This window comes from Synchiropus splendidus, chromosome 11, assembly GCF_027744825.2.
Source record: "Synchiropus splendidus isolate RoL2022-P1 chromosome 11, RoL_Sspl_1.0, whole genome shotgun sequence".
In the NCBI taxonomy this organism is placed as follows: domain Eukaryota; kingdom Metazoa; phylum Chordata; class Actinopteri; order Syngnathiformes; family Callionymidae; genus Synchiropus; species Synchiropus splendidus.
The window spans coordinates 7,430,686-7,502,774 of record NC_071344.1 but is presented as its reverse complement, the minus strand read 5'-3'; the positions used below and the strand labels follow the sequence as shown (position 1 = coordinate 7,502,774).

At 42.4% G+C, this 72,089-nt stretch overlaps 2 protein-coding genes across 2 annotated transcripts; one reads left to right on the top strand and one right to left on the bottom strand.

Moving 5' to 3' along the window:
• Positions 1-42,716: 42,716 nt before the first annotated feature.
• Positions 42,717-47,290, bottom strand: zic3 (zic family member 3 heterotaxy 1 (odd-paired homolog, Drosophila)). The gene is made up of 3 exons (XM_053879652.1): positions 46,020-47,290; positions 45,306-45,469; positions 42,717-45,110 (listed from the first exon to the last, which is right to left on the bottom strand). The coding sequence occupies exons 1-3, from the start codon at positions 47,008-47,010 to the stop codon at positions 44,928-44,930; spliced, it is 1,338 nt and encodes a 445-aa protein (XP_053735627.1). The 5' UTR covers positions 47,011-47,290; the 3' UTR covers positions 42,717-44,927.
• A 6,611-nt stretch (positions 47,291-53,901) lies between these two features.
• Positions 53,902-58,548, top strand: zic6 (zic family member 6). The gene is made up of 2 exons (XM_053879651.1): positions 53,902-55,200; positions 56,823-58,548. Exons 1-2 carry the CDS (start codon positions 54,372-54,374, stop codon positions 57,386-57,388), a joined length of 1,395 nt encoding a protein of 464 aa, XP_053735626.1. The 5' UTR covers positions 53,902-54,371; the 3' UTR covers positions 57,389-58,548.
• The last annotated feature ends 13,541 nt before the right edge of the window (positions 58,549-72,089 follow it).

Sequence of the window (72,089 nt, the reverse complement as noted above, 5' to 3'; positions counted from 1 at the left end):
TTTTCCATCCTCTCTGTGATGAGTGCTGAATCTGCCGCTGTCTGTCACGGCGTTTACGGTCTTCAGTGCGATACTGAACTCACAGGCTGCCATCTGAGTGTTTGGGTACACTTCCTTGTGTGATTTTCTGACGGATTTACAGGTCAAGTGGTCTGTGTTGTAATAGCGGGGAGAGTCAGCGGGGGAAGTGCACGTCTGCCTTGCTCATTTTAACCTCGTGTTACCTAGGGACCGGCAGCCACGCTCTCTGACGAGACACGGCGGCTTTTAAGCTGCGCGCTCATAATCTCTCCCATGAAAGGCAGCCACCCTTGAAACGCGTGGAGCTTTACACATTGTGACAAACCCAAGTGTCCCTGCAGCGTCATCAGATCACCACAACACTCCCAATTAGGCTAAAGACCAGGCTGAAGCGGAGCATGAACGTCTTCCTGGTCTCGCTGCTTCGACGCAGTCATTATTTATTAATAAACACGCAGGCAGACAAACAACACCCTCGTGTGATTTAGAATGGAGCGGAGATGAGCGGAAAGACATCTCACATGCCCCAGTCTGGCGATAACATTCAACACATTTTTAAATGTATTGCAGTTTAAGATGATAGCGCAAACATGTGTCGACAAAACGAGACGGTAATGACTTTAGTAGTCAATAAGGTCGATGGCATCATCATGCATCCTCCCTCTAGCTGAGCTTTGATCTTGTAAAGGGAGTGAGTCATGTCACTTTACTGCTTGTTTATTGTCTCTTATAAGCCCTGGCATCATGTGACATGGCAGCAGTCTTATGAGACCCAGCCAGTAGATTAACAGAGATGTTTGTGGGTAACTGTGGAGCAGTTGGCAACGCAGACTGGCAATGATATGAACTATAAAGTAAGCGCTTTTGTCCAATATCTCTGCACGCGTGGTTATAATAGAGCACAATGCTAAAGCTTGTTTTCTGGATCTTCAGTTTTAGGATAAAGCTAGGATTTTGACAGCAAACGAAACATGAAAAATGGAACTAGATACTGAATTAAATAATAAAAAAAAGAAGTTGTAGGGTTTAAAGGATACTAAAATGCAAACTCCTTATTGATACACAGGAAGACAATTTTTGATTTAACACAAAAGACAAATACAACAAATACATTCAAATAGAAACGATAAAAAAATAATCATGTTTTCACTTGTCGCAAATAAATAATAAAAAAATGAACCCTGCTCTGGTTATTTGAAGGCTTCAAGAGATGGGATCATATTTCTGCTGTTTTTCAAACAAGACTGGTGAAGTTGGTTACAATTCCACAAGTTAAGTTGCAGGTCGACTTCTCTTTGCTTCATTCTGCTTTTCTATTAGACGAACACATGTCTGAATCATGTTAGCATGCTAAAGGCTGATAGCTGCAGCCAATGGCTTAAAATGAAACAACCAATATTGATCGAGCTGCAAGCGAAACACGGATAGCATAGAATACGTTTTGGAAAATTGAAATCTTTAGCCAGCTTAGAAGAGAGTGCCAATAATAATAGCGGCAGCAATAGCTAAAAAAAAAAAAGGGTTGTTTTGCTGACAAACAGACAGATGTCTGACTAAACTATTTAGACGCACACAAACACAAAACTGACTGTAATACACAAACGATCACAAAACTAAACTAGACAGAAGAAAAGACTCACTCACACAATGAAAAGGACCGAACACACACATGCGTTTAAACACCGCTAGACACAACCAGTGTGTGAAAATGGGGAAATAAGTGGCAGAATTGATATTAACTCTTCTTCACTCTGCTCCTTGTTATTGGCTGAGCAGTATGCAATGTAACGATTATCAAGCCATGTGACACAATAGTTACACAATTGTCATATAACTTGTCATGTTGCACATTTACAATGTATGAGAGGCGCTATAATAAACACTCATTCTTCTTCAGTCTAAACTGACGTGAGAGGAGGGTGCTTTTGAAGAAATAAGGGACAGTTTCTCGTCTGTAACCACAGTATACCGCAACATGACCTCAACATGACTGCAACATGAATTATTGAGTTGGAAGATCAAATCTGCACTATTTTTTTTTTCCTACATCAAATAGCATATGGGAAAATTGCAGTATTCGTCTGAGGAACTAATTTATCCCACTTCCATGTTTTTATTTTTCACCAGTCATTCATGATTTATGAATTAATACGTTCTGGTCATTGGCTTGTGACGTCAATAACAGAGGACAAGATAAAGTCTACACAGAAGGATAAATGAATTAACCAAATTTAGCTCATGAATCAATGTTTTGTGTGAAAGTCTGAGTGCGTCTATCGCGTTGTTTATTTACAGACGTCTCATTTATTTATATTATTGTTATTATTATTCATGTTATTATTATTAGTTAGGCCTCACCAGTTGTAAGGAAATGTTCTGACCTTATTCAAGAGTTTTGATCTGACGTCTACTGAACATCTTGTCGTCATTCACAGACTATTCTGTCATTTGCATTTCCGGCTTCTGGAGGTAACTGCAGCGGTGGCAGGGTTGTGGGTTTTACTTGCGTGTGTCGTGTGCACGGCGGCAAACAAGGCTAAGCTGCGAGCCGTGGCCTCTTGCTCGACAGACTCGCGTCTCCCCCTGAACACTTGCTGCCCCAGCACTGGATCAGAGACTACACACTGGTTCACACGCGCTCTCGCATGACTTCACAAATGCACAAACAGGACTTCAGCCATGGCTGGCTCACGCACACCAGACACACTCGCTCAGTCGTGGAGGAATTGTTGTTGTGGCGAGGGAGGAGATCAAGAGTACTGGCTCAAGAAACATAGGGGAGAATAGTGACTCATTTTTTAAAAATCCCTTACACAGCTAGTTTGTGATGTTCACATCCCAGTCTTTCTTGAAGAAGTTTCTTAAAGTGTTCTCACCTTAGCATGTGTTATGTAATCTGTTCTGATGAAACAATGCAGCCTGGATCTTGTCACAGTTTTGTAACGCAGAACGCGTCTAAAGAACACAGTTTAAAGCAGTTGCACAGTATATAGGTCTGGAGAGCGGCTTCATCTTGATCATTAATTCTCCATGTTGTCCCTGCAGGCGAAGTTTGTGAGGTGATGCAGCCAGTTGTCATATGAGGCGGAGCAGAGTCTGCACTCGATCAAAGGGCACACCGAGACATACAACCACTCGCACTCACATAACCTGAATATATGATTTAAGACTTAAGGGAGGAATCCGGAGTGAACAGACCACATAGAATATTAATAATCACAACAATTGCTCCCCCCTACTTTTCCTGCCTCCTACAACCACTTTATCATCTCTCATTCAACGCAAACCAAGCTTCAAAAACTCAGACCTTTCCAATTCCAAAAGGGTGTCGTGAAAATGGAGCTGCTTTGAATCGAAATGAAGAAGATGGCTGGTTAAGACGCTTGAAGCTTTATACGGAAGTACAAAGCAACAAAGGCATGAGCGAGTGACCAGAATGCGTGCGTTTTATTGCAAATCTGTGGTCACCTGCTACATAGACAACAGCAAAGGAGCAGCCTCAACTAGATTCAAGTTTGTTATTTGTGTCTGGTTTGAGGTAGTGAACATAAACATGTCAATTTTGTACGCAGCAATGGTTCACTATTTTATGTCGAAGTGTGGTTGGATGAACTGAACATACTGTAAGAAAGTCCACCTGGAGAGGTGTATTTGTTCCAGGGTTCTATAGGAAGTGCATGCAGTGTGAAATTTCGCCCCGAGGCAACTGCGCTCAAGATGCTGGTGGAAACCGTCTGCTGCGATTAAAAAAGTTGTTGTATTTACATAGAGAACGACCTGTAACTGTATTTGAAGGGTAGTTTTTACTGAATGACAGAGCCAGTTGTGATGATGGATTTATCCCCATAATCGGCTCTGAAAATGGTTGGTGCAGACAATTGTGAATGTTAAATACATTTACGACCAGGTGTCTTTATCTGTGTAGGGAGAGCTGATTGTTCCTGACTTGAACTGTGGCGTGGAACAGTCCACTTTGTTTTATCATGTGTGATCTCACCAGATTTATGGCTTGGAGGATGATCTAGACTCTCTATGATTATGACATATAGATCAACGGTAGACTTTTTTCTCTACACGTGTGGGGTTTCAGACCCATTTTTAATTTTGAAAATCCCTTTCAAAAGTGTGTGGCCCCCCATCTGCTCCATGGAAAACACCATTTAAATCATGTAGTTTCAGTTACTGAGGGGATTGGTCCAGACTTTAAAACCGACCGCTTTGAAATAAATTAAAAATAAAACTGATGTTTACATTTTAAACACTTTACTGAAAGCTTATTTAGGAGCATCATAGACTGAAGAAGTCATAAATCTAAGTTATTCATGTTTTACCTGAATCAATTGTTGGACAGTGTTTTATGACTAGTGTTTTTTTATTAGTATTTTTTTTTAAAGTTTTTCAAAAACATGCCAGTCAAGGATCCTTCACCAGTGGTCTCTTCTGTGTGGACTTTCCTCATTGTGCACGTGTGCGCGCACGTCTGTGTGTTTAAGTTCGCTCTGGTCTGCTGCTTTGGCACAAAAAAGAAGTCCAGGCCGCCCCAGTCTTTGTCTGGCTTCTTGTAGGAAACCAGCAGCAAATTGTAGCTCAATGAAGCGTTGATGTTTTTTTGTGTGGTTTGATAAAGTGCAAGCGAAACCGTCTCGGCTGCTGCGAGACGGCTGTTGTTTTTCCCTTTGTAAGTCTGCGCGATGCTTGGCTAGTGTCGGACATGATGTGTGTGTTGGGGGAGCCAGTCAACTGGTTTCAAAGATGCTTGTCAATGACTGGAGTTGTGTTTGATCACAATGAGGCGGCCCGGGAATCAAGTGGCCATTTTTTAAAAAGTTCTTATCCAAACAGTGACTAGATTCAGTGTTGAAGATGCATTTCTGCAGTGACACGCAGGCAGCAGAATCACTGGCTCGCTCCACAATATGTATCGTCTGAGATGGTCACATGTATTGACACACAGCTCTCACGTGCGACTACACAGAATGAATTTGGGGTTTAACTGCTGTGAGCCGTCAATTTCTTAACTTCAGTGTAGGCTTTCCATCATGCCTTGTTCTGATCATTTTGTTCTTGTCCAGAATACTCTTTTGTTGGCTGTTGTTTTCGCCTGCATTCTGAAGAAGAGAAGCTCTTCTGTGTCAACCAACTGCATGACATTTGTCTACATGTTTCGTCCAAGCCAAGTTAAAACTAGGGCTGCGTTTTCCCTCATTCGGAATTTCAGCTTTTGCTTGGTTTATATTTTGAGGGGTCACTCAAATGAAGTAATGTAAACATTAGTTTCAACCAAACATTTCCATTTCAGTGCTCCCGATAATGTTGTTGTCTCGGCGAGTGCCAAAAAGTGACACACGCGTCAGAGAGATCCAAGCAGGGCATGTGTGTGTGGGTGTGTTGAACATGGTGCACGCAGGAAATCATGTCATTTGACTTGACTGTATTCATCCAACACCTGCAGGAACTACTTGGCTTGGCTGACTCACAGAATGTGCGCTGATTACACCAAGATTGTAGTTCTGCTGAAACGGAGCAACAATTCAACATGATCAAATACTGCAGACAAGAAAGAACCCAGCTTTGTCTTTTGATTTGTCGGCTCCTCCTTGACCGTATTTAGTGCGAGGGAGGAGGGTGGGTCACCTTATTTCTATCTCTACGACATAGATGGTTCAGTGGTTGGTGTGTCCAGCAGTGTTTGGGATGTTTCTTTCTGATGCCTTTGAAAGTCCAAATGTTACTATAAAATTGAAATTGACATGCAGAATGTTTAGATAACATTATTTTGTATCAGTGAAAACAACAGAGCAGCGAGACGTCCAACAGCAGTATGGTGTTATCAATAGTTTTCCTCATGAGGGGTAGTAGTGTTTCAGGTGATCAGCTGCGACATATACATTTTTTTGTCAATATTGAGGCAAATAATTTAAAGTATATATATATCCCATTGTATTTAAAATTATCTATCAATATTTAATATTGTTTATATTTAATAAAAAACATCCAAACAAAGCATTTCTATATTTTCCACATTTAAAAAAAGGAAAAAAATGTGTCTGTACCTCTATTTAAATTAATTTTTTGCATTACAACGTTCACATTTCTCTCTTTATTAATCATACAATCTTTTTACAGTCGCAATGTTTGCATGAAAGCCCTTTTAATTTGTACAAATGAAGTTTCGTTTTATTTATATATCAAGCAAGATTCTGCTAGTATTTATGTACTGACATATTGCGTCCAAAGGTGAGTGTGTGTCGTCTTTCACCCTAAGCTGACGGAAGAGGACACAGCCTCCGTGACAGGGACATGAATGAATGAATGCTAATCTTGTTTTCACCTGAAAAGCTGATGATTTCACTGCGGCCTGCTGAGGCAGCAGGAGCGCCTCACACATTTAAAGCATGATATAATCACATTTGGGATTCCTGTTCTATATGAACCAGCATGGAACATTTATGCTCCACAGTCCTGTGTCTTTGTGACATGCGGCAGAGATGTGTTGCTCATGGCTCGATTTAATTCCATCCAACACCGCTGAGATGTTCCGGAAACAAAACGCTCTGAAGATCCACAATCGAGTTCACAGAGAGAGCAAAACAGAAACAGCACACAGAAGACATACAAAGACAGAGGTCCTCGGATGTGACATGGCCCTTGTCTAAAGTGGTTACGGGGCCCACTTGGCTATTGTGCTCTTCGGAGCTGGTGGAGCAATTATCTGCCAGGATGCGCGTGTCCACAGTGGGCTCCTCAACCAGCACGTGGTTGTTTTTTAATCGCTATTTTGACTTCACTAGATGTATAGTTTCTACACAGCAAATTTGGTCAAATAACTATTATTCTTTATTTATTTATTTTTCATAGTGCCGACTTGTCATCCTGAAAACATGTCTCAAAGCACTGACCTGCATAATGCCTTGGGCCCGCTGTGAGCCTAAATGTCGTATTTTAATGTGGCTGTATTATAAGGAAAACTAAAATGGTTAAAAAACAAACCAGAAGGTGTTGCCATTTCTAAAATCACTTGTCACTAATGCGTTTTGGGCCTCATTTCAGAGTTGAATGTGTCAACACTTTCATTTATTGGAAATATTTCATACCTCTAAAGAGATTCTTAAAGTTTAAGCAGCTGATTTACTAAGATCCTTGTTAGCACATGCTAAATAGCATGCTAAAATTTGACGTTCACACAGACACCTGACTGTCATAGAAAGAGGTTCTGCAGTTGTTTAAGACATAGTATTTGTCCAGCAAGTTGCAAGGTGGTGCAACAATGGAGCAGAGGTCTGAGAGCGGGAACAGGAAATGGTCTTTGTCTGACGTCGTGAGGTCGTTCAGGAGGTGAATAAAAGCTGTTATGTCCTCATGTGAGAGTTCCTCTCGCCTCTTTCTCACTCCAGGAGAGCATCAACAACTCCACACCACAATATCCTTGACCCTGATGATTCTATTGGCTTGAACCCGACGGGCATAAAAGAAGGTAGACACGAGTGAAAACCTGCTTTTACAGAGATCAATAAGCTATTTAAGGTGATCTTGGTCGCTGCATTCCTACTGGAAGTGAAAAACTCTTAGTGATAGTGGAAAGTGTGAGCTTTCAGTTCATTTATTCAGGACATAGACCTGTTGAGAGTTTGTTCACAGTAATGCTGTATGAACAGGAGGTGAGTGAGTGTTGCACTTTTCTTGTGAAGTAAGAATATTGGTTCTGACGAATGACTCCGCAACAACCACAAATATTTGGCACTGAAAACTATTGATTTCCAAACAGATGGTCCCTTACAGGCCCTTGTAGATGGCGCTAGGAGCTACTTCAGTTACCAATGTGTTTGTTTGTAAATGGCTCTATTTGAAACAATGCTGCTCCTAAGTAGTTTCACTGGACCCCGTATTGGCCAGCGAACCTGCTGTCATTGATGTAAGTTGTTGTCACCTACGTTGGAACGAAGACACATAAAGTTTATCCAAAGCTCATGAGCAGTATCTAAATGTGAGTAAATTTATAATTCAATTTACACACAACGCTCCTACCATCCAGACCACCGCTCTCCTCGTCCTCACCGGGACCCGCTCCACATACATCAGTCACGTCCTTCAGTGGCTCCGCTGGGTCCTGGCCAGACACAGAATCAAAGTCCAAATCCTCCTTGCAACATTCATCCAGCACTTGGCCCCGCCCCGCCTGACTGATGTGCACGTTGCCACTCATCTTCCATTCACCTCACTGCCTCCCCCTGCCCACACCAGATCCTTCAACCACCTTACTCCCACACTCAAACCTCACCTTCTCAGGTCTGCAGACGCCCTCAAAATCATCTGCAGTCTTCAGCTCTTATGATGGTTTGGTCTTGTTCATGGATGAGGGGACAATGGGAGAGAGCTGGAGCAGCAAAAAAAGATTGTTATTATATCAATCCCGGGGCTGGTTTTGGCTGCGGCCGACGTAATAAACCGACTGGGATGCTAATGGAATTAATGCGAAATGGACCAAACCTCAAGTAAGAGGACTGAGGGAGATCAAGCAGGCTCCTAAATTAGCATCTGGGCCAGATTGGGGTTATCCAAAAGTTAGTAATTGTAAGCCGCATGCGCTTCTAATCCACTGGCAAACAAACTAAAGCTGATCTTCACTGAGAACTTCCTAAATTCAAAAGCCAACAAACGTACACTATGTGTGTGTAGATTGTGTTGCTGTGACCTTTGAGAGTCAGGACACACAAACCCGCACGTGAACTTCTTAAATGGTTCATTCTTAAGCCCGTACCTTGCCCTCGTGGATTTATAAATTTGATTGTTAACAATGGTGATATCTCAGACACAAGTGTTTCTGTTTGGCTTTACGAGGCAGGTGTTTGGCATCCTACCGTGACAGAGGCTAACAAGCTCTGCTGTCCTTCACAGACTGACTCAGCATTTTCATACAACTGGTTCACTTAGGGCTTTGAAAAAGTTCCATGGGAGCAGGTGAAAGAAGTGACAGTGTCTCAGTATGACAAATATAGTCGATTTATTTTTGCTTTTCTGTGTTTCAGGCGGCTTTGCGAAGTCTGCAAGTTGGATGCGGTAACACCGGGACGTGCTCCTCCGGGTGAGTCTAGCACACCGACACGTCTCACCTTTCATACTCGTCCATACTTTCAACCGCTAGCTCTTGCCTCAATCCGCTTTGTAACCCCGAATTTTGCTTGACGCGCAGATGACTGTTATTTTTAGAGGTTTAACTTGGTAGAAGCGAGAGGATGACTCCTCAATTATCCAGCCAGTCAAATCCTCTTTCTTTATCTGTCGGGCTGACCTTTGTCAAATCCCTCTGTGTGAGAGTGTTTCCATGACTGACAAACTATTGATGTTTTCAACCGCCCGCTTGTTCTGCCGTCTTCGCTATTAGCGCTGCTATTTTGATTAATACAAAGAAACAAAACAAAAAAAAAGGAAGGGAAAGCGTCAACCTCGCCTTCTATTCCTGTCCTAATCTTTCATAGCTGTATCGGTTTCCATGGTTCTTTTTATGGTAAATCCTTATCATTGTGACTCATGCGATGGCACACGACACTTGAGTGTGCCATATCCTGACAGGCAGCTTGGATTGTGTCCAACACTCACAGCTGGATTGCTGCGTGCATGTTTACTAGAGAGAGTGGTCGGGGAGTCTGCTGCATCTGGGGGCATCCGATTGGCCCGCTGGCACAGCAGCCGGCCTCCATGCATGTCGGGGGGGTGGGTTGTATGTATGGATGCTAGCGTGCAGGTTTCTCTTCGGCCATGGAGCTGCACCTCCCCGAGTGCTGGCTGAGAGCTCCACACAGACTAAATGCATTTCAGATTAGATGTGATGCAACGGTGTGTGAGTGAGCAAGCGCTGCTTTTGTCCCTTCATGAACAAATCTGCACTGTTCCACTGCACCAAAGGGATCACAAAATGGATTTGCCTCGCCCAGGATGCATTATTAATTATTTACAGCAGATTTGACTTGGCATCATCGATCAATGTGGTACCTTCTGTCAGACAATCCGGACATCTCCGAGTTACACTTTCAAACAATTATCCACGTGGCATTTAAATCCCCCCTTCGCTGTATAAGTAATTGTCGTTCCACCTTCAAGGAGATTCCACATCTGAACCTCAAAGTGACTGCTATCTTAATCGTGATGACATCACCCGAGGAGGTGATGTTTTGGTCTGTTTTCTAAATCACTTCAGAATGGTGTTTAAATGTCAAGGAGGTAAATGGTTACATTTTGGAGGTGATCTGAACTTTTGTCTGGACTTTGGAGGGATTTGAAGCAGTGAAAAATATCAATAATAATTCAGAAAATGTAGTTGTATAACACATTACAGAAGGAATCCAACCAATAAAACAGCTTTCATGTGTCAAAATGGGCTCTTTCACACTGTAACAGGGTTCCTGTTTTTCCCATCCGATACCGATACTGCAGCCTTGAGGACCAGTTGATACTGAGACGATGCCTTATATTTGATGCTCAAAAACATGTTGATCATGTTTATGGATGTGACCTAATATTGATACCAAAAACACAAAAAACTTAACCGAAGTTTTGTTCAGTTGCTTTGGATTTATAAACCTTTTTGGAACATTTTTGGAATCATGGCCATTGTTTTGATTCATTCAATTGTATGTTGTGTTGTTAGAGTCATGCTTGTTGGTGGAAGTCGTGCGCACACGTGAGCATCGTGTCTCCACTTGTAACTTCACTTATGAAGGAACGCTGACCTTGTTCATTCCCTGTTCATCATTAGCCAAACACTTTTCAACCTGTAAACCATCCACGATTGTTGATGTCCAGGAGATGGTGTTGTTATTTTAATACCAGCAGCTGCTGTACAAGCGATGCACTTGAATGGCAAAAACCAGGACACATGGAACAAGATCAGCGGTGCTACGACGATGACCATCACTGACAATGACTGACGAAACCTTTCAAACAAATAAATAAATAAAGCATTACAGTTGTCCCTACCACCAAGGTGAAGGGTGATACATTACTTTACTTAACATGTCATTGAGCAGATGCTTTTATCCAAAGCAACTTACAATGGTTCAGCATGTAGCGCCAAGGATCGTACCTTGCAGATAGATTCTAACCAGCAACTTCCTACTCGGTAGTTATTGAGCACTATTTACACCACTTCGCAGTGCACTAACCGGCTGGTAAAGCAGTGTTAGTGCAAGTGCAGCGCAGGAAAACAGACCCAGTAGTTTGCACTTCATCCCACCTGTCAAAGAAATACACCTGCTTGATATCTCTATCTTCTCTGGTGCTCAGCTTAGCTTACCACCATCTGGCTCAGCAGTCGCTCTTCACTAACTCTCAGTCTCATCGCCTTTTCCTTTTTAAGTATGTCAGCAGTGGCAGCGGTCTTAGTGAGTCTGCTAACGTGGCTAAGTGTTCCTGGGCCTCTTAGTTAGTGTGTTTTTTTGATATGTGTGTGTGAGTGTGTGTGTGTGTGTGTGCCTCACAGATGGCGACAGGAGGGGAGGGAGAGTTGGAAGGGGTGATGGAGAGAGCTGTCTGAAGGCTCCGGCAGCTTTCGTGTCTCTCAGGCGAGGCGGTCTGTCTGTGGGCATCTGTACTGGCAGGCCCCCTGTGCTCCCCCTCCTCCCTTCACCCGCTCACCATCGCCACAGCTACCTCGCCACGCAGCGCCACGTCTTGGCAGCGACCCACAGCGCGGCATAGAAGGATGATTCTCCTTGACCTCAGATGTGTCTCGACACCAGCGCACTTCCCTAGAAGAGCGGTTTGATAAATTATGATGCTCAGCTTCGCATTATGGCTGGTAACAGAAGAAGAACGGGGAGCTCGACTTCGCAACAAACACACGTGACTCTGGTTCACGTCATGGAAAACTCTTTGATTCGATGCTGGTATCTTGTGCGCTTCTCTGGCCTGCCAAACTTTGAAGATGATTGGAGCTATTTTTGTCTCGAACTCTGCATGATCGCTTTGTTCTTTCATTTATTGATCACAGTGAAGCATTTCAGTTAACATCGCTCCTCACTGTCTGCAGACAGGTCAAGGCACTGCTTTCTGTCTCGCGCTTTTAAGTGTCTCGCTGCCTATCCATGTGATAACTTCACCGTTCAATGATCATGTTTGCTGCGTCAGTCTCATTGTTCAAGTGCTGGCACCTCTCGTAACTTAAAGCCCTGTGCCTCAATTGGATTAAGGGTAATTAAATACTTTGTAGGCTCAACAGACAGTTGTCATACTATGCCTCACGAGGCAAAGAAGTCTTTCCTGGATGGCGGTTAAACTTCTGAACTTTGAGGCACTGCGGTTTGTGAATAACCTCGATGGCTAAAAACAACTCCACGCTGTTTAAAAAAAAGCATTAGACTTTAGAAGGAAGGGGAAAGTACATTTCAGCTTTTAAGGTGTTATTCTTTAGAAATGTAAATATCATGCACAATGATATTGCAATCTGTTTTTTCTCAGCATTACAGTGCTCCACAGGGGCCAAGAATGTTTCCCAAGTGCAAGAATCATGGCGCTCACTGAAGCTTTTTTATCGTAAAGCCTCATAGTGAGGTCGCTATTTTCTTACCTGATCATGTTATATTGTCGTTGATACTAGTCAAACAAGTCAAAACCCACAAACACAAGGGGTCATTGAGGAGCGCTCAAAAGTTTCCTACAACTTTTGACACTGTTCAATGTTCTCATGACCCATAAGAAATTATTCTCTTTCCTAAAATCTGTCTTGTTTCACCCCATTATTACTGTTGTTATTATTGTCATATTTTTTCCTATGAATTCGACCTGACGATAGTTGATCTGTAATGCATTAAGACAGAAAGTCTATTGGCTCCTTCTTTTCACGTGTCCCATTAAGAATTTCCACAACACACAGCCTTCTTTACCCACCGAGTGCATACTTTCCCGATAATACTATCCTCTTCATGTCCTCATTTATGACATCCATGAGCCTCATTGGTCTTCTTCCTCTTCGTCTTGGACCTCTATCTTCACCATTTGTCGTCTGCCAAGTCCACGGTCTCTACTCTGGACGTATGCAAACTTTCTCAGTTTACTGGCTTTTAAAAAAACAAACAAACAAAAGCCTTTAAATTCAGTACTTTCTCACGAGGAAATGCCAAGTCAGAGTTGTGAGCCATGAAGGTTATATTCCCCTAGGATTAAATGAGTAAAATGAAAATAAATTCACTAAAAAACAAACAAAAACAACAACAAAAAAAACAATGATCTGGATTTGAATAGAGGGGCGGAAAACATACGGGCGCTTTGAAAAACAGCTTGTCCTAATAAAGTAACAGTTGGCACATGCTCCCAAAGGAGCACATCATCATGACAATAAAGTGCCTCTTAAAAACCAATAAACATTAATGTGTCAATTTGATTGTATTTACATAGAGCTATTTGTTGTTTCAGTAGATTAACCTTATGGGCCCGACGCCACACCTCCTGAAACAGGTACGGAGGGTTGACGCATCACTAATGACTCCCTTTTGGTTGTCCTAACACTCACCAAGTCACACGTCCATGGATGGCACCTCAGAGCAGACAAACTGCCTCGTGCTGTGGGATCTGAAGGGAGGTGAAGCGATGGCTTCTGAGGCTGTTGCAGTGGATGTACATGGTAGTTTCATGTGAATAAACCTCACTTTTGGCTTTTGAGTGTCTCTAGCTTGTGTCAACTTTTGGGGGAATTTCCTCCTCTAACTCCATCCCCCATTTCAGACACATCCATAAGGAGGTGACTCAAAATTGCCTGTGTGACAATGAGTGACATCCTTCCAAGATGGAAGCTCATAGCTCTCAGCAGATCGTTTTTCAGCTTGTGATGTTGCTCCTGTAATGACCGCCAGTTCATGGCTGAAGGTAGGAAAACACAATTGATCCGCTAAGCGCTCCGTTGCTCACGTGGTAAAGAGAACTGCTCCTCCATCATCTGATCCACCGCACAAGATTAGGCTCCTGACTGAAAACATCTCCGTTTGAGAGAAGCACTGCTACCAGCACTTAAAAATAACAATTTCATCCTCACTCATTCATGACGGTCTGGAAGCTTGAAAGTGCTTCCAGCCCAATGTGAGTGAGGGAAAAAAAAAACAACCAATAAAAGTCAGCGTTTAACTTATTATCCTGAACTCCGACGTGAGACAAAGTCAGTTAAAAGGGACTTTGACACCTCTGTGAAGTTTTTAATTAGCTGTAATCCAATTTAGTCGCACAGCTTCCTGTTAAGAGAGGTGCGAAGGGTTGAAATAAACAGCTAAAGGCTGTTAACCCCCGACGGATATAGCAGGCCGCCCGAACCCAGCGAAACCCCGACCTTGATGCTCTGAGCGCGTCTGCCGCTCAGGTGTGACCCGAGCTCCGCCGGCCACATCCTATTTATGTGTATTTTCAGATGGCTCAGGAAGCTTGCCTCACACTCACAGCAGAGACGGAGACGTGAAAGGATGGAAATATAAACGCAGGATAGGAGTCATTTTAGCTGTTTTTCTTGAATCGTCCGTTGCCTAGGGCTGTCATTTAAGTATTTCAGGAAAAAGGAGATCAAAGTCGAGTTAGCACGGGTGGTCCGACTGGAGCCCCGGCGCATAAAGAGCACGTTGTTATTAGGTAATTATGATAGTGATCGCTTTCTCCCATCAAAGCTTCTGTTTCGACACCACCCAGGAGCCAAAGGTGTCAGCTTGAGACGGCGCTGCCTGCCGAGCTCATCCAAACGCGCTGGGACCATCGTCCAATTCTGCAGACAAATGCATGTCAGTGTAAGGATGATTCGGAACAATTGGTCTGCAGGGTAGAACAGTTGGTAGATGCAGACGGCACGGGCTTTTCTGAGGAATAAATGAAGCTGAGTAGTCAAAAGAGACTGATTAGAACATGGCTGAACACCATGGCAACAGACTCCTTAGTAAACAGTTTATGGAGGCCCAGTAGGAAACCCGGCGGTTGTGTAAAGACAGCCTTGCGCTAATCAGCACATACCAACACCTACAGAGCCCAAACCTCGTGTGTTTCCCAAGAGCAGATGTGCCAATGGTGCCGGCCTGAGCGGGGCTCGGAGGGGATAGTCAAAGAGAGTGGCTGCAAGAAGTAGCTTTGCCTCTGCGTTTGAATTGAAAGTTCCACTGTCGCTTCTTCAGCAGCGGCTGGAGACAGAGAAATGGAAGAGGAAACGGTTGGTGGAGTGGAGACGCTCCCCATAACAGCAGGCTTCAGCTTCTTGTCGTGGGTGGAATTCAATACCAAAGGCAACGCAATTAAGAGAATAAATGGTACAAGACTTGGCGAAAAAAAATGGCTGAGTGCGTTTGTGATATAATCGTGCTTTTCATCCACTGCATTTAACACAAGAAGTTGTGTTGCGTCAGGTTGAACACTGGCTTCATGCAGTTGCATGTCTTCATGCTGCAAAACACGACAATCTCACCAATATTTTGCTCCTGTTTCAATTTGCACACGCAACACCACAGATTTCTAAATTTGCTCCTTTTTCAACTTCAACTTCACAACTTTACTTTACTATTATTGCAGTTTTTCCCCTGTAATTGTATATTTTTCACTTGTCTTGTTTCATATTGTTTCAATGTTTCCTCCACAAATATCTACCAAGACAGTCCATATAATACTGCAAATATAGTGTAATATCCCCTCACTTTTTCCACGGAAATACTAATTAAATATCCCTTTGAATATTGTGTTTCATGTTTAAATTTGACAATATTGTGAAACTAATTGTCAGTCGATTGATAAAAAGAAACTCAATAATTTTACAATAACCTCTCCAATAAATCAATGCACATAATAAATCCTCAAATATACATTAATTTATGTGCTGATTTACTTTCTAAGAAGGATTCATTCTCATTCATAATACATGTTATTGCATAAAAAATAAAATGAAATAAAATAAAATATCTGTATAACCTAACTGCTGTTTCTTTATTCAGCAGAACACATGATGTTGGTAATATGAATGTTTTGTGAAGACTTTATGCTTGGCTTATAAGCGCTAATAAAAAGATGAGCTAGTAAATGTTCCTTGCTTTGTATATATACAAACCTCTCATCTTTATCTGTCTTTTGGCTGCCACTGCTTACTGTAATAAACCCACGGTCCTTTTGTTATCAGGACGAGATGACTACAAACAGGTGGAAGAGACCTCTTACAATCGTTTTCCATGGCAACAGACACTCCTTAGATTCGTCTGTTTTGTTGGTGTGAGGGTGAAAAAACCCACAATTGTCAAAGTAGAAAGCAGGATTCTAATTCTGCGATCGCCAAGGGGGGAAGGCAAGGTTCCGCAAGGATGCTGTAAGCACCTTACTCATGCGCTAAACCCCTCAGAGAACTTGGTGAGAGCACTGCACATTGACACTGAATATTCTATACAAGACATAGGCAGCTGGTCATGTGATTGCATAAACCCCTGCGCACAGAAAAGAGAGGCGCACGCACTTTCGCACGATCGCTTTGAAAGACTCCAGAGAACGCCTGTCTTTTTCACAATCGCTTTATTTCCACGGCTGTTTCAGTGCTGCGCTTGTGCGCATGTGTGTGAGAGCGAGCGCATGTTTTGTATTTCTGTTATCAAAGACATTTTTTATGCTACTACTGGCCTACTTATCGAAACTGAGGCAGAGACTCATCAAGGGGAATGTTCTAATTGCCCGCCTTGCCATTTTTTGCAGACACTCCGGCGGCTCCACATTCCGTTTGCATCCACGACTCCGAGTCTGTAGAGTCTGAAAACATTTCTCGCAGCGAAGAGCGTCGACGGCTCTAATCAGGAGGCATTTTTAGAGAAATAGGACAGTAAGCAGCGGAGAGAAAGGGAGACAGGCAGGATGCCACTAATCCAGACAGATGGTCCAGACAGACCGACAGACAGGGGATGAGGCAGAGACAAGGATTGAGACAGCAGACATTAAGACACATATACAGTGGCGGAGGGTTTGATCGGCATGAGTTTTCAAAGTTCTGGGAAGTGTAGTGGCCCGGTGGAAAGCTTCCCAGATCAGAGCGATGCTCCGCGACTATCCATATTATTAATGCGTCTGCAGCATATTCAGCGTTCAGATGAGGAAGAGAGGACCTGTGAAAGGAGGCACTTCCTTCTAAACCTAACTGTACTGTACTAGTCTAAAGTCAGCAGGATTGACAAAGCAACTGATCCCATGATAAAGCACATTTTCAACACGCCAACTAACTTCCAACCGAGAAGAAGAGAGCAAACTGATAGAAGGATCCTGAATATGTTGGGGAGCCAGTTTTCCAGATGATTCCTGTCATGTAGTTAATGCAGTTGCTTTTATTTTCTTTCCTCTTCCATTGTCTTTTCCTGTGTATTTTTTCCATCATTACTGACTTCAACTTTAGGTAATTTTAAGCTTGACATGGTTGGTTTACCATCAACACAGTCATACTACTAGGTATCACATACTGAGGAAGCTCAAACAGGGCTTTTGTGCTGAGGTCAGGTTTCTATGTTGCATGTTGATGCCACTGTAGGACACACTTTTCCAGACAGACCACAAATTGGTAGAGGGGCGTTAAAGGATAAGCCATGTGTTTGCACTCCTTAGGGTTCCTCTTACTGAATACACATATTTCAATATGTATATATACATAGAGTTCCTCGTGTGCTCATGAGCTTGACTCACAATGCCGACTTCTCTGTACAGTGAGTCAAGATCATGTTCACATAACGCTTTGAATATACCCATCACAAGCAAAGTCATGTTGAGAGCTTACCATTTTTATTGAACACTGAGAAATGCTATAGGAAGGGAAACATTTGATACAACAAAAATGAGTATTGTGTGAGTACTTGCAATTGAGATACCAAGTTCTCACGCCATTACACATAAAGTTACTTTGAGTTTTTTATTTTTCCATAGATATTGTTATGTGAACAACATTCCTCAGTGTGGTTTGTTGTACATGGGGGACGGTCACAAGTTTCACTGCTGTACAAAGACAAATTTTACAAAATTGTCTTTAAAAGACATTCAAGAACTGGTATCGGTTTCGTGGTATTGGTGGATATTCTATGAGTACGAGTAGTCAAGCTCAGCATCCCTAAACAAACGCAGAAGTCCACTTCACAATCGTAGAGACACTACGTTGGAGGAGTGAGAATGTGTTGTCCCCGTTTGCGGGAACTAATTTGCGATGTAGAATTTGCGTATATTTCCTCATGCGTTTCGATTTATAGAGAGTACAGTGGTGTGTGGCATGGTGGTGCAGGCAATTGATCCGAGCCAGGAACACTCAGCGGTGACAGCTGCTGTACACTCAAAGGACTTCTGGCCATGACTGTGTTTCCATTGCACTTATAATTGCGTAAAATCTAAAAACATCCCAAAACAGCAATGGTGAAACATGAAATGTATGTGGATCTAAAGGCTGCAGTGGAGTTTGATTATGGAGCTGGTGTGCAGTTGGTAGATGTATTCATTGCCACCTTCTTTCAAGAGAAACCAATGCCCACTCACTCCAGCATTTGTAACAGTGGCAAAACGTCCGGTAGCACACAGCAAAACAGAGAGTGACAGCACAAGCTCTTCATTGGTCACAGCACGGTGACATAGTTACACCTTGCTGCGTCCCTCCATGTCCAACTGAGCCTACAAAGCCCAGACACTCTCCCACAGACACTCTGAAACTGATAGAAGTTTAATGAAAGTCTTGGGATGGTGAATAGCGAAATAGATGAAATAGAATATAGAACATAGACGGTAAGTAAATCTGCTGCTTCTGCCCAGGGTGTCAGGGGGTTTGAGCCTCAACTGTTTTCAGTGAGGAGAAGACTGGAGACCCACATGCAGGCAACAGTTCCGAGTTATCAGCTGCGATCTATGTATGTGCTGTGGACAGAAATTTCAATCTTATCAGATCCCACTGCCACTTAAAAAAACATTTAAGCTTTCAACTGCAAGTGTGTTGCTGGGCACCGTTGCTTGTCTGGACGCAGAAAATACAGAGCTCTTTTGAAAAAAAAAAAAAAGAGATTATAAATCAATGCGGCATCACTAGACTAACATAAATGAATGGATGTAGACATCAGGTTGTGGTTCATTTAGTCTTGTTTTGTTGACCTGAAATTAAAACTATCATCTTCCTGATAGCATAGTTATGTGTCCACAGGCTGTGCAACAGTTTATTAAATCATCTCTCTTTGACCAATGCACATAGAACTGGCAGATTTCTTCCCCCGATGAAAAGGTTTTTTTTTTCCAATCCATCCTCCCAACAAGTCACATTAAACATCCCCTCAATAAATGGATGGTCATCCAAAGCGTTTTCCCGATCACTGTGCTGTTAAGAGCTGGAGAAATAAATGGTATGTTCACATCACTTGGCATGTGGCAGGGCTCCAACCATAAAGAAACACTCGTATTGTCATATAGCCTTTGATAGGAAATATAGGCGAGTGGGGAAAAATAATGGCCTTTGACGGCAGCTTAGCCCCTGTTTGTGATGATAGCTGATGTTCAGATGGGGTTGGGGGGATGCTGAGGCTGTTTCCTGCTGGGTCTTTTTGTCACCCCTGCTAATTGAGTGATCCTGGTGACCCTGACGTTACTGCTTGCTAACACATCAGCTGAAAATGGTCTTGATGCTCCTTGTTTAAAGCTCCGCTTCGTGTCGTGGTGGTTGGCGTGATGAAAAGATGAAGGCTGTGGTCACTGAGCAAGGTGAAGTGTGACTCGCCGGCCATCAGTCTGTAGCGTTGGTGCTACAGGATCGACAATCTCACAAGCCCTTAGTTTGCTCGATCATTTCTATTAGTTTCTTTGACATTTTTATTTTATTAAATTCGTTTTGTGGTGGTTAAAGGCTAGGCCATTACAAAAACTAATAAACCGTATTGGAGCAGTGCTTGATGTCCAGCTGCACTTGAACGTCTCACTCAGTGGACAGTCTTTTTTTTGTTTGTTTTTTTTTTTAGACAAAAAAACACAACCTCATTTATAGATGCCACTGGAATCTAACAGTGAGTCGCTTCACAGATAAGTGTTTTTGTGTTAAAAATCTTAATTTTCCTCACCTAATTATAGGTTCTGCTTGGTTGCTGAGCAACCTAATGATAGGAGACAGCGGGGAGCCAAGAATTTAACCTTTGGCTGGATAGAACCAAGAGGTGACATTTGGGCTTCATATAAACATTTATCGAGGTGGCGCTTTATCATTATGGCAATATTTTGTTGGAATATATTTGAAAAAAAAAAGTGAACCTCAAGAGATCTGTCAACGTCAAGCGCTAACTCAGCGTTGTTAAGCAGTCTTTATATACGAGCATGAATGAATCATTTTGCATAAATGTGCATTTATTTATGGGCGAACTCTCCCACCGTAGCGATAAAAGCACTTATTTGGAGCAAATGGAAAAATAATTATGATTTACGCCATCTTAAATATTGAAGGACACTTTCTTGCCGTTGCATTAAGACACACTTTCAGACAGGATTATGGGAAAGTGCCATATTCCGCCGCATGTAAACACCATTAAAGGCTCCGACGACATATGAGAAACCTGTTTTAGCGACTGGAGCGACAAAAGAAGTGGCATGTAAAGTCCTGTCTGCTTTACTGTACGTCTGTTTAGTTTGATCCATCCTTAATGCAATCGTCGCAATCTGTCCTTGGCGAGACCAGATCAGTGCGCTCTGAAAAATTTCATTGTGGGTGTCTGATTTTTCTTACTATCGAGGGGGCGGAGGGGGGCATTCACTGGTGGTGGGGGGATGCGGCTCAGCGCCAAAATAGTTTTGAAGTATCTGTGAAAAGAGTCTTCTTAATCCATTTTATTTGCTCTGCTACCTCCGAACCATTTGTCCACTCAGTCCCTCCGCTCCACCCAGCCATCTCGGGGATTTATTTGGTAAAGCAGAGGTGCAAGAGAACCAGACAGTTAAAAAAAAGCCATCTGGCCCGAGGTTGTGTGCATGAGGTGTAGGCGGGGGGTTTCGGGGCGGAGGAGTCGTGCTGGGCAATCAAAATGACGGACAGCAGTGAGAAGGGTTTTGTGGGCTCCCACATACATGCAAAGTTGCCCGACTTGTGAGCTTTCACGGCTCCCTCTGGTTCCCAGGTAAACACTGACCGCTCAAGGTATGCATGGTCTTTCCCCACCTCCGGGTGTGTGTGTTTGTGTTTGCGTATGGTAATCGTGTGTTGCTTGGCTCGTTCGCGAGGGGAAAGATTTGACTTTCTTGTGTTTACCTCCGTGTCACTGGCTCGCGTCTCCGTGTTTTTGACAAGAACAAGCTGCCAAATTTACGGCCGCAGTTTTTCGCTGGGCTGCCGGGCCGGAGACTTTGAGGTTAGCAGGTGAAATAAACAGCATCCATATTTCATGAAGTATCAAAAAATCCCTCTTTTGATTCGACACAGGCGGCGTTCTAAAGACACTGTGAAATGGACGCACAATTGTTCCTCTGCGCTTTGAGCAAATATTATAATCCTATTCTCTTATGCGTTCCATCTTGCCCTTTCTGCCTAACGTTCACCCCAATGGCGGCCCCTTTCCCTGAGTGAAAACCCCTGCAAATGTGTTGAGGCTTCATTTTTCACTCTCCCTTTGGGGCTCTGTTGTCAGAGAGCAACCCTTAGGAAGTCTTTATTTCTGCCAGGCAGGGCCTCTTGCGTTCCTCCACCCTTTCCCTCCGTTCTCATGGCTGTCCCCCCCACCTGCTGGGATCCTGATCCCAGCCGGGGCAGGGCTTCAGCGGGGGACAATTACTGCTGCTCCTCAGCTTTGATCATCTGACCACATGGAAGCATAACAGCTGACCACATGTTTCAACAGACAAGAAGGAGAAGAGAGAAAAGAGTTAGAATAGGGGTAAGACGAAGAAAAGAAATCCTCCTTTCATTTTGGATGAGCCCGGAGTTCTATTCCACTCCGGAGCTTTTCAGCGGAATACCAATAGTCAGATCTGCATTCCACATGGTTCCCTCTGATGGTGAATATTTATTTGGAAACGGGACAGCCGTGCTTATCCTGATCCGGCTACCACCTCCAATAAAGTTCGCTTTCAATTTGCCACTCGCTCTTTTGTGAGCGCCGACCAGAGAGAAAGAGAGAAGCAATTTGAGGCAGCCCTTGTAAAAAGTGAGTGCTAAGTCTGCTGCTATTGTCAGCCAAATTGTCTGGAGGCCAACTGGGCTCTGGGCACTGGCTGGCTTTTTCTCAACCTAGGCCTCTGCTCCATTCAGAGCGCTCCTCTCGCGAGGTCTGAGGCTATTCAAGTTCACCGGCGGAGGTTACCGTGGTGAACTGGCACAGTCACAAAGTCATTATCACCTCCGCTTAACTAAACAACACACCCAGGTGATGATGCTGAACCTGTTGAATGCATCGAATGAATGAATAATCCTGTGCAAGCGGGTCGACTCAGCGGATCCCGGCCAAGATGGAAACTGACAAGCAGAAGGGGGTGGATGGGGAGGGGGGGTTTGCTTTGGTCGTCTTGTCAGGGATGGCCTCTTGGAGTGTCCCAATTGAGGAGGAGATCATTTTACCACATTAAGTGTGCCTCAAAAGAACCTCTTCACAGCACTTTGGCCGGTCTGGAAGAACAGGACTTGTTTTGACTGGTCCGCCACCTTTTATTGTCAGCGGTCTGTCGACCGACAGCTTGCTGCCGCCTCAGCTATACTGCCACCGAGGCTCACAGAGAGATGCACTCAACATATGCGCTCACACTTGTGCCCAAAATACACTCATGCATCGCGGGAAACAACATTCTGCACATGCATTGTCACATGGACTTACATCCAAACACACACACTTGAGAATAACAAAGCCCACTGGAGACTCCGCTGACATCACTCTGTTTTGATAGTGGCAGCAGTTAAGTGAAAAAACTATACTCATTTGTTAACAGACTCGAATGTTTTTCAAACTAGTGCTCCTGTTTTAGATGATCTTCCCTCAACATATTGTCCTGGAAGCAGCCGCTTGACAAATATTCTACGCTGGCATCCGCCGCGTCGGTTGGAAAACACTAAAAAGAATCGCAACGATAAAAAAAGACTAGACTAAAACTGACATGCTGTACGGGACAAATGGTGCTGAAAAGCATAAACTGGCAGTGACTGAAGGGTCACATGATAGAAGTTTGATGCCTGGAGTCGCTTTTGTTCACATCGCTCCCCAGTGAAACATGTCCCCCGAGTTTAAGGAAATTTAAAAACAGGATTACATATGTTGTGAAAGTAATAAAGCTTTGATGATGGCTGTGTTCAACTTTCAGTCCCATGCTAAAACTGCTTCTATACCGCTGCCATCTATATCTCCAATATGTCTTTATTCCCATAACAATATTGTCTTCCACTGACAAAGAGCATGCAATAGATGAAAAGGATGGTTTGTAAATTGATCGCACTTGGATCATGAATTTTGACACCGACTCTCTTTACACTTTGACCTGACCACAAACGCATTTCCCTTTCACGGCAGCGGTTTAAAATGGCATGTCAGGAATGGATGGGGAGATCACGATGCAGTGTAAATTCAAAACCTTTGTTTTGGGGAGCAAGTCACACTCTTAAAAAACACAAGTCACACACAGGCATTGAGTTTGTGCACCATGTTGTGTGCCGCTTCAGCAGCTGAATCTAAAGGGAGCTCAGTCTTTTGCGAATAAAACATTTATTCAGTCACTTGTTTTTCACAGACCGAGAGTTTTATCATGACACGGTCACAATTTGTCCATGGCTTGCTGCTTTAGATGGCACATAGCTCTTAGTTTTTTAGAGACGGTACCATCTTGTCTTCATTCTTTGTCACAGTTTGTGTAAAGGCAAAATATAGCTGGTCTTTCACCTTGTAAGGGTCAGCACCTTAGACACTGTATAATCGTGCTTGTTCATGTGCACTCAATTTGTATTTCCCTGTTACGAACTTCCTGAGGAATAATTCTTTAACTGTGGTTTCATTCGTCTGTGTATCCTGCCTAACTCAATAATTGCTTTTATCAGGCAGTTAAAAATAATTAACAGGTTTTTTTGTTTTTTTCATCGACCACTGTTTCATGTCCGAGCCCAGCCTAGCAGCGAGAGGCCTTGCCGTCATCGTGGTCCAGCAACAGTGTCACTATGAATTTTAAAATGTAGTTATTTCGGTGGTTTACATGGCCTCATAAAATACCAACATGCCTCGATAATGAGAAGCATGAATGGAAACTTTGACTTCCTTGTAGCCTGTGTGTGTGTCTGCACGTGTGCACGAGCCCAAATATGTGTGTTTGCTTGAGCGGGCAAGTGTTACGACCCTAATAGGAGGAACAGAAAGAACGAGAAAAAAACGAAAAACGATTTTCAAGCCACGCAGTTGATGACTTGGGACTGCATCACTTCGACTATTCTGAAAAGTCCCTCGTGAAATAGACGAGAACGTCTGAACTGCCAATAAATGATATTCATAAAACTGGTGAAAGGCAATTGAAAATGAAGGAATCCAGCTTTATTAACCAGTTATATGTCTGACTTCATAGTTTGTTGAATTTAGAAGTAGGACAATGGCGGCGATAAATATAGTACCTTTTATTATAATAAATGATCATAATTTTCTGCCACTTATTACAAAGCACTTCATGTTTAATCTAATGATGACTATGCATTTGGGGAAAATCAAAGTGGAAAAAGATTATTTTAGCTTTTCTCATTACCAAAACTGATATATTATCAAGAAAGTATGGTCCAGTCTGTTTAGGCAAGTGTTGCAATAAATGCAAGTTTTACAGCAAAATATGGACAGACATTTTATGATTTTATTTATATATATATATATATATATATATATATATATATATATATATATATATATATATATATATATATATATATATATATATATATATATATATATATATATATATATATATATATAATTTGCAGTAAATACACTTATGAATTGGTAGTTTATGAAAGGTGATAAATATTCCTGTGTGACCAATATAAAACAAGAGGACGAATGTAGAAAACATTTTGAGTTAAGAGGGACGGAATGAAAAATCTAAGGTGTTGTGAAAATAATGGGTGAAATTTGGTGAAGATTTCCTTCTGACATCCTTTTGCAGTGCTGAAACAGCCAAGTGTGACCACCGGAGGGTCTGAAGCAAGCAGAGTCCATATCAATGTAGCGGTAATAATGAAAGAAAACGGAACACAACTGTCTGTGCCAAACAAGCACAGAAAGGAGTCTCACGCTTTGCTCCTCGCTGAGTGGTATCACATGAACAAACAGTAAAGGTCACAGACAGCTCAAGCACATAACTCAAATCTATAACCCTGACACACTTAACAGTCCTTGATCTATTAGTTTCTGCTTGTGGGCTTGTTTATCCTGCTTTGTGGGCACCAATTCTTTACAAAGCACTAGCCTTGTGAGGTCCGTATGACATGGTGGGGACATTTAGCTGCACCCCGCGATGTTAAGCCGAAATTTGAGTATGAAGACTTCAAAATAAGTGGGTCCTGGTTAAGGTTAGCTATGTGTTTTGGATGGTTGGGTTTCGGGTGAGAGGCTGGGGAAAGGGTTATGGCAATGAGAAACCTCACAGTGTCCCCACAAGGATAGAAAAACAAACGTGTGTGTGAGAGAGGAGGCTAAAGACACACAGTAGGTGTCAATGTTTAACACGTTTATTTGGCAAAACAGCACCAGGTGGATCAGGCGAATCTCCCAAAGCTGCATTTTAATCTTACAGTTTCAGCAACTTGCTGTTGGGGAATAAATCATGATGCAGCGTGGAGGTGGCGGCAGGCAGCGTGAGTCAGAGAAGCGGTCTGCTTGACTTCACACTCACTGGGAATCTGGTAACTCAGCAGGTAGCCGGAGTACAGATTGAAACTAACGCTGGGTCTCTCTGAGCTCCCTGAGAGCTCCATTCAAGAATAAGAGTTGTGCTTTATTGTAATATAAATAGCAGGAGTTCCATTTTATTGTGAACAGATGGGATCAGTTCAGGGTTCCTCTGCGCTAATACTTTTTCCTTCAACGTGTGCGGATATCCTCGGCTTGCTTTTACCAGTTATTAAAAAGCATCACCTTGTTCATATTTCGCTGCGGCTTTTTCCTCATCCCAGGTTCTGACTCGTCCAGGTCTTCGGCCTGTTTCCTTGACTTCTGCCAACGTGCTATTTCACCTCCATCTGACTGTTGACAGGAACCATTAACGTCGATATTAAATGATTAACAAGACTTCAAACTGAGAAGGCGCAGGGGGTGTTAACTCAGGAACATTTTCTGGACGTTCAGAAGCCTTCTGAACACACCACATCCGTAGAATGCTTCTTCAAACAATAGGACTGTATTGCCTTTGCTGTGTTTTGATTTCTCATGTTTCAGGTCCTTTCCATCTATCCTTCAATGAATCCATCTGTCTATCCATCGGTCTATACTCCATCCTTCAATCCAACCATCCTTCAATCCATCCGTCTATGCTCCATCCTTCAATCCATCCATCTTTCTATCCTCCATCCTTCAATCTATCCAATCTTCAATCCATCTATCTGTCTATCCTCCATCCTTCAATCCATCCATCTATGCTCCATCCTTCAATCCATCCATCTTTCTATCCTCCATCCTTCAATCTATCCAATCTTCAATCCATCTATCCGTCTATACTCCATCCTTCAATCCATCCATTCGTCTGTCCTCCATCTTTCAATCCATCCATCCTACAATGCATCCATCCGTCGATCCACCATCCTTCAATCCATCCCTCTATTCCTCTATCCTTCAATCCATTCATTCGTCTATACTGCATCTTTCAATCCATCCATCCATCCATCCATCCAAAGAATCCCCTCCAGTTCATCAACGTAGGTGAAGACAGGGGCCTGTTGGCTCAGCTCTCTACGACAGACTCCTTCGGTATCCTTGTCTTTGGCGTTCTTGACCTGACTTCTGAATGAGACACGGTGGCCCTTGAACCTTGAGAGCTAATCCCAGTCGCGTCACATTCTAATCTGGACTGGCGTTGGACAATATCATTGCATAACTTTTAGTCCTCTGTGGTCATTCGACTAAATGGAGCCATTTACTTCCCATGCTTATATATTATAGTTATCATTTGGCCCATATTCCAAAGGTAAATTAACCAACAGTGGCGGATGTTTCTTCAGAATCGACCTGTAAATGTGTCCACAGCTATGCAGAAAGCTGAACGGAAGTATTTGAATACATGGTCAGGTTGAATTGTTTCTTTAACTAAGAGGTGAACACACCTAAATGAGTGTGTGCTTTTGCGCCCTCTGAGTACAAAATGCTCCGGAAGCCCGTCGCTCCGAAGCCAATTAAACACCAGCACAATTCCTAGCTCTCATCTTTAAAGCACGACCGCACGAATCAGAGTTCTGAGGCATTCGCAAACTAAAAAGAAAAAACAAAATCATTCTCAAGAGTAACTGTGTTGAAAGTCGACCAGTAAACTGTTGTTTGATTTGAAGAGCTACAACATGCACAGTTAGGAACAGCAAACACAGAAATGTCAGAGCAAGAATTCAGTCTCATAAATCCCAAATTAAAAGGGGATTATTTTACACTGTTACCCCGGCACAGGTGTTACTTAGTCACGTTGCAGTGCACCTATTCAGGAGCGCTACACAACTCCAATATGAACGGATGATGTTTCAAGAGAGGTGGAGCTCCTTGTCACAGTTTAAGAAGCCTTTCCAAAGCAAAGTTTTCTTACTTCCAACTCTCAGTCAGGTTGTTTCCCATCCCAGTCACGAATACTAGCAAGTGTGATTTATACCCGCAGTTCAACGGTCGCATCGGGGCATGACATTGAACACGACTCCCATTTGCATCCCCTCCAATACTTTCTGTTGCGGAGGTAGAGTGTAAATCTGTATTTCCTCGTGGAAGGCAGTTGCTGGGGCGAATGCCAAGGAGTGTGTGAATTACACCCGTGCATAAAGCTGTCCTTGTGTCCCACTGGCCAAGAGCTACAGGGAAGCTGGAAATGATCGTAAATTAAGCAGCATTTGGCCGAGGAAATCATACGAAATCTGGGATTGAAAAGCAAATTTGGAATGATTGGTGGCAGACCATAAGAGCAGTTCCCATGAAGCGGGGAAGGTCTGCAGAGGTGGAGCGCGGGACGAACAGCGCCTCAGTCTGTCAACGCTAGACTACATGACAGACTGGTAGACGTCAAAGTCAAAATTTGTCCATCCCAGTCCAAGCCGAACTGATAAATGCTTGTCCCAGCTGATGCCTTCCACGAGAGATGAATTATTCACTCACTTGTCAAATCAATAATGACCCGGTCTTTAGTGGCCCAGTCTCCGCATGGCCTACTTATCGGTTTTGGGGTGGGGGAGAGGACACATCATTTTGACAAAAGCTTGTTTTTGTGACCAAAAGATATGTTTTTTGCGTTTTACATCCATTGTGGTGGACGAGTGGCCCCTCGCTGAGGTAAATTGTCTGCCATTTGTTGTCATTTTGAGGATTGTTTCTGGGAAAATTGGAACTTTGAGCGGAACGTTAAAAAAGAAGAGAAAAAAAAAGACGAAGAATTGAAGTCAGCGCACGCGGTTAATCCGACAGTTTTGTTGAAATGGAATGTAGAAAATTGAAGTGCTGGAGAAAGGAGAGTTAAGCGGGGTGGGGGGGTGTTGCCATGGCTTTAAGGGCACGGGCCACCCCTTGCCCCTCTGCCACTGTTCCAGCTTCAATCACTGTCTCCCAGCCTGTAATTTTCCATCTACTGTAACAGTCGCCACCCAGGGAAATGTTAAAATAAATAAAGAATTCATTAAATAATTAGTATCTCCACAACAACCTCTTTTGTTCTGTCAATCACCCAGCACTCAAAAGTCGCCCTTTGAGACCGGGGAGAGAAAAGTGGGTGAGTCATTGAAAGACTTGAAAGAAAGGCAGAAATTATGATCAAAATTTAAATCATCGATTCTTTTTCTCTCATGCTTTTGCTTAGTTACCCTTGATAATACTTAAGTGGACTTGATTTCCTGAAATATAAGTGTGCGGGTGTGACATTCATGTCCGAATGGTCTGCTGCATAGATGATGAGCACTTGGCATGGAGACAGACAGATATGAAAGGCTGTCAGTCTGGGCTCAGACAGCTATAATGGCCTCATGAGCGTTTGTGTGAACATGTGTGTGTTCATAAAGAGGCGTGATGATAGGGGCCTACGCTTGGGGGCCAAGCCATGCTTCCTAATTCATGCCCACCCTGCGACCTGCCTGCTCCGTGTGCCGGTGCTGTGGTGTTTACATTGGGAGAGACGGAGCAGAACCGCCTCTTTGTCCGGTGGGACATCTGACATCACCCCCCCACACACACTTTAGTCGGCTCTCGTGTGCCGAGCTGCGAGTATCGTCCCTTTACAGAAGAACGTATGTGTTCAGCCGACATCATTTTTTCTATTGTTTGTTATGTAAATGGAAGCATTTTGCTGAGTCAGACGTTCTTGCATCAATTATTCATATTCTTCTCCGCCACTTGAGGCTGGGTCTCAGCATTCAGACTTGCAAAGTTCCTTTGGCTTCATGGCTACATTATCACCCGAAGTATTTTCAAAGCTATTACTTCAAGTAATTTCACGCTCGTAGTTGTAATAAATTAACTCTACGTTATCTTGGATCTTTGCTCTTGTACACTTGAAATCCAGATCAACCAGAGGGAAAAATAATCCCTTGAGTATCACAAACATAAGATGCTACATGGGTAGTACGTGCATATCTCAAAGAAGAAAGTCAAAGTACACACAACGTGAAACACATGGTGTAATTGTGAGGTACTCTTCATTCGGTGCCAAAGTCATTCTTGCCAAATATTTAATATTTACTTTAATTTCTATCGCAAAGTCCACAAAAAATGTGTATTTATAGTAAAAAAAAAATTATATTGAATTAAAAAAAAAGATGAGGAATTGATGAGAAACGTGAACTGCAATCTGGCAAAGGATACTGCAGTTATATTGGAAGTACTTCCCATTATACTATGGGTCCAGTGCAGGTGAGAAACCAAACGTTTTGCTTATGGTTTTTGATCCAATACAATGTGACTGGAAGTATATAAGCAAGCATTTTTTGGCAGGGAAACTGTGGGCTCTTATGAACACATCAGAAGAGCTGGTGGACATACAGTATGAGAAAAGCAGAAATCACATGTGGTTCAGGTGAGTCTCACTTTGGGTCTCCAACTTAAAAAATACAGCACCAAACACTTTCAAACAGCATGTTTCTTAATGAACATGGTACATTTTCAGATACATTCATCGATTCACAAAATCCCTTCAACATAAAACGTCAATAAAAATAGCTCACACATGAGAAGTGCAACTCAAGACATTATAAAGCGACGGAAGAACAAAGACAGCCAGAGAGCAGGCTGGATGTAATAAAACAAGACAGCGTTGCTTGAAAGGCTCGCGGAGTCTGTAAAAATGCGGTGACAATCCATTTCTCTTCTTTTATCAAATGATGATCCACAAAGTGAATTGGCTCATGCGAACTTTTTCACTGACTGTCAAAGACAACGAGTCATATTTAAGACACAGTTGTGTAATATTAACTACAAAGTTAATATGTGATGACGGGATGCGATCACCTTTTGCTGTTAGCATCTCACTAAGTCGTCTTTTATCAAACAACTCTGCCACATTTCTTGAAATTCACAAGCATTTAAACGCACTTTCCAATGGGGTCAGAACTTTACTTTGGGCCCAAACTTTTCCTTAAAATGTTTGAAGCTGAATGTGATGATCATTCAGATGTATTCGATGCTACTCGCTGACCCTTTTGTGTCTTTGTCAAATCAACCCGCGCAAGACAAAGGTAACTTTTCATTAAAATAGAGTGCAGTAAATAAAGTTGTGAAGTTCTGGGCAGGTTCTGAATGTCTGAAAATTCATATTTGTATTTGTAGTTTTCACATTGTCTCAAGCTGTGCCTCTCGACAGACTCCTCCAATTGTACTCCACACAGGCGACGCCGGTTTAAAAGAAAAGCTGGTCTCGTGTGGATTCCCCGTGCTGTCTTTTTTTTTATTTTTAATTTTTTTAAATATTAAATTTCAGACTGTTATTTCCTTTGTTGTTTCGGAATGTCAGCCATCAATAACGTTTCTGCGCGACTGAAAGCACTTGTCGCTCCCATGTGCCGCTCCTTGTCTTCCTACTGTCTCAGGCAGTACATCAAGTCGACGTTTCGTATTTTTTTCAGAAATTAATGGGGAATTAATGATTCCGTTATACACCCGCTGTGCGGGTAAGGGGGGGCGCGGGGTTCTTTTTTTTTAATCGGCCAACCTCTAGAAACTGATTGGAGCAGAAAAAATACGCCCAGTCCCCTTCTGCCAGGCTTCACAATGGAGGCGCTGATTTTTTTGATAGGGTCCTATGCTGTCAGGGGGCCAGCTGGAATTAGAAGTGGATTAATAATTTTAAACAAGGCTAAACCGGCTTGGACTGTCTGTCTGTCTGCTCTTTCCAATGCTTAGCCAGTGGTCCGTCTGCTGCCCAACCACATCAAAACAGTCTAAAAACACTATATCTTCCTAATGAAGAGGGTTTAGTTGAGAGCATAAAAAAATATACAGACAGATTTCACCCTGCGACCGTGTTCTTAGACTGATAACAAGCCAGGATTATAGTCAACATTTTGACGGGACAACACGCTCCCGAAAAGCGGTGGTCAACTTTTCATGACTTTTTGTTGCTCCCAGCGAACTTTTACTCTCTTTCTGACTTGCCCCGTCCATAGTACCCTCAGTCTGCACCCTTTATTTACAGTGGCGCCACACTTTTAACATGTATTTCGAGTTGTGGCCAGGCGGAGTTAAGACTTGGTCCGGGCGCTGGACAGCTTAGACCACCAGAACGGTGACCCCAGTCACAGGAAAGATTAGGTTTAGCGCTAGAGGGAGTGTTAAATGGTGTGTCTCAGGGATTTGGGGGGCTATTTGGAATGATCTAAAAGCAGACGTATTACCAACTAAATTTGGGTAAAGTAAAGCCTAGTGGGGACATTACAGAGGGGAAGCAACTATGTCTCCATAATCCCCAATGTCATTTAAGCACTCGTACATGCGTCTGAACATGTGTCACCAGGAAATTTAGGGGAAGAGATTTGGAAGAGTTTGCGTGCTCATAAAATGTGGATATGTGGGTGTTTGGGAAGATAATGGAGCTCTGCAAGGATAATTATTTTATCGTAGCCCCTTTAAAAAAAGCAGGCGGCGAGAGAAGACTCGTAGATTATCATTTTCCAATCTGCGTTTTGCATCTTGTCCCGATTAAAGTGCTTATCCAGCAGGAGTGATGCACCTACAGAAAGATAAAACAGTGATCAAGACAGGGAATTAAGCGGGGGGAAATAGTCTATAACATAAATCTATACAATTTCCCTTTTAATCCAGTCATTATAAAAATGTTCTGTGAATGTAGCAGGGACATTAGCCCCCTTCTGAGCTATTATCCCGGCTGTCTGGTGTTGCAATTTCACACTCGGCTGACTCCGACAAGCAGTACAGAGTCTTGCCTGCCCCAGATTTCACCTTATTTAGGTAATAGAGAGCAAAATCATTTTTCAAGACAAGCTAAATTAAACTGCAGACAAAAGTGGCGCACCAATGCCACTTTCAAAGGACAATACTAATAGTTGCAAAGGAGGAAGTGTTTAAAGTTGACCATAAAAACTGCAATGAAAGCGTGGATTAAATGCACTAAAAGGTCCCGAGCTCATTTGCTCCGCTCCGGTTTCATTCCGGTAGGTTTTTATTTACGAGTCTGCACTTCATTGAAAATAGCCTGTTTTACATCAGAAGCTAGGTTCGGTTGTTATAGGTCCAATCAATAAAGTAAATATTGGATTGTTCATTGGGTAATAAAAGATGAAAACTTGTTTTTATTTTAGTTCTAATTGATAAAGGAGTTTAGATAGTTTAGAAATAAAATGACAGGACGCTACTACACAGTACTCTGTTAAATGTTTTCATAAGTCACATAAAATAAACATGAAAAATTCTTCTCCTGACTGCAAAATATTGGGTGAAAACCGAATTATTCTGCTTTAAACTTAATTGGGTGGAAACACATTGATTTTTTTTCCCCCCACACAACTAATGACATCTATTCACCCTGATAAATCTACTTCAGAAATACTATGCAGAAGTGTCTCCTGGCGGCGGTGGTTACAGGAGGTAGCTGTCATTGAAATAACACATGCGTACAGTAGTGAGGTCTGTCTGCTAGCAGTCAGTATTAGCATCATTGTTCATAACATAATCCTTTATTCCACCTGTTTCATTTTTAATGCATGAGGGACGGTGAAATGTTACTGACAGGCTGGAGGTGTGCATTATTTATGTTCCTCGAGAAGGAAAACAAACTGTCTGTGTGGTAACGTTTCACACCTCACCTCTGATTCTAGATCCTAGACTGCCTTCCTTAATAAGTGTATATTGCTAATGCATTTTATTCTAAATGACTCTATAAATACTAGCTTGATACAACTATATTACACAAGATAAATATATGTTTACATAAGCATATTATTTAATCACTTTACGGCACGCTGATCTGGCCGGTTTCTCAAGGTAATATTCCTTCCTTCCCCTCTATTTTTGCTCTTCTGTGTTCCTAAATCCCAGCTGTTTTGGTTGAACACGCCATCTCTGAACCCCAAACCCTTCAAGGGCAAAGCAAGTGGTTTGTTAATAATGAGATCCGCGCTCATTTTCTCCCTTTTTTCTTTTTATTCTGTGTCGTGCCAGACGCTATAGAGCCTGGTCAGTGCAGCTGAAGTAAGGGCCATTGTCGGCTTTTTCCTCCAACTTTAAAGTGCAACTCATCTGTCAGGAACACGGCAAACATCACACTGAGAGTTCAGCGGCTGGAAAATGCACAAAGAGCGTGGTTCTTTTTCAAGTAATAATCATGAATAATGTTGGTGTCATAAAGCATATCTTGTTCTAGCCTCATGTTTTGAATAGAGGCGACTCCAAAAAAAGAGAAATGCCAATCTAAAACAATTAAATGGGGTCAGTTGTTGATCAGGATTCAGACAAATCTTTGTTGAACATTGTTTCATTTGATGAAATATTTTCATATTTCATTCATCAGTCTGTCAGGACTTCCGAATCTTAAGTAATAAATAGTTTGTTTAGGCCCTTATAATTCTGTTTTTGTTTTCCCTTGATAACCCAGAATTTCATTTGAGATTTTTTGGCAACGTTGAAGAAACATAGTTCAGTTTTCAATGATAAAAATGTGCGAAAACCAATGATTTATTTGCAGAGAAAATACATAAAGATTCAGAGACGAAATGCTGAGAAAATACTTACCCACATGTCTGTGACAGCAACCCTAATATTTTGAACACAACTTAATATAATATTAAAAATAAAGAAGAAAAAAATGGGACCTTAGTTTGTGCCCTTTGGCATACTTTGTTTTCATATTAGTAATATGCCTTTACGATGGCGATATAAAGTCTAGACGAAGAGCTGATAAAGTCGAGTGTCTTTGTCTGTGGAAACATGCACAGGGACCAGGCAAGTTTTTTCCTCTCCAGATAACAAGACACTTTTTTCATTCTGACCAATAATGCTGACTGTACAATTTTATGACAAAAAAAGTACATATTTCTCCCTTTAAAAAAAAACATGTTTGGGACAGAGCCATCTCGTGACATTATTATAAAAATATAACTTTCTGCTGCGAATAATTGAACATGTCCATCTTTATTTTGGTTTGTTGCTATTTTAAAAATATTATTTTAATTTACACTTGCAGCTGAACTTGTCTTCTGATGAAATGCGGTCATTAAAATATGTCAACACATACTCATTTGAGTTGTTTCTTAAATTTTTGAACTGAAGTTGTTTGGACAGGACACTGAACTCTCCTTTGACTCGCGAGTGCAACGTCTGTGCCGAGTGGTTTCGGGTTTCTCTGAGACGCTCTGTGTTTCTCTCACACCGTTTGGAAAATAAATATGCCATTGGTCATCATATCAGAGTGCGGATTGCGTTTCTCGGGGAGTGAAATGAAATTAGAGGATTGTAATAACCACAGTTAAACAACTAGGAGATTCGTTTCAGCCGTCTGAAGTGGGTGAAAGGTGTAACGTGTTAACACGAGCTGTGCCGTTCTGTTGTCTCCAGATGGGAACTGGCAGCTTCAGTTTATAAAAAATAAAAAGAATGGGACTTATAAGAATAAGTACAAAATATAATAGTGTGATACGTCACACTGTGTTTGTGAGTAACAAAGTCCCATCCCTTGTCTCGGACCCTGAGAACAGAAATAAAACAGGAAAAAGCAATTATTGGCGAGATTGTCCCACCGGCATTGAGGGTCTATCAGCATGAGGGTTGGGATTGTCTCGAGGGACACCTATGGCCCTGTGCATTATCCTGGCATGAGGTCGCTTTGGCAATCACCTGCCAATTTCCAGCTGCACCTGGCTTTTCCATCCCCCTCTGCTCACCAAAGCCCACCTACCCGGTCCCTTTTCCTCCTCCTTCTTACCCCAAACTGGCCTGTTATTGTCCCGAAAGAGTGAGTGCCTACGACAAGCCCAGAGCGTGTTGTGTACCATTGTGTTACGTCAGATTCCTGACTGGATGTTACAGAGCTACAAACACGTAAATACGTGTTCACTTCAACTCCTACTTTTAGCCGAGAGGCAAACATTCAAAACTAGTTTAGGAACAGATATAAAATCTTTTTTACATTTTTTGATCCACCACTTAAAACATGAAAGTCAATGCAGTTCAACAAGTCAAACAAGAGCTGTAAAGCTACAACTCGACTTACACTATGTTCAACCAAGTTGCATGCAAATTCATGGTAAACACATTCTCCATCAATCCACGGTTTGTCATTTCTTTTTGTGACTGAATGCGTGGAGTTGCTGCTAAACCCACTGCACAGTGTTGAAATGACTGTATTAACATAACGCTAAAGGCTCCGCTTATCATTTGCTAAGTCGCCAAGCATTCAACATTGCAAAAGATTTTGAAACTCTACTACAAGTACAAGTAGACTGGAGTTGTGCCTTGCTCAGGTTTAGCCAGAATTTCAACAAAAAAGGGGTTTTAAAAAAACAGCCTCCAAACGTGGTTGTGTACCCCGGATCACTGATAAACAGTTCCAGCTTGAAGATGCGAGAAAACTATTTGGGACAAGCGTCTCGGAGGGATAGCCCAGGAGAGATTAGCGGAAAATAACTGCTGCTCCGTCTAACACTTTTATTATGGCTGTTGAATGTGAGTCTCCCACGACCCACCTACACTTGAACCAGCTCTTTTCCTCCCAACACGTCTGAGAGAGAGCTGAGTCTCAGTCAGAGAGAAATGACACAATCATGATTTTTAAAAGACGCTCTGTTCCTCTTTTATATATTTATACAGTTATATTTTTGAGTTGCTCTTTAAGTATTTTGTAGAAGGTAAACAATCGCAAGATCTTTTTGTTTGACATACACAATGCAAAACAAACCTGACCTGAATGAGAACAAAGGGATGGTCAGAATAAGTGCAGGAATTCTTAGAACTGAAACAAAAGTGACCAAAAAAAAAGACTTGAGTTACTGTTTCATATTTACATTCACATTATATTGCATTCTTAAAGGCTTTTTTGCAGTGGTGCACAAGTGCAGTTCAGTAATCCATGTTACTATTGTGATTAGAAATACCATATCCATAGACGCACCTTGAATAGTTATATCTTCTTCAGTCTCAAAAGGAACTTCAACTTTTACAAGCAAGTTCACAAAGAAAAACAAGTCACTCAAAACTTTATTTAAAAGAACAATTTCACGTTGGGAAACTCACCAGGTTATTCCAGACAGTATCTAAATAAATATCAAAAACAGGAGAAAATAGACGCATTAAAGGCAGTTTATTAAAGAAATTGTATCTCAAAAGTCATTAAAAAGAAAGCCCGGACTCCGCTGAGTTAATCCATGGGGAAAATATTGCAACCTATAATTTTGCATGACAAAAAAAACAACACTGGGTAAAAATAAAAGCCAAACAATGAGGACATATTTGCATCAAGTGTGTGAAGTTTTATGAGGTCGTATCTGTACTTCTAGAAAACTTTTGTCCTCAGTTTACCGACGAATTGATTTCTTATGAACAACGGTTAATACTTTATTGTGAATTCCGTATCGTAGACACTGGCTTGTGAAAAAACTGGTGTCCAAAAAATGGCGTGTAATTTGATAAAATGGTGGTGTGAGTGGCTGTGTGTGTCTGGAATCCCGCAACTTTTTATTGTTTTGTTGTTCATATCTTGACATCTACAGAAACACTGATGCAGAAGAAATGTTTATTGTGACTTAACAGATACCTCTAGGTTTTTGAGGTTGCAGATGAGCAATGAAAATGTCTGAGATAGTTGGAATTTGATGATTCAGTTCTCAAGATACTTGCAGTCTTGGTGAGAAGAGAAGGAAGATGGAGGCAATTGATGGACGCTTGGATCTAGCCAGCATCTTAGGTCATGATTTTGTCGTGGTGAAAGAAAGAGCTGAGCCATTTCTTGATAAACATTCCTCAGTGAAGGTCACAAGTGTTCGACCATGAGGGGCTCAGAGTGGAACTGCTGCATCGAGAGAGTCCAGTTTCGATGTAGAGTCCCAGGGTGGAACTAGACATCTGGCGAGATGAGTCTGGGCCTCTTTCCTTGAGTTGCTGTCCCCACGACTTAACAATGACTAGACAAATGGAAATCAAACTCAAAACAAATCTGCATAGACATCTTGAACTCAGTTATCCAATTTGCACCACGATACTCATCGTAAAACTTCACAAATTATATGTTGAAAACAATATTCTTGATCCTTAAGCCGAGCTGAAGATGTTTGGGTCACCATACCTTCTCATTATATTGTGATTTGTGTGTACTATCGCAGTACTTGAAGCTCTGAAATGCAATATATTCCTGCTTAAATCGTGGGCATATGCTGGAGTCAGGCCATAGATAGATATTACATGTATGGATGTAACAGTAGAAGTCAGTAAAAATGACTTCTGTTGGTTTCTGATGTGAAGAATAGGAAGCCAAGTCCTGTCCAAAGAGGGATCTCCTTGCAGACTCGCACACTGTTGCGCGTGCTTTTTCACACGCACACTCTGCTGCATTAGTATTCATGCCTCCATTCGCCTCTCATGCATATCCATAACGGATTAACGCTAGCACAAATATTACGCAACGGCAGCTCCTCTCCTTGCAGTCATTACCATTTCTGGGCCAAAAGTCGAAATTGGGCTGACCTATATAACTCAATCTGACGTATAGTCTCTCATTCAGCTTCCTCTCCTCCGTGTGGGGAGGTGAGAGGAGTCGTTTCATGAAGGAAAAGCAGCAGTTTTCTATTCATTAGGTGAAGAAAAGGAGGCATTAGCCATCATTGTCCTCTTTATTTTGGAAGGTGATGAATACGTGAGGGCTTCCATGCATCCCCTCGGGGTGAGGGAGGTGTAGGGGGGGCTGTTTCAGGTTGAGGTGAGGGTTTCTTGGGAAGCCTGGACCAAGTTTATAGTTATTAAAAAGCCCGCTAGTTTATTGTGATGAGCGCTTAATCAAAATTTCCTCCCTGACAAGATCGCGAACAGCCGAATTAATCTGCTAATGATTCATGAAGGTGAAGGCATTCTCTGGATATTATTGCTTCGCCTTCGCCATAAAACGTCACGTCAACTGCTCATTTACGGCGCTTTAAGCGTGCTGAAATTGTATCGGGGAGAAAAGCAAAGCACTTTGCGGGAACATCTGCTTGGGTGAGTCCTCACTCCGGGGACTTATTAGCGTGGATTCCGGCGTCTGCTCCGATAGAGGAATTCATCAAGCGCTGACACCAGGCCAGATGTTGAGGAATTAACGCTGGACGTCCCACCAACGCCCAGGCTACCTCAACATGACCGGGATCTGTTTGTGAACCGGATCATTTCTGACGCACGTTTCCCTCTTTACGCTGCGTAATTGCCGGCATTTTTCTCCGCTGACCTTTTGGTCTCTGCATTTATTTGGTGTTCCAGAAACTGTTTGTGTCAGAGGCCAGCGCACTTTCACTCACTTCCCCCTTACGGCTTGGCGGGAATAATTCAACTCAAAGACAATGCGACATTGTGTCAATCAGTTTGCATCACAAAAAGGACACACTGTGGATGATAAGGTGCTTTGTCAATGCATATTCAACACCCTGCTGGAGGTGAAATAAGCATCGATAATTGGGCGCCGCGCGTCAACTTCCGCACAAATGTGAGCAATTATTAGATGAGCGTCAGATCTTCGGCAATTATCACAAGGCGCATTTGTGGCTTATGATGTTTACAAATCCACCTCACATCAATCTGATTGTCTCGGTGCGTGTTAGCGGCGGGGATATTCAGGTTAATGACATTGATGAACAAAAATACATGTGATATTTGAGAAGATGAACGCGCATCACACAGCCTTTGTCGAGGCTGAACTTCTGATGCTGCATGGATGAAAGTGAATTGATAAAGTAAGATAAGGCTTTACAACTAGAGGCTGTTTCCCTTTTAAAATGCTGCAAACATGCTAACTTGGGACTATGACTCAGTCAGTTACGGGTAGATGGGTGGATGGATGGATGGATGGATGGATAGATGGGTGGATGATGAGGGATAGATGGGTGGATGGGTTTTGGATGGATGGATGGAGGGTGGATGGATGGATGATGGACAAATGGATGGATTGATGAATGATAAATGGATGGATGAATGGATGAATGGATGAATGGATGATGGATGAATGGATGGATGGATGGATAGATGGATAGATGGATGGATGATGGATGAATGGATGGATTGACGAATGATAAATGGATGGATGGATGAATGGATAAATGGATGGATGAATGGATAAATGATGGATGGATGACTGGATAAATGGATGGATGGAGGAATGGATAAATGATAGATGGTTGAATGGATAAATGATAGATGGATGAATGGATAAATGGATGGATGGATTGATGGATGGATTGACAAATGATAAATGGATGGATGGATGAATGGATAAATGGATGGATGGATGGATGAATGGATAAATGATGGATGGATGACTGGATAAATGGATGGATGGAGGAATGGATAAATGATAGATGAATGAATGGATAAATGGATGGATGGATTGATGGATGGATTGACAAATGATAAATGGATGGATTGACGAATGATAAATGGATGGATGGATGAATGGATAAATGGATGGATGGATGAATGATAAATGGATGGATGGATGAATGGATAAATGAATGGATGGATGATACAAAGACAAAGAGATAGATAGTTTTAGTCCCACATTAGAGCATTTCAGCAGTTGAAATTGCCGTGGCGCCTTTGGGGCAAAGCATCACTTCAAACAGCGTCAGCTGAAATGAAGCAAATCTGGTTTTCATTGGGCGCTGAGGTTGTTGCCGTGCATCATCCAGTCATCATTATTTATTGGGTGACAAATTAGCCAGCAGCTTTATTCGGAGTCAGCCATGAGTTGCGTGACAAAAGGCGTCGGGGACCTGCTTGTGACGCTTTATCCTCTTACAGCTCACTCTTCCGCTCTGCCAGCAGATAACTGGAGTAACTGTATTGTAACTGGGCTGAGTGGGGGTTGACCGATCATCCTGATATCAAACTTCAGTGACAGGCACAAGCTGCACTCCAACTTCTTTTTTCTTCCTTAGCTGTGGAGTACACTCCCTCCTCCCCCTCTTCCTCCTCCTCCTCTCCCTCCTCTTCCTCCTACTACTCCCCACACCCCCTTTGCTCCCTTTCTCCTCCAGATACAAGCCGACTCTATAGGCAGACAGAGATTATAGGCAGCTGCCAACAGTCAGCTGCCATCATCGGGGTCGGCTGCCCCGATACACAAATCTATAGATAATTGTGCATTTATGCAAATCGGAGCCAGCTGTTGTCGACAAACTTTGGTTTTGATTTGCACACCTCGCTTTCTGAGCCTTATTTAAACTTTAAATATTGCAGTCTCATTATAGAAACTGCAGTGTGGGCTAATTTGAGATTTGTCATAGAATATATGTTTCAATGTTTCGTTCTGAATGTTTCAGTACAAGTCGTACTTGATGTGATAGTGGCCGAGGGAGAAGTATTTTCATAGATGATCACCACTATTCTCTTGAGTCTGTACGCAGCACCTGTATTTACATGTAATTACTCTCTCATTTTATGGTTAATATTTTCCAAATATTCTGCTTCAAACTGCTTCAAATCTGCTGTTATGTGTCAGCCATGTTTAATAGCAGGCAGCAGTCCCATTAGTTTAGGTTAAATGTATTTTGCTCACTGCAATATAAGTGGATGGAATGTGACTTTTTTTAGGGGTGTATCGTGTCTGAATCATGCTGAATGAACGTTTCTGTGAACAGTCCATAATACCCCACGTGTTACAGTATTTGAGCGGTTCAAAAACAGGCTGGTGTTGGGTCCAGAAGCTCAGTGTTGTTTCCCTCCACACAAGTGTGGATGGCTCTAGGAAAGGGTTAAATGAAGACGGTCAGGGGTTAAAAACACGACTGGACCTGTGAAACTGGTGATGACAGTGCACTGCATCCCGCTCCACTTCCATTTTTATTTATTTATTTATTGAACCAAATCCGGCTCCTTCTCATTTCAATGGATACATTTGGCGCAGAAGGCAACGCAGTAAAATCGCGGCTCCTCTGGCGTGTGCTGGTGCTTCCATAAAAAGCCGAAATGCACAAATTAGTATCAATTTCAAATGGATTCCACCTCGGGTTAGAGCGCATGCACCTTCCAGCGTTTTGATGCATCACTGGATGCGTAAAAAAAAACCTGCATATTGCATGTGTGCTTGACAGAAAAAGGGGGTCTCTGGGATGTTTGACGTCACGGTGTCTGAGAGGAGGAACTTCAAATGTGCGACTAGACAAGCCGGGCAGAGAGGGGAGGAGGGGGCGGTGTGAGGGGTGCGGGGGGGGGGCTGGTAAAATGGAACAAAATCAAAGTAAATGGAGCGCCTGCGCAAGAAAAACGCAAAAATAAAAACGGGGGAATGCATGTTCTGAGTGTCTGCTAAGAGTTTCTGAATGTGATCGGCGTCCACGCGTCATGGCTGTGGCCGATCAAAGAGCTGCAAAATATCTGCTCTGTCGCAGACTTGACCTCCATCTCTGCACGTAAACAACGTTGTGGCTACAGCGCACATGCTTCGCGTTGTTGTGATTCGGCTCGTCTTAGCGGTGCTTCTGAGTGTTTAAGCGAGGATCCGTCCGTCCTTTGATAGTGTTTTTTTAAAGGAAGCGGGTCCTTGTTAGAATCGCCGGCAGCGCCACGTTTGGCACCGCGTCCCCTCTCCACTTTCACGGTCTCACAGTGTCCTGAGTTGCCCGTCGTCTGGTCTGCACGTCAATATCAGAGAGCAGAAACGGCCGCTCGACATTATACGGTGACAGAAACACCCTTTCTTACAGCAGCAACGAACCTTTGGGGAGTGACACACACTGCGTGACACATGCACAAACGGTTCAAGTTCATGCCACTTGGGAGACCGATTTGCGCCATGCAACGATGAGATAATAATCAACATTGCAGTCTGAAAGTCACTTTTCAGAATGATCTTTTTTAATTTCAGTCAAAATTTCCGTTCACATTTCGTCATAAATAGTTGGTAAAAACAAATCAACCAACAAACAGTAGCCTAAAAAAAGAACAGTGAGGCTTTTATTTCTTCGCCTCTGGATAGGCTTTTACGCATAGGCCTGCTGCTGTAACATGGTTTGCCTCAGTGTGGCACAGTGACACAGTTCATCAGTAAAACAGTTTTGCTCTTCAGGAATAACTCGTAGCGTGACCCATATCTCTCAGAAAGTGTTACAACATCACATTCTGTCTGGATTTGTACACCAGATATTGGTTTTTTTTCAACACCTGACCTCTTTGACAGCGGGGCAGAAAGGTAGGAATAAGAAAAAAGTAGTTATTTTAAATTAAGGTATAGAAAATAGCATATAAAACATATATTCCTTAAATTATTTAAATAAACTTATTTCATATATCATCGTCACGAGGTACCACTTTTTTGTACATTTTGTTTTTTTTTAAGTAGTGCTGGTGGTCAGAAATTGTTCTCATATGAGTACAATATACTTTGTGTCTGCATAATATTTAATTTCTGAGAATAGGTTACAATGCAACGCTTTAACTCTTTTTGCCACTGAGCTTAGAGCTACTAACCACGTTTGTCCCACATAGATCTAAAATTTCTTTCACTAGATTTCTGAAAAACATAAAGAAAAAAAGCCATCTTGACAAGGTTTTCACACAAAACAAGCAAATGTGTAATCAAACTGCTCTATATGCAACACCACAACAAAGAACACGCTTTAGTTTCACAGAAGAATTACATTTAAAACAATGCAAGCTGACAGACAAAAAAAACTTTTTTTTATTTTTGAAGATACTGTGTTGTTGACAGTTCCATTGTTGCCGATGCACACATTTAAACATACTTGCACAAAGACATTGCTGGAACTATAAAGATATATTTTGGGCGCTGGACCCGGATTTCCAATACTGAAAAAAAAATTCAAATAAAATAAAAAATACTGTCATCTGGATTTTTGGAAATCATGACCTCCACACACTCATCTAAGACCTCAAAGAGTGCAACAAAGTGATGTTTTTTGTCCTCCAATACTGAGTTTAGGCTACGAATTGACATCTATTTCTGATTCTATATAAGTAAAAATACACAAAAGGTTTAGCTTTAACCAAAAATAAAGATATCAACAGAATCGATTTATAGCTTGAGCTCAGTTCCTACAAAGTCGATGATTTACATGTCATAGGTCTTATAAAGGAAACAGAAAAGGTGATGGAAATATCTGCATTATATATAGACAAATCCATAATATTCATATAGATGATTTCTTCAGTCCAAATAAGACACATGTAGGCCTATTGGTTAAAAAGACAAAAAAGGGTACAATCGCCATGTTGGAGCTTTAGACTTCATTTGTTCATTGTTAAACTGGTTATGACCAAAATAAAATAATAATAATAAAAAAAGATAAAGGAAAAACTATACAGTTCTTGTTAGAAAACATTTCCATAAATATCATTTTCAGAACTTATACCCATAATTAAATTACAAATTGATAAATATGGCATCATGGATATGTATTTACAGCGGTATTAACAAAAGGCAACGTTATATTTAACGGTAACAATCGTAACCTAATCACCACATGTCTCCACCTGAAAAAACGGACGTTGACAACAGATTCGACCCCATCAAACAAGGAAAAAATACATTCACAAGTATAATATTTATTTATGATGTTGTTTTTACTGTGTTCAAGTTCATGACAAAGACTTTGGCACGTTTCTTAAGACTGTCTTTTTTTTTTTTTAAGTTCCAACAATCAATTTGAGCTGGACACCCCAGCGCGTCACCCGATATAAAACACCGTGAAATAATATTTTTTTAGCTTCATTTTTATTCGTTTTTTTGTTAAATAAAAGTCTTGAGAAAATACGATAAAATGAAAATAAACCATTTTCTCTTCCTGAAATATATATAAAAAATGAAAAGAAAAGAAAAACAAAACATGTTTTTATATCGAGAAATGGTTATTTATTTCTGATTTATTTGTATTTATTTAATTCCTTTTATTTTAAATGTCGGAATAAAAGTCAATTGTGATCCTGAGAACGGACTTGGCCTGCGTTGTGCTGGCTTTTGCTCTCATCTTCGACTGTTGGTTCCAGTCCCATCTCTCTCTCTCCGTGTGTGTGTGAGCGTGTGTGGGTGGGTGTGTGTGTGTGTTGGATGTGATCAGGAATAGTTCTTCTTTTTTAAAGTTTTTTTTTTTTCATCCTGTGGTCCAGACGAGTCTTCGGTCTTCAAACGTACCATTCGTTAAAGTTGGGCGCAAGTCCTTCGCTGTGCCCGGACTGGTTTTGTACGGCAGACGGGGGTGTTTTTGTCGGGTCGTCGGTCGTGGCTGAAACCAGAACCGGTGGCGTGGACGACTCGTATCCAGAACTTGCTGCTGGGGACGATTCAGATCCTTGAGTCTCATGTACCTGCGCAAAACGCAAAGAGAGGTTAGGCACCTAAAACAATGTACATCATACGTGCTTTCAACAACAAAATAACAAAGCTGAATTGGTTTAAACACGCACGTGATGATCCCCCAAATCTCCCCGCCACCTCAAGTTTTTTTTTTTACTTGTCAAATAAGTGTGCGGGTAGTTTTGTGTGTCAGTGTGTTTCATTACCTTCATGTGTTTCCTGAGAGAACTGGGGTGTGTGTAAGACTTGTCGCACACTTTGCAGATGTACGGCTTGTCGGACGTGTGCACATGCATGTGCTTTTTCCTGTCGCTGCTGTTGGCGAAGCGTCTGTCGCAGCCGTCAAATTCACACTTAAACGGCTTTTCACCTGCAAGATTAAACACACGTAAACACACGCTCACGCCGCCAAACGCTGCATAACCGCTGCGTCCTAGAAGCACCTCATCACCAAAACAAGCTCTCACTCGTGGCCCAGACGACACCGGAGACTGAAATTGTCTGCAACATTTTTTTATATAACTGTGTAACCTACATTCTGAAGGATGCAGCCTCACCACCCCACTCTGCCCTGTCAGGCTTTATTTATTCAAGAGGCCTACTACTGCCCTGCTCGCATAGTAAACACTGAATCAACAGGGCACAATAGCCTGGCGCAAAACAATACAAATCTCCCCAAACTGACTCCATAAATCCCTGAACGTGCATCCTCTGTCTTCCCGAAGAGCAGACTCTTGCAGTATATTACACAACCCCTCACTGAGAAGTGGAGCAGCAACGGAGTTGGGGAGAGTTTAAGAGAGAAATAGAGCAAAGTTCTAGACAGTGCGTAAAAGCTGCTAGTTTGGATCAAAGCAGCGGGTTTCTGTGCAACAACAACAACAACACTATACCGCGGATCTTGTTGCTCTGGTGCCTACCTGTATGTGTTCTTTTGTGGATTTTCAAATTCTCCGACCTGGCGAATATTTTGCCACATCCAGGGAACGGACAGGGGAAAGGCTTCTCCCCCGTGTGCACCCGAATGTGGTTGACCAGTTTGTACTTGGCCTTAAACGATTTGCCTTCCCTCGGACAGTCCTCCCAGAAGCAGATGTGGTTGCTCTGCTCCGGGCCGCCGACGTGCTCCATGGACACATGAGTGACCATCTCATGCATGGTGCTGAAAGTCCTGTCGCAAGTCTTTTTGGGTCTGTTCATCTGGGTCTCGTCTATCCATTTGCAGGACAATTCTTGCTTAATCGGCTGCCTCATGTATCTGAAAAACGCCCCCGGACCGTGGTGTGTGGGCACATTCATGCCCATGTTCATGTTAATGGGGTGGTTGTAGTTGTGGAGCTGGGCTCCGTAGGGGTCCGTCCGCGGGCTTGCAACCGGACGATACGGGTCAGGTCTCCCGAAAATGTCCCCGCGCAAGCCGAGATGCATTTGGCTGTTGACCACATGTCCACTCGGGGATGTGTGGCTCACCCCCTGGTCGTGAAGTCCTGGAAACAACAGATGTCCCGGGTTGTCTGCGATTCCTGGCGGCCCGTGGAGGCTCCCCGCCGACGCTGCAAAGATCCCATGCTGCGCGCTCGGTGCCGTGGACTCTCCAACACCCCGGTTCCGGAAGAGAAAGTCCCGCGTCGAGTTGAACGCTCCCCCTCCGTAGGAGCCCACCTGCCCGCCATGAGAGTGTCCCAGGGCGGCTGCATATCCACCAGCTTGCGGGGTGAACGCAGACGTCTGGCTGGAGGCGATGTCGTGCGTCACCGGGCTGATTTTGAACGCCGCGGAGTGGGAAGAGTCGCTGAAGGGGTTCAGTCCGAGACTCGGGTCTCGGTTCCCGAGATCGTGATGCCGCGGCGTCCCGAAGCCCCCCACTCCTAACGATGCAAACTGCGGACCGCTATCAAGAAGCATAGTCATGAGCAAACTTAGGAGCCAAGACCAACACAAGAAATGAATTTAAAATCCAGTTTAGCGGGACGCGCAAGCTGCTGCCGCCGCGCCGAGATTCGCCAGGCGAGAAAAAATAAAAAAAATAAAAAAAAATCAGCCAAGACGGGGAGAAAAATCCTGGGCGGAAAGTGTTGGGGAGCGAATAGACTCCCGGCGACTGCGATCCGTGAGAAAGAGGATCAAACTTCCCCCCCTTTCCAGGCGGATGATGTCCTTGGACTGATAAAGTCAATCACTCACTCCCAGAACATAAATGAACTCGGGAGGCAGAGCTACGGGAGCCAATCGGCGCGCAGCTACCCGCCTGACACGTGACTCGGACGCTGCGTGTTAATTGGCTAGATTTCGGGTGATTGGCAAGGTTTGCGATTGAAGATGGCAGGTCGTCTCGTTCAGGTCCGTTCGATTGGCTCTAGTGGGCTGCTTCTTTTTTTTTTTTTGCAGGTATATGGGGACCTCGGATCATACACATATACATCCACGTGCCCGCGCGCGCACACGCCCGGAGCCACACATGCACGCACGTCATGAAACGTGGGTCTTTTACAGCCCAGAAAACTCCCGAACACTTGTGACGCGTCGTATAAAGTATTGCAAAACAAAAATCAAGACTTGTTTTTATTCAATAAAAATCTATCTATCTATCTATCCATCTATCTATCTATCTATCTATCTATCTATCTATCTATCTATCTATCTATCTATCTATCTATCTATCTATCTATCTATCTATCTATCTATCTATCTATCTATCTAACACGCTCTCCATTTCCATTATCCTCCCAAAAATCTTGAATAATTTTGGCACATTTCCCAAAATGTGGCTTTCTTCCAGCCGACTGAAAGAAGAGGGGGGTATTTTTTTTTCCTTTCCCCTCTACTCTCTGCAAAAGCTCTATAGGGTGTAAGACGATGGGATAAAGGACAGAAAGAAAGATGGCAGTAATTGTAATATCCTGAGATTTTTTTTTTCTTCCTCCAAAAAACCCGTGCCATTGAGCAAGTTTCACAGGAGCTGCCGCTGACTCGCTGCAGGACACATACAATCTGATCAAGTTCAGAGACGCGCTGAGTGCTTCAAGCGGCGCTTTTTAACTGCAAGCCATTCACATGGTCTCCCCCTCCTCTCTCTCTCAATCTGTCCCAAGAAAGGAGCTCACATTCTTTATTTTAGGAGCGCTGGACAAGGGGAGAAAAAAAATCAAGTCAGTCTAGTTTCGCCTTCATCCAAACTCATTGCTCATTCACCTTCATCCACGAGTTAGGTAAGTTTCCTCATCTATCTTCTTGTTGTAACACTTTTAGGGCCCGCGAGGAAGATGATGATGATGGTGTGTGTTGGTCGTTTGGGTTCTTAAATCTAATATTTCACCCCTTCTACTCCGGACCGCTGCTTTGATGTCGGTAAACGTGGTGTTTTTATTGCGCCTTTTTATACGCAAACTCAACGACTAGACGCAGCATCGACTGAGATCCCTGCTTCTCCCTCGCTTACTCGCGCTCTCTCTCTCTCTTTCTCTCTCCCAAACACGCACGCACACAGTTTACTCTCCTTACGGCCACACGCGCGCGCGCATTCTCACTTTACGCACACTCTTTCTCTCTCCGTCTCTCTCTCTCTCTCTCTCCCTCTGTCACACACACTCAGATAAACATACACACGCAGTCACGCACACGCGCACACACGCGCACACAAGTTTGCTTTGCAGTTTTGCAGCGTGAGATTTATGGCGACCTTTTTGATCCCTCACAAGTGACAAGTAGCCTGTTAAGTGTTCCTATATTCTCTCCATATTTTATTGCCTCCTTGGTAAAAAAAAAAAGTGCGCCACTTGTGAGCCCGCATTCGTGCACACGTTACGGTACTATAAAAACATGTTTGCGAGCGACTGACTGCAGCGCATACAAATGAGGCCAAATGTAAAGCAACAGTTGCTTCTTCACTGAAATGACAGCGTTTAATTCATTGGCTTTCTCGTCAAACGTCCATCTGAAAACGAACTAAACCTGTTTTCTCTCCTGTCATATCCTCTGACATTTTTTTCTACCTTATAAAATGATTATTCCTAATTTTAAAAATGCTAGAATTTAAGAGCGTCATTCTGCTTTTCTTCCTCATTAATTATTTAAATGCGATTTGGGGGTTTTTCGACGTCACAAAAGGTCCGAGTCATTGTGAGCTATTTTTGTAATTTGATTATTCAGTTATCTCTGCTGGGATTACCTCATCGTGCGCTGGAATATCCCATTGGTTATAGCATAATCTTCGACGCACTGAGCATGCGCGACACTATAAAATATTGCAATAATATAGAGACGCACAAGAGTCTCTGAAGAGCGTATAGGCCCAGGATGCTTTTGAAGGAAAGAGCACAGCAAACCCTTCCACTTTAATGGTAAATAATTCGCATTTATATCTTGCGTTAGATATGAGGTCTTCACTCAGGATGGTTTTTGTAATATTTTATTGAGTCTTGAAGGAAATAAACAAAGCATTTATTAAAAAAAAAATCCTACTTGATTTAATTTCAGCAGAGTGCATTGTGTGTTAAAAAGAAATGTAAAAATATTTAAAATAGAAATAGAAAATAGAATCAAATAGAAATACACACTAGTGCATAGCGATTAAATGTGAATCTTGGGTTTGGTTTGTGGTCCGATGAAAGAATAAAACCATTTAAAACATGACCAATTTTTTCCGCTCCTCACGTCTTCAATGTTTGACATTTTGTGAACGTCATATTTCAATATTTGAATATACAAGATGGAAGTTGAATTCCAAACAGAAGCCAACCCACGTACTCCCCATGTACTTCATGTTTAATTTGAGGAAAATTACGCTATTGATTTTACTTGGGTTGAGTAGTTCGGAAATGCGACGCTACACCATTTCAGGGTGGAGGTCTAGTGTATTCCACCTATAGAGAATAATATGATTTTGGGATTCATGCCACCAGTATGGCTAAGGAAGGGTGAGTCACATGATTACTATGAGTTATATTATATATGTAAAAAATATTCCATCAGTAGACTATGCTATAAAATTGCATACGTTCGCGTGATACGTTCTGCGAAACATATTATAAACACCTATGAAGTGTCTTTATTTCGAAAGCGAAAACAGCATTGTTATTGCAACACACCCAAAAATAGATGAATAGTTTGATTCATGCTGTCCATGTAAACGCACCCATGATGTAGTGGCTCCATCTCGTTCATTCACACACGACAAATAGCACATTTTATTGTTTTGCTGGTGGTTTGGGTGATAAGTGGACTGATTATGTTGACTTCATAAGGCTGATGAAGACGGCTAATTGACTTCGTGCTGTGGATTTACTGGAGCATCTGTCTGCAAATGGACTCAGCCCAAAACCTGTTAATTCATTTAAATTTTATAGAGTGGTGGCTGTGGAGTGCCGTCCCTCAGTATGGCACATTAGGACTCATTTGTTACAATAAAAGCTCACACGTGAACACGTCTTCACTGGAACACCGAAACCATCTCTCCGCTTGTTCGTCCTCTTCGCCGCTAATTGTTGTTTTATAGAAAGTAAATGTTCCTCTGATAAGGAATATTTTCCAGCAGAGGGCTGAACTTTCAGTTGGAGTTATAATCTCTTATTAATTCCACCCCATTGCTAACAGTCAGTGCCATTCACTCGGCACATATTTACTTGACAAAAATGACACAGACCAAGTCGATGGCTGGAGTTTCCCCTGAAATGAATGTTTTGACTGCAGAGGGGAATATTTTGAATGTAACAGTCAGAAGGATTTTTGTCCGGCCTGTCAGCCAACCAACACACACTGACCGGCTGTACAAAGCTGCGGGGTTGGAACTTGACAAAATGCTAAAATGTGTTAGCAATGTTGTGTCTGTAGCCATTACTTACGTGGCTTTGACAAGTGCGGGAAATTTAGTTTTTCCTTTCTTATTATTCACAATTGAACAGAATTCTACAAATTTAGGTGCAACATGATAAAAAAAAAATCACTTTTTCAACCGTCAATTTTTATTTTTTACGCGAATGTCGGAAACTACAGCAATGCTAGACCTCACCTGAAATCACATTGCCGCGGACAGCGATATTTATTTTATTTATCGAAAAACAAGCAAGAGTTTAAAAAAATATATTCGGCACCATTCGGCACTATGGAAAATATTCAACGTTTTAGCAGCGATGTTGAGGTGTGTTTGAGGGGAAAGCTAAATAAGACCAAAATAAAAAACAACATTTAAATATAAATTAATTTTAAAAATATTCAATATTTTAATGAGAGCTACAATACTAATGGAAATAACTATAAACTATAATACAAGAAAGCGAATCTCGACCCAATATTTTTGTATATCGAGCGACTATAACAAAACACAAACAGCCATGGTTGACAGGCTGTTTTGGCCTTCAACCTTCAGGCATCTGAGGAAACACAGAAGGTTAAAGGTCACCAAACACCAGCGTTCATTACAATCACGGCTAAATTAGACCGGGGCAGGTCCTGTCGACCACTTGACGTGAAGAGCCCCCACGACCTCCCTCTGGTTTAGCTGACGTCACAGCAGCATTTTCAGACCTAATGAAGATGTTGTTAGGTGTGTGTTTATCGTTCAGCCCCCAAATTCTCCAGCCACTTGTCGCAGATTTGAATAAAAGCTGAAGATAAGAGGATATGGAAGAGAACGTTCTAGGTGGGACGCAGAGCGTTTGATGGAGTTGGAAACATGTCAGGGAGGGAGAGAAGTATGTGCTGCACCAGAGGAGCATGCAGAGCCGCTGTCCTCACACCACCCCTCGCTCACAAACTTTCTTCCCCTGGAACAGTGCAGCCTATGCACATGCCGTTTGTCACGTTTCATCATTTACATTTTTACATAACAGCTGCAGGAAGCGGGCTGCGCTTATTTCAGCGAGGAGAGCGCCTTGTGCATGGAATATTCAACTTAAATGTTTTGTCTTGGTCGTCTTTTTGAGTGCTATTTGGAAAGCAAGGGTGGTGCATGAATATCATAAGCATGTTTTTTGTTTGTTATGATTTGATTGCAAGCTACAGGGAGGATGATGGTGTTTCATTAAAAGCTGGCTGCATATGTCGTCTGAGACTGGAAAAGAAACTGGAGATCAGTCTGGGATGCTCTCTTTCAAAGTCAAGATGGAGAGTCTGTTGTATTATTTATCCGTCATGAGGCTGCAGCCTTCATACATGTATGAAGTGTGTTTTCAGTTGGAGGACAGATAGTGTGGGTCCTGCACACCGTGACCCTCTCACGTGCACGTTGGATGCTTGGATGATGCCACACAGACCTAGAATTGCAGCAGCTAGCACAAGCTGACCAACTCAATGTCCAGGATTCGCTTCAACCTTGGTGAAACTGTTTTGGGAAATGCAACATCTACCTCCATATCTATTAGGGAAGGGGCTGCTCCACATACCTGTTGAAAGCAGTTCTGTCCTGAGGTTGTAAGATCCAGCTCTCACTTAATGAGACTGTCATCGTCAACAACTTGTTAACGCGTTCCAACCAGTTAGACGTCTCTTCGCATCACAGCTCAACCTTTAAACACAAATATGTGTCGCTGCAGTTGTTTCTCAAGCTGCAATAATTTGCTTGCGTGTTCTTTAGCTTGTAAGTGTCGCAGAAATACAGCTACAGACCAGTAAAAGTCAAATGTTATTTCTTCAGTTTAAGTGGATTTAGGGAGAGATGGAGCGTCTGAAGACCTGAGATAGGTTGAGTCTATTGCAGGGCACATGTGTAGACGGGCAGCCACTCCCACAGTCACACATGTGCCTCCATATTTCTATACATAAACTAGGAGTGCTTTCAAATATTTTTTGTAAAACAAGAAATGTTTCTGTTTCTCTACATTTTGCATTTAAATAAATATTTATTTTCAATATATTTTCATTTTTATAGAGCATTTCTCTATGCGCTCTCTGGCCACGTTTCCTCGCACAGCTTCCCTTAAAGAGCCTGACGCACCACTGGAGAGTAACTCAGGAATAGATACCGCTGGTCCTTACTTCCTGCTGTTCTGTCAGCATACAAGAGAAGACTTCCAGAGTTTGCTTCCACTTCACATTTGCTGGTTTCATGCTAAACATAAGCCCTTAATGGTTTCCCTTCATGTTTACTAGCATGGTTTTTGTTCTACTTGTCCGCTAGCTAGCACATGCGGGGCTAATTTAAAAATGGTGGGGATGATAAAATCTAAGTGTAAACTTGCAATTTATTCACTTTGCAAAGTACAATATGTAAAAATGTGTTTTACAAAATATGCATGTTGAGGAGAGATGAAAAGCAGCACTTTACTTAATTTTGTTTTGAATAGTTTTCACCTATAGAATGTTTTCAGGCGAAGGGGAAATTGTAAAACATTTGAATTAGCAAGTTAAAATATATATTTCTCTCCTATTAATGCACCACAAATGTCATTATGGAACAGATTAAATGCTAACTTTGCTAACTAGGAATTAGATGCAGTTTCTATTGTCTAGTATTGACGTAGCTCAATACTTAGGAATTATGCATAAAAAGTTCTGATGATCAATTTCATTGTTTTTCATTCATGCTGAACTATAACTTACTTGTCACTTTGAACCAGTGGCAAGGTGGTTACATATTATAGGGGCGCAATTCCTGTGCAATTCCTGTTTTGAAAGAAAAAAAAAAACAAAAAACAAAACAAAACGGTGTTTAAGATATACACCTTTAGAGCTTTTTTTTTTTTAAGAGTTTTTTTTTTTTTTTTAATTCCGTTGTATTCTCGGACACACGCGCGCGCACACACACACACGCTGGACCAGATTCGTCTTTATCGACTCGCGCTTTCATGAGACCATCGGCGTGTTAACCCTGCGCGCTCTGACGCGGTGAGAGTTGGAGGTTTTGGAGAAGGAGACTTGCAGGAGGCGCCTCCAGCAATATATCTGCGAAGATCGCGGCGCTTTTCAAAGCTTTTTCTCCGCGATATTTGAAAAACGGAGTCGTGCGGTGAAACTCCTGTGTGTCCCTTTTAAAACAAACCCAGCGCCTGTCAATCACGCCGCATTCCAACCAATCCCAAAGCTCCCTTTTTTTAAAAAGCCTCTTTGCCTGCTGTGCTTTTATATTGCACCATGGCCTGTTTCGAAGCATTTTTACTACCACGGTTATTGCCACAAATCAAGAGGGCAAAGTGAACGGGACTTTCACGAAGTTCACGGCCAAGAATCTCACATGCAGATGACAGAAACCTCACCATGGGAAAAGAGTCTGCAGCTCGAGGTGTATCCTGACTTTTTTTTTTTTTTGTATTTTTGCAAAGCAACTGCCCCACTGAAGCATGACCAGTCTCTCCAGGTTTAGTGGCTGCCCTCTCTCCTGCATCAAACCCGGGGAGAGCAATACTGAACCCAGCATGGTGCTGCCACCTTTGGCAGGGGAGCACATGGGACTCCCCACTGGCACTTCCTTAAAACTCTGCCCCTCGCACACTTTCAGAGACTATCCCGAGACGAGGGCCAGTGCATATGTTGACCACTCTAATTTTGCAGACTCTGGATTTTCCAGCCCTGGGGGCATCATCATGGCACCAGTCAGCGATCCACTGGGATCAAGATCTACCCACCATAGGTACCGAGACTTTGCAGGCTACAGGGACAACAGGAGCCACTCTTTTTTCACCAGCTACCAGGACCAGCAGGCCTCCAGTGATGCCACTCGAGATCTGATGCTGGGACTGCCTGGAGACCTTCTCAGCCGAACCCACCACCCATATGGACAGATCAGCCCCACGTTTCTAGGTCTGTATAAACCTTTAAACATCCAGCGAGGAGGAGGAGGAGGATGCTCCAAGCAGAAGCTGGTGTGCAAGTGGACTGACGGCCCAGACGAGGGGGCAGGGAGGATGCCTTGCTCCAGAGCCTTCGGTACCATGTATGAACTTGTCACCCATGTGACAGTGGAGCATGTCGGCGGAGCTGAGCACTGCGAGTACGTGTGTCACTGGGAGAACTGTGGCAGAGAGAGGAAGCCCTTCAAAGCCAAGTACAAGCTGGTGAACCACGTCAGGGTCCACACGGGGGAGAAGCCTTTTCCTTGCCCCTTCCACGGCTGTGAGAAAGTTTTTGCGCGATCAGAGAATCTTAAGATCCACAAGAGGACTCACACAGGTCAGTGGATCTGAACGAGAACCACGTCGAAGTTTGCGAGACGTACTCTAGTCACTTTTTGATATTTAAAAAAGACACCCCAACTATTCTGAAAGTGATTTAAAGAAAAGTGGAAAGAACAACACGATGACGCACTGAAGGATACGAGCTGCCATGTTTGGGGAAAAAAAAAAAGAAACGTTACGGAGAGTTGCTCAGGTGGAATGTGTGCTGACCTCAGGTCTAAATGAATTAAATATTAATTCCAAATCAAATCAATATTCATTAATAAAATAAATATACCAACCGCGTATTATTATTATTAATATATTATTATGGTTATTATTATTATAACGAACAGAAAAAGACGCAAATTAAACAGGAAAAACATACATTTTATGAGTTAATAATTATTTTGTTAAATCATCATTTAGTTTTAATAATTTATTTATTTAACATGTTTTTTTTTATTAGTATTTCTTTGTTCAACTTTTTTTTTTGCGCTGGATAAAACCCAAACAAAGGGATACATTGAACATATGATAATCATAAAGCAGCCGATAACTTTCTTAATTAAATCGTTTTTGTATCTCCGTGTTCATTGATCTAATCGAAAACGTCTAAGTCAATGTTCCAAATGGCAAATGCAGTGAGACAAAAATCATATTTTTTGGGGCCCTTCGTTGTGATTAAATATAATCCGCCGTTTGTGCTGTGATGTGAGTTGATGTCAGTGGCCACATGTGAAGGCAGTGAGAGTGCGGTGGGTGTGTGAGAGCGTCTGCTGCTGTGGTGCCCCTCTTACCTCATTCAGTGAAATTATTAAATAAATCCCGGGACACCGGAGAGCTGTGACGTGGCCGTTACGCTGCGTGGGCCTCCCAGGGGCTGATCTCACCACGCTGGCACAGCATTTTCTACACTCGTGATGCAGTGATGCAGGGGGGCGCATGAACCAATGATCGCGCATGTAAACAAAAAATGATTTATGTTCAACGAATGAGGGCCCGTGGTGTCAGATTCAATATTTAAGGCCTTTTTCTTTTTCCAGCAATCATGTGATTAGGTTCATTGCGTTTGTAGACCGTCATTGTCCGTTTAATCGTTCGCTTTTCAGGCTTTATTTATGATTTGATCCCCTCGTTTCTGACAAGGTGAAATTAATCCGTTTCATAAATGAAAAATAAAATGGTGTCAGACATAAGGAAAGCAAATCACCGGCGTCTTTCTTTGATTTATGTGCCCTGGTTTGTGGCTGCAAAATGGTGGTAGATTATTAATAATATTTTTTTATGAGTCATGTCGCACTGCATAATATCAATAGGAAAAGCTGCCCTATTGAAATGCAACGGTTAAATTGGCTCGTTTATTACCAGCTGTGGCGTCTTTCTTTTGGGTCTTCTTGTTCAATGAGTCCGATATCCGTCTTTCATGGCAGCAATTCATCACATGGAGGCATATTTAAGATTCACTTCTCCTTTTCAATGTTATAATGGACGTACATGAGCGGAGAACTGAGGTTGTTTTCTCTTATTTTATTGTATCCTCCTTTGTAATATGTTGCTCCACATTCCAGTTCAGACAAAAATGAAACGCTGGCTCTTTACGCATGCGCCTCACGATTTTTTTCTGCTCGTTTTCAGGTGAAAAACCCTTCAAATGTGAGTTCGAGGGCTGCAACCGGCGATTCGCGAACAGCAGCGACAGAAAGAAACACTCCCACGTTCACTCCAGCGACAAGCCCTACATGTGCAAAGTCAGAGGCTGTGACAAGTGCTACACGCACCCGAGCTCTCTGCGCAAACACATGAAGCTCCACTGCGACAAAAACGGCCCCAGCGCGGCAGAGACCCGTCCGGATCAATCCCCGATCAGACACGCTCATCCGCCCTCGGACACTCTGCCCTTGTCCCCGGAGAGGCGAGACGAGTCGACCCACAGGTCACGTTTCCATCACTCACTTGACAACAGTTTGGACTTCGCGACGCACAGGTCACAACCTCTCATGGAGCCTTTGGTGCTGCAGAGAGGCGGCTACAGGTCGCAGCCCTCCCAGTACACTTGCGCTCAGACTGGTCCCCCTTTAGTCCAAAGCTCCAGGACCTTCCACTCCACTTCCCCTTTTCAGAAAAGCATCGTGAACGGATGGTACACATGCCACAGTGGCGTGGACTCCTACCCGCCAAAGCAATGTAACAACATCCTCTGAGTCCCTGGTGGCCCGCAAAACCCGGACCTGGGCGTTCACCCTTTTAGCCTGTACCTGTGTGCTGAACTGTTTAGTTGCCAGTGACGCTTCTTATGCATTTGGTTTTAGGTGGACGACCTTTTGTTTTGAATGTAGCCCTCTTTTGAATGTACACTTCACCGCCGCACTGTCAGATGAAATATAAAGCTAACTCGGATCTACTGATGGACCTTATAAGTATATGTGGGCCTAGAGCAGTTTTGCCTAATGAAACCACTGCGAGGCTTAGAAACCCCAACACTCCCCTGACTAAACTCCGTTTTTATGAGCCAGTCTTGTTTGCGTTATATCTGTATTTCTCACATCTGTGCAGAAAGCAGCGTGAGCACTATCCAGTGTTACTATTAAAAGTCTTTCATTAGCATAGAGCGCCACTGTACATATGCCTTCTGTATGATTAATTATGTATTTTATATTTTATTAAAGTGTCTATATTCTCTTTCATCCGCCGTTTGGTGTGAAGTCAAATCACCCGGTGAACTCCGTATTTGTTTGCTTTGCCACGGTGCGCAGCCGGGGTTGGAAGAAGCGCGTCACGTGACCGGCCAGGCCGCGTTTGGCTGGGATTAGGAGTTTGACTGACAGCGCAGTCCAGAGAAATCTACCTGATCCGTGGGTGCGCGCTCCCGGTGCGGCGCACGCGCGTCTGCGGCTAAAGCTGGAAGATAAAGACTTTCACCTGAGGTTCATTCATGAAGAGTCCAGCGCGACTGACGCGCGCTTCATGGGTGGAAGCAGACGAGAATCGTTATTTCAACAAATAAACAGAGAGTTAAATGGCTTTTTTTTATTTTAAATGGTTCCAATGTCAGTCCTATTTTTCCCTCTTACCCGCCCCTTTGCTCCTGAGTTATTTGAATCGCTTCCGTTGCACAACACTAACACAATTTACTCCCATTTTCCGTAGTAAAAACGACAGTCACACATCTATTCGTCATCATATCGCAAAATACTGTTTTTACTTTTTTATTAGAAGTCAGTTTTTACCCTAAAAATCTCATTCCATACAAAAAAATGTATTCGCCAGTCTCCTGAAAGATGCGAGCCCACTCTGTTTTCATTCACGTGTTTTTAAATTCCTGTTTGTATGGTTTATTTATTCGTAAAAATTAAAGGATACCGTATTTATCTCATCACGTTTAAGCTGTTTGTCTGCTCCACTATTACTTGAATATATAAATATTTTTTATTTACTGTTTGGCCCTCAGGTGGTTGTGGTTCGTTCTTACTTTCAAGAGAACACAAATATATTGTTTTCCAAATCATAATAATAATGACCTGCCCATGACAAAGAAAATCTCTCCCTCCATAGTTCATCTGTAAGCAGAATGTGAGCAGTATACGACAACATTGATTGCCCATGTTTAATAAATGTAACCAGCATTTACTGAAACTCACAGGAGGAAATCATTGTTCAGCCCTATAATTAAATGAAAAGTCTGTTTAAAGCACAGAAAATGCTTGATGAACAATGTGAAATGGCCCTTTATTTATATAAATGAAGAAGAATTGGTAGCTGGAGAGGCCATAAATTACAACAATCTGTTGTTTCATTTCAAACCAAAATATTCTTAACACAAATAAAACATTGACGAGTCCCATTTTATGTGTGATATAAATGTGCAAAACCTTAATTATACCTCATATTCCACTCTTTATTCTCCTGATTTATCTCCAGTCAAAGGTGAAATCTGTTTCGTTACAATAATATTTAATCTGTGAAAGGAAAATAATGACTGGGAACCAAGTGCTTAATGGGATGTTTCACTTCTGTGTGGAAGATTTATCCACATTGTGTGATTTATGTCTTCTAAATGCTCCGCCATGTTAAGCTGCAGCTCCATGGTAATAGAGGTCAGAAATGTCAACTTTAGGATGAACATGGTAATTAAAGTTGAGCCTGCAGCGCATCTTTAAACTCTCTACCTGCTTGTGCGCATGTCATTAGGCCTTAATAGAGGCGCACATTATGGGTGTCGACACGTTTCATTACACGCAGAAGATTCCTCCTCTGCAAATATCGCTGCTGTTTCAAACACAGAAACTTCTTTGACGGTGAAAACAGGGACAGGCAGGGTGTGTCATAGTTAAGCGAAAACTCCAAATTTCGATTGTCCTTGAGGGATTGGATATTTTAAACAGAATAATGAATTCAAAAGTTACACATGATGCTCGGGAGAGAGCCTCTGTGGGGAGAGTAATATTCTCAAAGATGCATGGTGAACTCCCTAGTGTTCCACTTGAGTAGTTTTAGATTGTTTACTAGTCGTAAACAACTTAAAGCATTAGAAGTGTGACCCACGCAACGTAAAAGGTTCTAAAAGTCAGGTCCGGGGGAGCCGTAAACTTTACGTTTTTTTTGTCCAGTTTTCTAAAGCTCATCTTTCACCCTCACTGCTGTTTGGTCACCTGACCTCCTTTCTGGAATAATTTCCTCAACACAAACCAGATGTGCCCGAAAAGCATCATCTCAGCACGGCTTGTTTCTGCTGCGCGAAGGCGGCGTGGAGTCACAACCTAAATTTTTGCTGACGGTTTGTTCAAAACGTACGTCGATATCAAGCTGTGGTAATATTCCATAATAACGGAACCCTGCCACGCCCTTCCTACCAGTAATCAAAAGTGATTAGACCTTCGCCTCCCAGTTTGCCACTTGGCGACCGCCATCTTTACGCTCGCGCTCTCTGCCTAGCAACAAGAGACGGGCGCCATTTTGGGGCAGGAGGAGTGAATCAATTTAATGTAAATAAAGACATTTCACCTTTTGAGTTGCCATCTTGCTCTCCCGGGTCGCTCCTTTGCCATGCTTGGGTCGGGAGCCAGCTGGGAGTCAGGGGGTGGGCTGCTTTGTCAAACCACTTCTCTGCTCTTTGGCGTCATCATAACTGTGCATGACATCTCACGATGAAGCGTCAACCCTCCTCTGGGGTCGGGGAAGGCAGGTGACGCCACCGCCGACCGACTGAAGGTAACACTGACCAAGTCCTTTGAATAATTGGGGCTTTCTCCCCAGATCAAGCGACTGACGCCGTGGCTCCACAACTTGCATTCTTTTCATCCACCCCTCTGTGCCCCCTCCCCTTTTATGCCAGGTCCTCTTGTTCCTCTGTCTCAGCCATGTGTATCCCTGCAGCTTCTGGCTATCTTCACCCTCCATGGCTCCATCAGGACGGCCCCCTAATCTCCACCAGTGTGGTTCCATGGTAAGTAGATGTCCTCCAGATTCTCCCGCACACACCAACAAGCCTCATAGTCGCAGTTATTTTCGGTAAACTGCCCATTACGATCTCAGAATTGCATCCCCAGACTGCACTGGTTTATTATGACCACCATTAGTTGTTCACTGTGAACCATCACGGCTTTCTTTGGTCACGTCCGGACTACTTTTTAGATCATGTGGGATGAGTAATTTACGATCTTTTTCTTACAAGTCAGACTGTATGCTAACTAGCGTTAATTGTGCTCTAAGTACTGCGATATCTGTCGATATCGTGGGTCGTCTCTGGACAAGGCTATAAGCTACGTGCTACTTGGTTTTATGCAAGGCTTTACCGCGAAGTAAAAGAACACTTTTACACATTTGTATTTGTTTAATAAGTATACGCCCATTTTGTGGCTATTCCATTATCCAAACTGGCCAGTAGGAAGCAAATACGCAGACTCATTGTTAGCTTAACTGCTATATGATGAGTGGTGAAACCTCAACTTTGTGTTGGTTTTACTGTAATTGAAACTATAAAAAGATGGAAAAGCTGCTTATGCTCGACTGCAAGCCCATTATGAACTACTGTAGGATATTATTATCTCATCAAGATTAAGCTACTTACTGATGCTAGATGCTAATCCTTTGTTTTTCCCTCCATGAAACCTGACTAATTCTGCCATTTTTGTGTTTTTGAATATCAAACTCCTATTAAGCATATAATGCTAAACAGTGCTAACTTGGCTGAAGCAACTTTATTTTTCATCAGAAAGCTAAAAACGTTGCCCCAAAACACCAAAAACATGCATTGTTTGCTGCTTGTTTTGAACATTTTCTTCACCTGTTTTACAAAAGAGGAAGTTACTCGAACCAATTAAAAGACTTGAAAGACAAGACAAGAGACCTCAAAATGAAGTGACACATTTTTAAGTCATCCAAACTGAAGACCAAACTCGAGCTACGCTCATCTGCTCAACTTGGTTCAGTAAAGTGCCCGCTGCAATATTGAATATTGCTTCGCCAGAGTGTAAACTGGAGCTCAATTGCGCTGTTATGATGATGAATAACAGTTGTACAGGTCGTATCTGTAACCGGTTATAGCATATTGATGAGACACATCACTGATGGGGAACGCTAACTTCAACACAATGACCGTATTTTCGGGTATAATTAAGTAAAATGGTTCAAATACGAGGCTGTGGATTTAATTTCAATGACACTTGGATGGTTTCTGCAATGATACATGACACTCCTCGACAGGCCAGTTCACTGCTGTCCAAGTCCTGGTTCATAAAGCAAGCAGTACTGTTAAATACTTCATGTTTTACCTTATGAATCTGTTTTACATATTCGTGTTAATATCGTTCAGCTCATGATTTTTTCTCACAAACATATGTTCCTGCCATAATATTCAATATATAAAAAGAGCAACTTGAAGGGGAAAAAAATAAGAGAAATGATCAACATAAAACGGAATGTAAAGGATGTTTTGTAACATGAATCCCTATGCGTTGTCAGTGGTGGAACATTATGTACGGCAGAGATGTAAACAGCTGAAGCACCACTTTGAGCTACATGTGTGTGAGATGTCATGATTATTAAGCCAAGTATCGGGATCAAACAGTTAAATTACGTGTCTGTGTTGCTCACTCGTTTTCTTAAAAAAACAAAAAAAAAAAGTAGTGTAATATTTTCATGTCCAGCTCGTCTTCATGTGACAGTCTCTCAATTAATACGCTTTTTAGAAAATACATCTTCAGAGGGCGAGTTCTTGTGCAAGACAATGCAATCGTTACAACACATTTTAAATGTGTTTACGATCCATAGAGAGAAACTGCACCCTTGTGATTTAACCACACTCATCTTCTAGTTATCTGTTTCATTTTCATCTGCGCTGCAGTTTTTTTTTTCGGCTCTGCCAGCCCCCTGTAAAGTCCAGCTTTTATCAGGGCTTATTAAAAAGACTCCCATTCACCACCCCAAAATGGTCGCTGCGCTGTCAACTGAGCCACTCCAGCACTCGACTCTCCTACCATTGTTGCAGAAGCCACCCCAAAAAAAAGTACTGCTGAACAGCCAATATGCATTAAAATGGAGAAGAAAATGCCCCGCCCTTCCTCATATCTAATGCATATTTGTCTTTTGATGCAGTGCAGTTTACCCCAGTGAATGGTTTTCAAAAAGGCATTTTTAATTCTCTTTTTTCATTTATTATCCATGTCTTACATAAGAGATATTTTGACAGTTTCTGTTGAGCCCATTTCTGAAATATCAGGGAGGCTTTAATGGTCTCCGATGAGCTCAGCTACTCGGGAGGTAAACACGCCTGAGAAGGATTATCTCATTCAAAGAACAATCTGAGAGAAAAGTTGTGGATGTTGAAGCCTGTTGCTGCTCCAGTTAGCGATGAAGCGTAGTGAGCACGTTTCAGTGTGTGTGTGATAGATTTGCCTGGGGTAGGTAGGTGGTTTTCGGAGGGAGGAACCAACCTTTAAGGGTCTTCAGATTCAGCCCGTTATGTCTGTAGTTATCGATCTTTGACTCGCTGGACCAGTGTTAATATTACCATCATGGTGGTGGACGAAATTCGTCTCCACGAACTCAGTGTACCTGTCCTGACTCAGGTGACCTTCAGGCCCCTTAGACCACCGGTCCACAGGAGCCGATTTTCAGAGAAAACTTCTTTAGCGACACTGTTGTTGTATGAGTAGGGAGATGTTACAAACGTGGCAGATTGGTGCTGCATCTCGAAAATGGACCAAGTTGCAGACCCCAAACACTGAAAGGGTTGGTGTTTGGAGTGGAGTGATTTCAAGTGATTTCTAATGAAGAAGGGATCGAAACAGTTTGACTCTGGCTGCTTCATGATAACTCGGAAGTAACTAGCATAGTTGCATGTGAGTAGCTGAATTGAAGAGCACTGCAGAGAGGGTTGCCAACAGCTCACTTAAAATACAAGTTGAGATTACAAGTAGTAAAAACTGAACCTCAAACTGTGAGTCCAAGTTGTGGGCTGGACAATATTTGTATTGATTGAGGAGTCTATAAGTGGTAAAATAAACATCTAAACAACATAAAACATTGTGAGTGAGGCACAATAGATTTTTAGGTGCAGGTCAATTGGTCTGGAATAATTTTGAACTAAGTATATTAAGTGTTCTTGTGAGCTACATACAATGACTCCATGGGCCATGACTGCAACACAACAACGGACTGCACGGCCAAAATAAATGACTAAATGACATTTCTATGGCTAAAAAGCAAACCCTTTTAAAATGTCTCTTCCACCATATGTAATCTAACTATGCCATTAAGACAACTGCAATATGGAACAGTCTCAACGTTAGGGTGATATATATATATATATATATATATATATATATATATATATATATATATATATATATTTAAAAATCTGAAATTGAAATAAAAGAAAACTAAATGAGAGCATTACAAGTCAAAGCTTAAATGGTACGACTGTAGCATGTGAATTGTGATGGCTAAAGTAAATCTGGGACGCCATATTGACATGAAAATGTGTGAGCAGTTGTTTGTCTCTGCCGTTTTATCGACTTGTTTGGCGTGTGACCCCACGTTGTCAAGGCCGTGTCAGTGTCACAAAATTAAAGTCGTGTTGTTGCTACGCAGAAGTCAGGGGGCACTGACCATGGTTGTTTTCGCACGGACGTCTGCCGGGACCCTTGGCTCCGGCCTCTTGTCGTCACACTTCAGCCAGGTTGTGCGTCCGTGTCCTTCTTCTCACTTACATGTGGCTTTCAAGTGCGTGAAGAGCCAGATGAACGTGCTACACACGCATCTGCGCGCTGGATCACGAACTGACGGCTGCGAGCGCATCTGTAGCTCTGTTTGTAGCAACTGTTTCCGATCTTTTGAGGAAGCATCAGTTGCGTTTCCTGGACGTGCTGCCTAATTATTCACATTTGTACATGAAACAATGTTTGATCATCCTTCTCAAACAGCACAATGCTTTAAATTTGAGGAAACATATCGCAAAGAAACCCTAAGTGCTTGTTGTGTCCCGCGAACGTCTCATGTTTCATTTGCGGCGATTCTGTTGTGATGTGGAGCGTTTCAATGTATTTTTTTGAGGCTTTTTTTTTTTGGGTAAAATCAACCCAGCGTTTGAGGTTGAACTTAAAAAAGGATCACACTGATCACGATCCAGGATGTTTCAAAGCGCAGAGTAATTGCACGTGTTTAATTTTATCTGTTGCAGTATGCATTGCAAGGCGGCTGTGTAATCAAGCCTGTGAACTCGACATCTGAAGCAGGGATTCTGTTTCTGATCACATCCCTATTGAAGTCTGTCCATCCGCCAAGTGTGGATGTGCTGATGGGCTCCTGCTCGGTGGCGTGCGGCCCGCCACATTACCGTGTTCTTGACATGACTCCTGTATTCAGCTGGTGTCCTGCAGAACACCGGCCGGAGCTAACAATGATGGATGTACCGTCACCAGGGGAGTTGGGGGGTGAGAGGTCCCCCAGACAGAGGAATGCCCCTTGGGCCTTTTTAATTACAGTTAAACCAAGCATTGCATTGTGATGATTTGTGGCTTCAGGGCTGCAATAGAGGCAGGAATGCTGATCATGTGGCTGACACCATGTTTAAGGGACATTTGTCGCCACATTTGTCAAGACGAGGGACAACATGTCAGTCATCGCTTCCCTCAGATACATACATTTTGTTTTTCTTTCTGGTGATATCAGCTGTTTATTTGCTGAACACAAATCAAATCTGTTTTTCTTTTTTGCTTTTAAAATGTTATTTTTTTAGGTTTCCTTTTAATCGAAAATTATTTCTTAGTTATGGAATTAAGTACATTCCTGTTCAGTGGGTTGCTAAACACTGCATCTTCTTCTTCTGCATTTGTTTGTAGCACAAAAACGTTTGACACATCGAACTAAAAACAATCTGAAACATCCGCACTCAAGGTTCGCGCTTAACATACTGTTGCTCAGTTTCGTCGATAACAACAGCCGGTCTGACTGCTGTGGCTTTCAGATCCTTCTGAGGGGATGAAAAAAAAAAAAAAACTATTGATGCGACCAGTTCATCGTCTTCAGTAAGCTGAGAGGAGGACGAGGGGTATGAGAGAAAGTCGAAAGCCACGGCGAGGCTTTGAGAAGCTCTGTTCAAGGATTGGACTCGCTCAATGAAGTGAGTGGGACTCTACCTGTTGTTGTATGTGCGGTGAGATCGGACGCACAATGTGGTAACGTCTGGCCGCATGTGGGTTGGTTACTTCCATCAATAATGTTGTTGCCTGCTGAATTATTACACAGTTTACTTTCAGTGGCTGCTTACCAACTCATGGACAAAACAAACTTAATGCTAATGGAATATGCATCATATTGTGTTTGATGACAAACAAAATATTGCTTCAAGACACTGACAAACTTTGGACTTAACATGACCCTGTTGTCACTTGTCTGATGCCATCGCTGGATTTGCTTAGATATGAACTGGTGGTGAAAGAATTCAGACTGTTTTCACTTTTGTTGTGAGGACTGTAGCAGAGGGTCCAGACTGGCTGTGTTCCGTGTTGAGCTCTTACTTTGAATTCATTATTACTACTGGGAAGATGATAATAGCAGTTCAGCATTTGACAACATAATTTCTAGCTCTCATGGCAGCCTGTTTTGTGCAAACGTTGAGGATAACATTATCCAACATCACCAAATGAAGGGTGTTTTGCTGATGAATGTTGAATCCCTGGAAGTAAGCAGCAGTATTTGCGCCTCACCCGGCTTCATCTAAATTCTGTCAAAACACAACATCATGGTCGGAGAATGAGAAGTTAATGTTTTAGGTGATAGTAAATATAATAAGAATAAAAAAAAGAAAATAGACTGTGAAGATGTTGGAGGTTCATACTAAAGGGTTATTTAACCCTGACTCATGTCTTGCAGGTGACTCGACTAAAGCGATGAATCACTTGAGGAGAAACTTCACGCTGTTTAGGAGTTGTCTCATGGTGATGCAGACATTCAACAGCAAAACATTTGCCAGCGATTCTTGTGCTACCGACGGCTTCAGCCTGTAAAGTTTATACGTTTCTTCGTTTGACTTTCAGAAAGAACAAGGGGAGAACTCTCACCGTCTATTACAACCCACAGGGAATAATCCTGTGTTCAAGGTATCTGGTGTAAAGCAGGGGATCAAAAATCAATCTCCTATGGAACAACAGTGCAGTGCTCAGCTCTTTCAGCTCTGTTTATGAAAGGGAATATGACAAAGGTAATTAATGGATGCTTCCAGCTCACGTCACACAATCTATGTGGAATTGTCTGCAAAGCTGCTTTCCAAGCCACCAAAGTACATATTCAGAGAGAAGCCCTTTATAAATGCCTTAAACCTGCATTAAACCAAGGATCATTTTCAATATTCACTATTGTGAAATGTACAAATGCACTTAATCTTGTAAGCCTGAATTTGACACAACAGTGGTGTTTATCATTAACATGCTCCTTTTGATACGCCACAGACGCCTGGACTAGGAGCTTGTAATGACGTTGAAATTGAAAGTACGGATACTTCCTCTCTGCCTGACAAGTTGCAGTCAGGAATGTAAAGGACTGTACTTCTGTCACAGGGTTCCATGATGGTAAAATACTAAGAAAGATGAGTTATATTTTGTGCGATGGAAAACATCATGGAAATATTAGCTGTCCATCTGTTGACTGTCAGGTGTTTAGGAGACAAAGTCAGAGAGGCTCGATGGAGATGGTTTGGACATGTACAGAGGAGAGAGAGCCAGTACATTGGTAGGAAGATGTTGAGGTTGGAACTGCCAGGCAGAAGGTGGAGAGGAAGGCCAAAGAGGAGATTGATGGAGGTGGTGAAGGAGGACTTGAGGTTTGTAGGTTTGAGAGAAGATGAAGCAGAAGACAGAGTGAGATGGAGGAAGAAGAAGAAGAAGAAGAAGAAGAAGAAGAAGAAGAAGAAGAAGAAGAAGAAGAAGAAGAAGAAGAAGAAGAAGAAGAAGAAGATCTGTCTTAACAGTTGAAAATTCCAAGTGAAAATATTGATATTTACAACATTAATTTGAATGGTCAAAATACAACAAAGGTTGCATTGTTTTCAGACATTCATCGTTCATCATTCATCATTCATCGTTGAATGACCAAATACTATTGTTTTTGGTGTGGTCTCCACCAATCGGGACGCCTTGGCACCATCTTCCACTTGATCCCAGTCCAAAGATTTTGGTTTCCTTGATCTGGCTGTGCAGCATGGAGCATTATCCTCCTGGAAATACCACTCCTGAGAGTTGGGGAAAAGAGTGAGGGAAGGTAGCAGGTAGCAACACATGGTCCAAAGGAGACATGGAGAGGAAACTTGGTGGGGGTGGGAGTCAGTGAGAGAATCACTGTCAGGGTGCAGGCTCATCCAAATAGACCAGTAAATGATTTATTTTAAAGCCGCTGGGGCAAGTACGGTCTATGAAAAGTGAGATGACATTTGGGCATATGTAATAAATGTCAGGATAATATATAGAAGTCACACAGTCATGCTCAAATGATGGCTGCAGAAGATGCTCAATGTTTATAGCTAAAAAGGCTAGATAGGGGAAACACATATATATATCATGAATAAACCAATTACTCGCTTATTCACTGGTAATAATCTGTAATTATGGCGATGTACTTTAGTCCTTTACAATGATTCATTACTGGCTTATGTACTGCTAATACACACATGAACAGGCAGTTTATTAATGGTAATACATGTTCCAGAATCTATCAAGTCACTTAGCCAGTCATGGCTTCAGGTCCAAGTCGCTCTGAAGAAACTCCGCTCCTCATCTGAATTTCTCACACGTCTACTCAGACAGTCTAACAACACACTTGTGTAGGATATGGATTTTCTTATACATCTCTAGAACCCTCCATTTATTTGACAGTCGCGTGAAAAAAAACCCCCAACAACAGTCTTTCCGTAGTCTAGTTTGTTTCACTATTCCTGGGCTATAAAATCCACCCTGAGTTGTTCATAAACATATGTGAACAAGATGCCGGAGGCAACGCGAAGTCACTGACATATGTATAAATATGTATTTAAGTATTCATAGCTGAGGCAGGTGCTACAAAGAATCAGTCATCCAGGCAGCCTGAGGAGGGTTGCTTATAGCATCGCTCTGACGGCGAGGAAAACACTTTATTATTCAACGCTGAAATTAAGCAGTGACATCTAGATCGACTATACTTTAGGGATTCATCTGGAAATCACCTTATTCTTGTTGGTCAGTAAATGTAATAAATGTTATTTGATCAAAATAAAGAATATGAAATCAGAATAGCGTTTCCTAATCTAGTTGGTTAGTCACAGAATGTAACCAAAATGCTAGTTCCTGTTGACGGTTAAACATATTCAGAATTGAAATAACCTCTAGGTCTGACGTGACCTGTTAACATGTGACAGCAACTTCTCATTAATCCCACTCCAACACGTTTATGTTTCCCTGACTGCTGAAAATCTGCCGTAAACCAGGCATGAAGCTCAGGAGAAAGAGGCTTCAGTCAGAGTTTAATGTCCCGATGTTTATGTCCTACCTAGAGGTTGGACTTGTTAAAAAAATAGAAGTTTGATATTTGACGCCAGGATGATCGAATCTGGACAGATCAGCTTGAACATTAGAGTGGAGGTGCCCATGCAAACTCTTCGCTAAGTTAAACTTGCCTCACCTATTTCTTATGAAGCTCTTCATTTTGGTTAGTGGAACCTGCTTACACTGTAACAAGTAGCACATCTAGCACAGCATTTCTCCTCTGACACTGGTGCTAAGGAGCTTATTTACCTCTACTCCAATGGACAATCTCTACAGCCAGTAATGTCCCTTATTTAACATTGTAACTAAACAACGTTGTAGATGACATATGATTATTTTAATACTGCATAGTTTATGCATAGTTGCAGAGGCGTGTCTGTGACTCTTTAGATACTATACTACACAATAGTTGTCACGGGTCAAGACGTGGAGTGGGACCCAAGTGCAGTGATAAAAGTCACAGGAGGCAGGAGCGAGTGAAATACCATATTTTAATCTTTAACAACAATAAAACCACAACAGAAAGCGTCACCGAACAGGGAGAATCAAAGCAAAGTCAGAATGTCCAAAAAGAGTCACCAAACTGGCAGAAGTCCATAAACGAAAATAAGAGTCCAACTGAAAGCGTCACCGAACCGGGAGAATCAAACGAACTCAAATCTGGAAACAGAGAGACAAAAGCACAATGAACAGATAGTCAATCACAAAAGAAACCAGGAAACACACGGAGACAGGAAGAAACAAAACACTAACTCAGGCACCAGGGTTTCAGACACAGTAATAAGCTGGCTAGTGCACAGAAAGAGAGAACGAACGAGGAGAGCCAATTTACCACGGGAACAAGAGGAGACGATCTGGCACCCGTTGCTGGAGTCCAGGTGTTCTTATACATGGGTGATCATGGATGGAGGAACAGGAAGAAAGGAGGGAGAAAGCAAAACAGAACTCAAGGGACCAAAATAAAAGCGGAATCATGACAATAATGTCCTTGTCTCTCATCCTCAACTCTTTTGTCATTCCACCTCTCTATGTGCTCCGCAATCTGATCAAAAAGCGTGAACTCATTCAATGTAATTCCCTATTTAGGGCACTTATATTTCTTGAAATTATAGCGTGGCATAACAATGATACACTTAATTATCAGCTGTTGCCCTAATTGTTTCATTAATTGTCGTGACGCTGGAGCGAACATGGCACATCATAAACGTCAGTCACTGTCCCTCTGGCAAGCCAGATGTTGAGTGTGGGGTCTGCAGGAGGAAGACTGAATCCTGGGCCGACAGTGTATTTCAGATCACAAAACTTATGAAAGACTTCTCTTTGATCATTGCCATTTCCAAAATACCATCCTTTGAACATTGCAAGTCACTCGTGCTTTTATTTATAAAGCCTATTTAGACAATCAAGCAAGTGAAAATAATTGGGCTTCCATGCACGAGTGTGGACATGTGTTCCCTTTCCATCTGTTAAAGCCAGTTCTGAGCTCTTATTCGGCCCAACTCATTGACTTATCACGTGCGGAATGCTTCAGATCTGCTGTCAGCACGAGCATGTTTGCGTTTGGTCGGCTTCTCCTCCTGGTAAAATCCCACTGACCCATATAGTTGATCTCAATTTTTGAAGTGAACAATATAGATTTCATGTAAGAAGAACAGAGGAGCTATTATTAGTTGCGTTTGTGGTGCGCAGCCGTCTTCTAGGTGTGACTGCTGAGCCGCAGAATTCCCAGAGAAAAAGCATTACCATCTCATTTGGCTAAGGGTGAGATTACCTTACGCAACTGAGCCGTTTCATCACAGAAAACGCGGTCGAGCTGTCGGTGCTGCCCGCGGAAAAGAGAAATCCAGCTACATTTCACAAACATCACACATGACAACTTGTGATGCCACCTCACTGATGTTTCTCTTGAAAGGTCTCTCACTAACAACAACATGCTATTGATCCTTAGCACCATTTTAACAGCCCACTCACACTTGCTCACACACACACACACACACACACACACACACCTGAGGAGGTATAGATTGAAAATATTAGCGGCTCCTTTCCCAACATGTCGCCAAGTTGAGCTGTCAATTAGGATCAGAGTCAGAGTAGGACAGGCCCAGAGGAGTCCGGCTCTGTCTCGCAATAATAGATATCAGGCTTGTAAACAACAAATGCTCATCCACAGCACTGGCTTTATTCACACCATGACACTTTTAGGGTTTAATTGAAAAGGGCAATCCAGAAAAAAGAAAAAAAAGGATACAAGCTCTGGGTTAAACTGTTATAATGAAGTCCACAATTAGTAACAGCAGAAGGAGACGCTTTCTCAAGTCGCTCTAAATCATCAAGGAGCAGAGCGTATTAAAGCGTTCCAACTATCCATGACTGAGCATGTGGCCCAGTCACTTTCATTGTTACATTTATTGCCGTTTTAATGGACTTTCTGCCAATTTATTTATCCCATGTTTGGTAATAGGGAGCAGAGAGTCAGCAGATATTAGCCTTTTAAATATAGCTATTCAATTACAGCGGCGCTAAGTGACCTAGAGACTCGAGTTTAACTAATAAAACAGGAGCCAAAGATCGACAAGATAATCTGAAATGGAAGCACATGTCTCTCAAAAAAGATTGGCTCAAGAACAGGTGAGCTGACCAATGATGGGAAAGAGGCTGCATCACGATGATGTGCTGGGTGCCTGCTGAGTTCATTTTGCACGGTCCTTTACATGCTTCCAAAAGGTGAATGCTACGGTTGCAAACGGCAGGTAAAGCTTGAATTGACACCTTTTTCCTTCTTTTTTTAGACACATGCTGAGCTACACAATTGCATTCTATTATGTTCATTAAAATGTAAGTATGTTCATAAAACAGCACCAAAAATGAATTTAATTTGATGCGTCCA

What these genes read in the sequence shown, in the direction of transcription:
- zic3 (XM_053879652.1), bottom strand. Translation starts at nt 47,010, where the DNA reads ATGACTATGCTTCTTGATAGCGGTCCGCAGTTTGCATCGTTAGGAGTG. An exon ending in CCACAAAAGAACACATACAG is followed by an intron (nt 45,470 to 46,019) that starts GTAGGCACCAGA and finishes TTAATCTTGCAG; the next exon opens with GTGAAAAGCCGTTTAAGTGT. An exon ending in CTCTCAGGAAACACATGAAG is followed by an intron (nt 45,111 to 45,305) that starts GTAATGAAACAC and finishes CGTTTTGCGCAG; the next exon opens with GTACATGAGACTCAAGGATC.
- zic6 (XM_053879651.1), top strand. Translation starts at nt 54,372, where the DNA reads ATGACCAGTCTCTCCAGGTTTAGTGGCTGCCCTCTCTCCTGCATCAAA. An exon ending in CCACAAGAGGACTCACACAG is followed by an intron (nt 55,201 to 56,822) that starts GTCAGTGGATCT and finishes GCTCGTTTTCAG; the next exon opens with GTGAAAAACCCTTCAAATGT.